At 36.8% G+C, this 72,089-nt stretch overlaps 1 protein-coding gene across 1 annotated transcript; it reads left to right on the top strand.

Moving 5' to 3' along the window:
• Nucleotides 1-62,408: 62,408 nt before the first annotated feature.
• LOC145805523 (uncharacterized) lies at nt 62,409-62,822 on the top strand. Its single transcript, XM_082900678.1, has one exon. It carries the CDS (start codon nt 62,409-62,411, stop codon nt 62,820-62,822), a length of 414 nt encoding a protein of 137 aa, XP_082756804.1.
• The last annotated feature ends 9,267 nt before the right edge of the window (nt 62,823-72,089 follow it).

Below are 72,089 nucleotides of genomic sequence, written 5' to 3'. Positions count from 1 at the left end.
TAAGTTATTAGGGTTTTATTCTATTAGATTATATATTTGTACTCAACTTTTGATTGATTAATTCAATATACAATATTACTCTTCTCTGTTATCAACGCGGTGCGGTTCAGGCGGTTTAAGAGTAAAATTACAAACCGAATGGCGGATTAGCGGATTGACAAATTACAGTTTGGGCAGTTTTTGGCGGATTGAAGAATATTCTAACTAATTATCATACATTTTCATCATATATAACACTAATTTGTATAATATGCTTTATATATATAACACAGTAATTTTACATAATATGTTTCATATATATAACTACTATTTTGTAATAAATTTTATATCTTAAATCTCTCTCATACTTATTTTTACTTTGATATTTCATTGGAGGATAAAAAATATATATGTATTAACTATAGTGGAGTGGAGTGGTTTGGAAGGTGGATTATAAATTTTAAACTTTAAACCGCGGTTACCGGTTAGAACGATGCAGATTGATGCGGATTGGTGCAGTTTTAGCGGATTGGGCAATATTTTGCACAACCCTATGCAGAGGTTACTGGGAAAGGAAGCACTCATGGAAAGGAGAATGTAATTATTTAGAAAAGAGAGGTGGGTAATGGGTGGCGTTATGAAAGTTTGATGGTCAGGCTCCATACTTTCTTCTCATTTTCAGTTTTTAAAGAAGAATGAAGAGAGGCTTGAAAGAGCTAAAAGTTAGAGAAGGGGAAGAGAGGCTTGCAATCCTAACATTCAAATCGGCTCAGGAAATGAAAAATAGTATTGAGACATTAAGTGAATGGATTTTTGACTGGTGTAGCTTAATGGTGGAGTGGAAAGTCGGTGGTAGCATTCAACAAGAAAGATGTGTATAGGTAAGTTATCATGGCATATCTCTAAATCTTTGGAGTGTGGATATATTTAGAAGTATAGGTTCTGTATGGGGAGAAATAGTGCAATTCAATGATGATACAATAAACAATGTCTCTTTTCGATGCAGTAAAGTTAAAATTAGCACCAAGATTATGGAGTTCATTAACATGGTAGTGAAGTTAAACTGTAAAGGTGTAATCTATCCAGTGAGGGCATGTAAAAATATGGATTCTATTGTGCTAATGGATTGGAATCCAAGCAAATGTATGAATAGGTTGCCAAATAAAGAAGTATATGTAGGAGAAGAGAAGGATGATCAGTGCTCCGAGATTGGTGGTGGTCGGAAAGGGAGTGAGGAGGAGGTAAAAAGGAAGGATAACGTGGGCGATGAGGTGGATACTAGTGATAAAGTGGCCGAACAGAGGACAGCCATGTCACAAAGTAAGAGTATTAATAAGACTAGTCATGAAAGCTGGGTATCTGAAACGAGGCTGGCGGATATAGATGGGGGTGTTGGAAAACCAAACGGTGGAGAAAGTGATAGGGTAGAGGATAGCATACGCATGAAGAAATCAAGGAGAAATGAAGTAAGTAGAGAGGTAGCCATTGATGACCAGATACTGACTCAAGGGTTTGTAAAAAGCCTCAATGGGTCTGAGGAGAGAAGACCCAGTATTAATCTTGAAATAGTTTTAGAATAGGCCCAAATAGAGGGTTCAGGGGTTGGGCCTGGGAATGAATTAAGTAATAGAGACATGGCCCAAGTTCAAAAGGCTATGTTTCAACCCCAGATCAACCTAATATGTCTATCACAAACACAAGTGCAAGAGGAAACCCAAGTACCAGTCCATGGTAGGAGAATAGTGACTATAAGTAACCAGTATCAAAGAAAATAGGGAAGTGATGGTGGAATCAAAGGAAGGAGAAGGAGAAGGAGAAAGAGAAGGTTACAAAAAATTCCAGTACTTCTTGGCAGATTTCAAATGGGTGCAATATTTAGAGCTGCAGTCGCAACTGTATCTCTTTCTTTGTCACAGAGCAACCAATCTAGTAGAATGAGGAAGATGGTACTTGAAAAACCACAAGATACTTTACAAATCGAAAAACGATTGGGGGTGAATTGCGAAGGCAGAGAGAATGGTAATAAATAAATTAGTTAACTTGGAAAATCAAGATGCAGAGAGATTTGGAAGGAGTGAAAAAATGGGTGAGGAGGGTCAGACCTAGTTGATCGATGAATCAAGGGTGGTATTAGCAATAAACTAGTTCTTATGAAGATCATGTCCTGGAATGTTAGAGGATTTGGAAAGTCAGAGAAAAAGAGTAAAGTTAGAAATGTTATCAAGGAAAGAAAAGTCGACGTCGTGCTTATTCAAGAAACTAAAAGGAGTCAAATAGATGAGTGCTTTGTTAAATCCATTTGGCCATGGGAAAGAATGAAGTTTTTAGCTGTAGATTTTGATAGGAGTGCAGAAGGTCTATTAAGCATTTGGAATCCAAATATCTTTACAATGTCAGAGAGTTGTGGATATAGGAATTTTTTTGGCTATCTCAGGTATGTTTCTTAGCTCTTTTGACTGTGTGTTCTTAAATATTTATGCTCCGAATGATGTAGTGAAAAAATCCAGATTATGGGAAATTATTGTCAATATTAAAGTGTTATTTCAAAGACCTTGGTGTATGGGAAATGATTATAATGAAAGTAGATTCATAGCAAAAAGAATGGGACGCAACAGAAGAGATAGAGGGATGCAAGATTTTAATAATTTTGTTGATCAATTAGAAATGATGGATCTAACAATGTTGGGTAGAAGCTTACCTTGTGTAATTTAATGGAATGGGAAAGTTAGAGCAGAATAGACAGGTTTTTATTGGAGCCTATCTCGCTAGAAACATTCAGATTTAAGTTAAAGGATTTGCCGAGGGTTGTGTCTGATCACTGTCCATTACTGCTAATTGAAGATGAGAGAAATTGGGGACCTAGGCCATTTAGATTTATTAATGCTTGGACTTTGCATCCTAATTTCAGTTTAGTTATACAAAAATCTTGGTCAGAATCACAAGTACAAGGGTGGGCTGGGTACAGAATCAAGATGAAATTGTGTGGCCTTAAAACTGAGTTGAAAAGATGAAATTTTGAAAAGTTTGCAATTGTTGAGGCTCAATTAAAAACTAGAAGATGAGATACATGCATTTGATATTATGGCAGAATCAAGAGTGCTGGAAACTCATGAATCAGTAACCAGAAGGGAGGTTAGGAATTTGGTATGAAAGTTAAGAAAAAATATGGATTGGATTTGGTTCCAGAAGTCTACATTAAACTAGGCTCAAAATGGAGATAGAAACACTAGATTCTTTCATATCATGGCTGGCAAAAGGCAGAGAATGAATTTAGTTGACTTTGTAGTAGTAGATGGTATTAGGCTTAAAGAACCTAAGCTGGTGAGAAAAGAAGTTTTGAGGCATTTTTCAAAGGCATTCACTGAGGAATGGCAATCTAGACCAAAACTAGTTGGAAATTTTGTTTCAGTCAGTAGAACAAAGGTAATAGAGGTGTTGGAACCTGGGTTTACAATGGATGAGGTTTGGGAAGCAGTAAAAGAGTGTGATGGTAATAAAGCACCACGACCAGATGGATTCAATATGACTTGTATTCAGAAGTGTTAGAAGATAATGAAAGGAAATGTGTTTCAATTTATGCATGAGTTCTACAAAAATAGTAAGTTGGTTAAAGGAATAAATAGTTCATTTATTACTCTCATACCGAAGAAGGTTAGCCCCGAAGGATTAGCGGACTATAGGCCAATTTGTTTGATAGGTGTGGTGTACAAAATTTTGGCCAAAATCTTATCAAAAAGATTGAAAAAGGTGTCACCAGATGTTATTAGCGAAATGCAAATAGCTTTCTTGGGTGATAAGAATATTTTTGATGGTGTAATGATTGCTAATGAGGTAGTAGACTGGTGGAAGAGTTAAAAACGAAGGGAGTCAATTCTCAAACTTGATTTCAAGAAAGCTTATAACTCAATCAATTGGGAGTTTTTGTTTTCTATGATGGACAATCTTGGGTTAGGAGAGAAGTGGCTGGGTTGGATGAAAACATGTGTTACGTCGGCGAGAGTTTCTATTTTAGTTAATGGATCACCAACGGAGGAGTTTGGTTGATAAAAGGGGTTAAGGCAAGGAGATCCGTTGTCTCCTTTCTAGTTCAACATTGTAGTGGAGGGGCTTAACATGCTATTGGAAAGAGCAAAAGAGTTGGGAATATTAAAGAGAGCCGGTGTTGGGCCAGTAGGATTGAGATTATCACATCTTCAATTTGCTGATGATACGATACTTTTCTATGATGCAAAGTGGGCTGAGATAGTGAATGTGAAAAGGATACTTAGATGCTTTGAGTTAATGTCAGGTCTTAAGATAAATTTTCATAAAAGTGTGGTGTGTGAAGTAGGAATTAGTGATGAAGTGACATAAGTTTATTTGCCAAAGCTGTATTACCTATGCAAGATATTACCTATTAAGTATATGGGTATACCACTTGGTGTAAACCTAAGAAGAAAGAAGACTTGGCATCCTATGGTGGATAAAGTTAGGTCTAAATTAGCATTATGGAAGAGGAAGTTGCTGCCATTTGCTGGCAGGCTAACCTTGATAAAATATGTTCTTGATAGCTTACCTGGATATTATATTTCAGTCTTTAAATTGCCTAAAGGAGTAGCAAGAGAAATTGGCAAGCTAAAGGCAGCATTCCTATAAGGTAGCTTAGAGCTAAAAAGGAAAATTCACTTGATAAGCTGGAAGGAAGTAACAAGGAGCAAAGATCAAAGTGGGTTAGGCATAAGAAGAGTTAATGATATGAATGACTTCATGTTAGCTAAGTGGTGGTGGAGATATAGGGTGGAAGATGAATCACTATAGAAGAAAGTTATTATTAGCAAGTATGGAGGAGAAGAGGGAAGGTGGTTACCAATGAAGGTATTGGTTGGTAATGAATCTAATGTCTGGAGTGACATGTTAAATGTGGCAAGATCTAATATTGATTTGTTTCAGTTTTTTGTATCAAATTTCAAGATTGAAATTGGAAATGGGAATATGATTGGGCTCTGGAATAATAAATGGTTCGTGAACCTACTGTTAAAAGAGGAGTTTCCTAGGTTGTTTAGACTATCTGTGGAAAAAGAAGGCACCTTGAGCACTTTCATGCAGAGGAAGAACAAAACAGAGGATTGGAAGCTCTTGTTCAGAAGATCACTACTAGGTTGGAAGAAAAAGGAGGTCAGAAGGCTGCAGGAGTTGACAAGAGATACACCTAGACTTAATGTGGAGATAATGGATTCAGCAAGCTAGACTACATCATCATTGGGTTTGTTCATAGTGGCATCAGTCAGAGCTTAGCATGAAATTAACTAGGGCCCTAGACTAAAAATTCCTAGGATGCTTTAGAATAATGTGGCACCACCAAAAGCATAGTTTCTATGTTGGTTGGCATGGAGAGGGGGGGTGAAAACTATTGATCTTTTGCAGAGATTTGTGGTGTTAAGTGACACAATGGAAAGTTTGTGCCCCTTTTGCAAGGCTCAAGCAGATCTGTGGAGCATATATTTTTGTTATGTCCTGAGGTGTAAAAGGTTTGGTCAAATTTACTGCAATAGTGGGGATTTAGTTGGGTTACACCTACTACAGTTAAAGGATTACTGCAATGGTGGTTGGGAACAAAATTCAAAAAGATAGTATTAAAGATTTAGAGGCTTGTCCCAGTTGCAATGTTGTAGTTAGTTTAAAGACTAAGAAATGATTGTGTATTTAATGGCTATCAATACAGAATGTATGAGCTTTGTGAAACAGTAAAGGTGAGAATTGAGATATGGGTTAAATCTAATCTGAATAGTGTTCCCTACTCAATGCATGATATTGTGGAAAACTTGACTCATATTATATTATGTTTATGCGGTGGATGGTTGGGTGTGACTTGTGATACGAAGGTGTCTGGGGTAGAAGGAACTTGGGGTATTCATGCTATTTAGGATTGGGGAACAGTAGCAGCTTAGTGGCATGTTGCTTGGTGTGTTTGAGTATTGGTCTTGTTGTGGTCTGTCTCTAACCTGCTCCTTGGTTTGTTCTAGTCTATTGTAAGTGTCTTTTAATATGCTATCCTTGGGTGGATTGATGGCTTTTATGGTTTTGATTATGATGGAATGTGATTTTGGCTACTGTTGGGTTATGGTCTGCTAATGTAGTATGTTTTGAGCTGCTATGGATGTGGTCTACTTAGATTTTAGGGTTTGGTTATGTTAGGTCCTTTAGTCTTGTCAATCCCACGAACAAACTTGTTTCGAGTTATAATTTTTCTAATTATTTTTTCTTACTCGCTCGAGCGAAGGAGTTCTCGCTCGAGCGAAGCTGCTTCTGTCTACCAAAAACCTGAGAAGGAAGATTGTATGCTCGAGCGCAGATAGCATGGCTCAAGCGAAGCCACTTAAAGAAAACACGCGTATTTGGTTCCTCGCCCAAGCGAGAGAGTCTTCGCTCGAGTGAGCTTCGTTGCCCCTGTTTTCTATAAGTACTTGTTCAAGTCCAAATCTAGGGTTACGTTTTGGACATCTAGTTTAAGGTTTTGGGGGTTTTTTGTTAGTTTTCCTTGATGTTTTGATAAACACACATCAAGGAGGTTGATTGTTCATATTTAAGAGTGTTCTTCTTTGGTGGAATCCGGAGATTCAATCGTGGAGTGTCGAAGGAGTTTGATACTGCGCGTGGTTGTTGATTCGATAATAGAAGTTGTGGATTCAACTTCAATCTAATCAATTCCGAGAGGAAGGTTGCGGTGAAAGATATACAAAAGATTTGAAGACAAATTGGAAGTATTTGGGTAATTTGCTTGTTATCTTTGTAATCTTTCTTTCTTTAGTAGTGGATTGATTAGTGGCGTTTCGCCCGTGATTTTTTTTATCACAATTAAAGGTGCTTCAATTGTGGTTTTTTCTACGTAAAAATCGTTTGTGTCGACTTATTGTTTTTAAAAAACAACAATCTAAATCACTTTTATACGTGCTTGATGATTTAGATTGGGAGTTTTAATTGATTAGGAATTAGAATAATCAAATCTTGATCTAATCACGAATCACTTAGGTTTTTCAATTGGTATCAGAGCAGGTCACTCTTTGTTTTTATCAAAACTATATGAGTGTGATTTTGTGTGATTGGTGATATGGATTCAATTCGTGAAGGTAACTCGACCCATAGACCTCCATTACTTGATGGTACAAACTATTCTTATTGGAAAGCTCGTATGAGAGCGTTTTTAAAATCTATCGATGAGAAAGTTTGGCACTGTGTGATCAATGGGTGGAGTAAACCTATTATCACCATTGATGGTGTTGATATTCCCAAACCCCATGATAAATGGGATGCATTCGACTATCAAAACTCAAGTTGGAACAGTATGACTCTCAATTCCCTTTTTTGCTCCATCACACCTGAAGAGGTTCGTCGTATTTACACGTGTGAGGTATCAAAAGAGGCTTGGGACATTCTTAAAATGATTCACGAGGGTACTACTTCAGTTAAAAGGTCAAAACTTCAATGTCTGCCTTTGAAACCCTTTTTATGCGTGATGATGAGACGTTTCATGATTTCTATGCTAAACTTAGTGACATCGTGAATTCCTATTTCACACTCGGTGAGAAAATCCCTAAAGCTAAGGTTGTAAGGACCCACATTCGTGTCCTAGTCATGTTTGCATGCATTTATATGTTTTGCCATGTTAAGTTGCTGTAACAATCCATATTCATGTTTTAGGCATGTTCATGAGCATTTGAATGATTATGACTCGTTAAGATTGCATTTGTATGTTTGTGACTTGTTTTTCCTAAGTAAGGTCTATGCCTTGTTTTGTGTTTACGCGATCTGCCTAAGTGTTGTGTATATGCTTTGTTCCTTCCTTGGTGTCTCAAGCCTAAGTTATGTTAAGCCTAGACCATTCCAAGCCGAGGTCATCTTTAGTCTAGAATCTATCTTGGAACCACTTTGTTTGACCTCCACCTTCGCCCTGACATATTGGCCGAGATGTCATTATCTAGGCCGAGGTATTCATCACCAAGGCCGAGATGTGTACCATCTAGGCCGAGATGTTACCTTTGCACCTGAGTGATCTTGTCCTGGAGTGGTATGACCTAGACCGAGGTGTGGCACAGCTTAGTCAAGTGTTGTCCTTCCTAGCCGAGGTCATTGGCACCTTAGTTGCCGAAGCTTTGTCCTTAGCCGATGTCATCACTTGCCGGAGTGCCTTACCGAGTAGCTTGTTAGATACACTTTGTCATAGTCTTGTCTTATCAATCTATCACCTTTTTTAGGAGAGCCAACCAGGCGTTGCCACGTGTCCGAGCTGAGTGTTAAGTCAGCCGATAGAGAGAGAAAACCTATCATTTCTATATCTTTGTTTTGAAGAGGAGAGAGAAGCTCTAGGTGAGGAAGAGGAGTTCTTGAGAGGAGGTAGATTTCCAAGCTTGATCCCTAGAGATCGAACCGTTAGATTCGTGTTTTAAGGTTAGATTCTTGATCTGCTAATGTTGTTCTTTATGTTCATGTTATTGCATTGCATGATTGAATATGACTTGTAAGCCATGCATTGCCTTGAAGTTCGGTTTTAGAAAGAGAAAATAGTATTCATGTGTTCTTGAAGAAAAGTCATGTTTTGATCCGAAAGCTCATGCCAAGCTCCATGTTTTTGTGTTTGTTTTCATATGATTTTCAAGTATGGGTACCCAGGTCCATGTTTTCGAACTCATAGCATGAAATCTCAGATTTTGTAATAAAGAAGTTATGATTTTAGCATCCATATTCTTCATGATCTTCATGTTCATGTTCTTCTTGTTCTTCACGGGTGGAAACCCAGATCTCCAGACCTCACTTCCCTAAGTGTAGTCACCGAGATCACTCTTGCCTAGACCTCACACTTAGGCCAAGCATCGTACCTCACCTTGGCCTACCTTGCATGATCACTTACACCTTTAGTTGTCTTGTGCGCACCTCGGCATGCAGCTGCACGCCGAAGCCTGGGTAGCCACACCTCGGCCAGGAGGTGTGGGACCTCGGCAAAGACCTGGTTGGTACCTAGCATGTCTTCCTGACATGTGAAATAGTGTTTTGACTCCCAGCATGTTTTTCCGAGATCATTTGCATGCATGTAAGACTTGTTTTGAGAAGTACGTTCAGTATATTTTGCCACGTGTTTGTAGGACTTGGACCATTGCCTTGATCCCGACGTCCCAAGAACTATGTGAGTGGTATTTTTAATAAAGCTATGTTACACGTTTTGATAAAGGCTTTGCTTTACTTTGTTTGAAAGTATTTGTTACGCATGAATGATTACCCCTATTTTTATGTATCAAGTAAGTTTTGTTTTGATGACATTCTCGGAAAGTCCCTTGTGCTGGAGGACTCTAAACTTTCGCAACACATCTTGTTTTGAAAGTCCCTTATGCTGGAGGACTCTAAACTTTCGCAGTACTCTCGTGTTAGGGGGCTACGGGCCTTCGTAACATAGGTCCCTTGTGCTAGAGGACTCTAAACTTTTGTAGCACCCTTGTTGAGATATCTCCCTTGTTTTGGATGACATTCTTGGAACCGTCCTTTCGTGTTAGGGGACGTTAAGCCTATGTAACATAGTCCTTCCGTGCTAGGGGACTTTAAGCCTATGTAGCACCGTACTTTCGTGCTAGGGGACGTTAAGCCTAAGTAGCACCCTTGTTAAGATATCGGCCACCGATGGACTATGAACGGGTGTGCTCGATGCCGAGGTTATGCTTTTGTTGACGTATGTTAAGTAAGTAAGTAAGTTTTGAAAGACCAAGGTTCGATTGATGTTTGATTTCAAGTCAAGCTAAGTTATGTTATGTATGGTTTTAATAAAGATATACTATGTATTGTTTTGAAAAGATCTCGGGTATCATTCATTTAACCCCTTTATTACTTATACCATTCACTGAGTATCCAAGCTCACCCTCCCTATGTATATATATAGGTAACAAGCAAGACGTCGGCTACGCCGAGATGTGTGTGTTTTGTATGCATGTTATGTCGGCAGTGAGGATGTCGGCAAACTGGAAGATTATGTTTCTTGACTTATAGTTTATGTATTTTGAACATGTCGGCTCGAGGAGCCTTTTTCAAGATGTAATGTGTATTTTCGTACTTTATTTTATTTGTATTCAAGTTGTAAAGCTATGTAAAGTTGTATGCCATTCCATTTGACTTATGCACAACTCTTATGGACTAATTAGATTTGTATATATTGCTTCCGCACTTGTGAGCCCCCTATATTTATACTCTGATTGTGTGTGAATTTTGTAAGCTGGCCTTCGGTAATCTCGAATTAATGGCCATCACGGCACCAAACTACTAGGGGCGGTTTGGGGTCGTGACAGAATGGTATCAGAGCACAAGTTCTTTATAGTACGTTATTCACACACTTTGAGTCCTAAAGAGCATAGGATGTCCCTTAGAATGATCTTAGGATTGCATCATATTGCTTGCTACTTGACAAGGTGTGCATCATCTCGGCATGAGCATTTGTTACATCGGCATGATCATGTTCACTTGCATGTATGTTCATTCGTTCATTTTGTCCTAAAAGTCACACCCTGCATACTCCTAGCATCATGAGAAGAGGTAGACCCCCAGTTGGTCGAGGTCAGTCCGAAGACAGGTTGGACAGATTAGAAAGGATTGTTGAAAGTTTGGCCGATGAGTTAAGGCAAGCAAGGCAGCAGAACACCGATACCACCTCCACCCAGGCCGAGCAGACAGATGGTCGACACGCAGTTCCACCACCGCCAGTACCATAAATGCCTCCGTAGCCAGCCTTGTATGGAGACGACACCTTGACCTTGATCAAAGAATTCAAGAAGATGAAGCCGCCGAAGTTCCATGGAGGTATAGGGCCGATGAAAGCAGAAACATGGGTTCTTGAGATGGAGAAGTTGTTCGAGGTTTTTCCTAGCACCGATGCCCAGAATGTGTCACTAGCAGCATTTACACTGGAAGACGACGCTCGCAGATGGTGGATGATGATTCGAAAAGGTAACCCAGATTTGACTTGGGCCAGATTTTTGGAGCTGTTCTATGACAAGCATTTCCCAGTCAGTGTCCGAGATCGCAAGACCACAGAATTTCAGATGTTAACACAGGGTAGCAAAACAGTGGCAGAGTATGATCGTGCTTTCACCGAGTTGGCAAGGTATACACCTCACATGGTCGACAACGAATGCAGAAAATCTAGGAAGTTTGAGAGTGGACTTCAAGGGCCAATACAAGATCATGTTAATTTGCTCAACATGCCGACGTATGCTGGAGTGTTAGATAAAGCCATCCTTGCAAAAGCCAACCTGAACAGAAGTCAAAGTTCGGGGAAGAATCAGAGGAAGCGGCAGACCTATGACAATCACGAAGAAAAGGCAGACCCGAGTGACGCCGAGGAGGAGGCAGAGGTGGACAGTCCCGACAACGCGAATCTGGAAAGTGGTACTTGGCCGACATGTGCAAGTTGCGGGAAGCTACATTCTGGAGTTTGTCTTCGGGCAACTGGAGCATGTTTCGGATGCAGTGAGCGAGGTCATCGTATTAAGGATTGTCCCAAGGTAAAAGCTAGAGATGATAAGAAGAGATGAGAACTCGACATCCGGAGTCGTTTTAGGAACAAGGTAAGCGAAATTTGGGAACCAAACTTCTTTGAGGGGGGAAGGATGTAACGACCCACATTCGTGTCCTAGTCATGTTTGCATGCATTTATATGTTTTGCCATGTTAAGTTGCTGTAACAACCCGTATTCATGTTTTAGGCATGCTCATGAGCATTTGAATGATTATGACTCGTTAAGATTGTATTTGTATGTTTGTGACTTGTTTTTCCTAAGTAAGGTCTATGCCTTGTTTTGTGTTTACGCGATCTGCCTAAGTGTTGTGTATATGCTTTGTTCCTTCCTTGGTGTCTCAAGCCTAAGTTATGTTAAGCCTAGACCATTCCAAGCCGAGGTCATCTTTAGTCTAGAATCTATCTTGGAACCACTTTGTTTGACCTCCACCTTCGCCCTGACATATTGGCCGAGATGTCATTATCTAGGCCGAGGTATTCATCACCAAGGCCGAGATGTGTACCATCTAGGCCGAGATGTTACCTTTGCACCTGAGTGATCTTGTCCTGGAGTGGTATGACCTAGACCGAGGTGTGGCACAGCTTAGTCAAGTGTTGTCCTTCCTAGCCGAGGTCATTGGCACCTTAGTTGCCGAAGCTTTGTCCTTAGCCGATGTCATCACTTGCCGGAGTGCCTTACCGAGTAGCTTGTTAGATACACTTTGTCATAGTCTTGTCTTATCAATCTATCACGTTTTTTAGGAGAGCCAACCAGGCGTTGCCACATGTCCGAGCTGAGTGTTAAGTCAGCCGATAGAGAGAGAAAACCTATCATTTCTATATCTTTGTTTTGAAGAGGAGAGAGAAGCTCTAGGTGAGGAAGAGGAGTTCTTGAGAGGAGGAAGATTTCCAAGCTTGATCCCTAGAGATCGAACCGTTAGATCCGTGTTTTAAGGTTAGATTCTTGACCTGCTAATGTTGTTCTTTATGTTCATGTTATTGCACTGCATGATTGAATATGACTTGTAAGCCATGCATTGCCTTGAAGTTCGGTTTTAGAAAGAGAAAATAGTATTCATGTGTTCTTGAAGGAAAGTCATGTTTTGATCCGAAAGCTCATGCCAAGCTCCATGTTTTTGTGTTTGTTTTCATATGATTTTCAAGTATGGGTACCCAGGTCCATGTTTTCGAACTCATAGCATGAAATCCCAAATTTTGTAATAAAGAAGTTATGATTTTAGCATCCATATTCTTCATGATCTTCATGTTCATGTTCTTCTTGTTCTTCACGGGTGGAAACCCAGATCTCCAGACCTCACTTCCCTAAGTGTAGTCGCCGAGATCACTCTTGCCTACACCTCACACTTAGGCCAAGCATCGTATGTCACCTTGGCCTACCTTGCATGATCACTTACACCTTTAGTTGTATTGTGCGCACCTCGGCATGCAGCCGCACACCGAAGCCTAGGTAGCCACACCTCGGCCAGGAGGTGTGGGACCTCAGCAAAGACCTGGTTGGTACCCAGCATGTCTTCCTGACATGTGAAATAGTGTTTTGACTCCCAGCATGTTTTCTCGAGATCACTTGCATGCATGTAAGACTTGTTTTGAGAAGTATGTTCAGTATATTTTGCCACGTGTTTGTAGGACTTAGACCTTTGCCTTGATCCCGACGTCCCAAGAACTAAGTGAGTGGTATTTTTAATAAAACTATGTTACACGTTTTGATAAAGGCTTTGCTTTGCTTTGTTTGAAAGTATTTGTTAAGCATGAATGATTACCCCTATTTTTATGTATCAAGTAAGTTTTGTTTTGATGACATTCTCGGAAAGTCCCTTGTGCTGGAGGACTCTAAACTTTCGCAGTACTCTCGTGTTAGGGGGCTACGGGCCTTCGTAACATAGGTCCCTTGTGCTAGAGGATTCTAAACTTTTGTAGCACCCTTATTGAGATATCTCCCTTGTTTTGGATGACATTCTTGGAACCGTCCTTTCGTGTTAGGGGACGTTAAGCCTATGTAACATAGTCCTTCCGTGCTAGGGGACTTTAAGCCTATGTAGCACCGTCCTTTCGTGCTAGGGGACGTTAAGCCTAAGTAGCACCCTTGTTAAGATATCGGCCACCGACGGACTATGAACGGGTGTGCTCGATGCCGAGGTTATACTTTTGTTGACGTATGTTAAGTAAGTAAGTAAGTTTTGAAAGACCAAGGTTCGATTGATGCTTGATTTCAAGTCAAGCTAAGTTATGTTATGTATGGTTTTAATAAAGATATACTATGTATCGTTTTGAAAAGATCTCGGGTATCATTCATTTAACCCCTTTATTACTTATACCATTCACTGAGTATCCAAGCTCACCCTCCCTATGTATATATGTAGGTAACAAGCAAGACGTCGGCTACGCCGAGATGTGTGTGTTTTGTATGCATGTTATGTTGGCAGTGAGGATGTCGGCAAACTGGAAGATTATGTTTCTTGGCTTATAGTTTTTGTATTTTCAACATGTCGGCTCGAGGAGCCTTTTTAAAGATATAATGTGTATTTTTGTACTTCATTTTATTTGTATTCAAGTTGTAAAGCTATGTAAAGTTGTATGCCATTCCATTTGACTTATGCACAGCTCTTATGGACTAATTAGATTTGTATATATTGCTTTCGCACTTGTGAGCCCCCTATATTTATACTCTGATTGTGTGTGAATTTTGTAAGCTGGCCTTTGGTATTCTCGGAATACTGGCCATCACGACACCAAACTACTAGGGGCGGTTTGGGGTCGTGACAGGAGGTAAGATCAACAAAAATGAGATAAAACCTGTTTTTGTTTGTCGTCATTGTGGTAGGTATGGCCACATTCGTCCTTATTGCTTTGAATTGTTTGGCAAGGTGTCTCAAAATGGTAGAAATTCTAATATTTTTTGGGTTAGGAGACAACCTTACATGTCTAGGCAGAACACCAAGATACATAAGGGTGTTCACAACGCTAAAACATTTACCAAGACCGCCAGTCCTGATTTTGTTAAGACCAAAAGATATGGGTGAGAAAAGATGACTTGACTTGTTTAGTTGTTCACACTGCTCTAAAAGCACGTGACTCACACATGTGGTATCTTGATAGTGGGTGCTCTCGTCACATGTCAGGTGACAAATCCTATTTCACCTCCTTAAAAAATATAAAGGTGGAATTGTTACCTTTGGAGATGGTGGCACTTCTAGAGTCATTGGTAAGGGCTCTATAAGTGTGGCTGGTCTTCTCAAGCTTGAAAATGCATTACTTGTTGATGGCCTTAAAGCAAATCTTTTGAGCATCAGTCAAATGTATGATTCCCACCATGAAGTATTGTTTTCAAAAAATAAATATGAAATTTTTTATAAAAAGGGAAATACTGTCATGCATGGGATTTGCACATCTGATAACTGCTACGGGATTGTTACTACTAATGATCTCACTTGCCACTCAGCCATCATAAGTAAAATTGATTTGTGGCATTAAAGATTAGGTCACATGAATTTCAAAGACCTAACTAAGATAGCCAACAAAGAGCTTGTGAGAGGCGTACCTAAACTGGGTAAGAATCTGAACCATGTGTGTAGACCATGCCAACTTGGAAAGCAAACTCGTGCCCCTCATAAAAAGGTGAATAGCTTTACAACCAAACGTCCTCTTGAATTGGTTCATATGGATCTAATGGGACCTGCTCACACTGAAAGCATTGGAGGTAAAAGAAACATTTTTTTAACAGTTGATGATTTTACTCGTTTTTCATAGGTAAATTTTTTAAGAGAAAAATATGATACGTTTGATGCTTTCCAGGCCTTAGTCCTTAAAATCCAAAATGAATAGGGTGTTTCCATTGGGCGTATCATAAGAATCCGAACTGATCATGGTCGTGAGTTTGAAAACAGTTCGTTTTTGGATTTTTGTGATATGCATGGAATTAAGCATGAATTTTCTGCACCTATTACTCCACAACAAAATGGAGTTGTTGAGAGGAAGAACAGGGTTGTTCAAGAGATGGCTAGGGTCATGCTCCTTAGTAAGAAAGTTCTTCCAAAGTTTTGGGCTGAAGCCCTAAATACTGTTGTTTATGTCATAAATCGTGTGTATTTAAGGCCCGGCACTTTACAAACTCCATATAAATTGTGAAAGGGATTGAAACCTAATATAAAATACTTCAAAACTTTTAAGAGTAAGTGTTACATTTTCAAAGATAGAGAACCTTTGGACAAATTTGACTCCTGAAGTGATGAAGGTATTTTTCTAGGGTATTCAACCACTAGTAGGGCTTTTCGAGTCTATAACCTGCGAACTTCATCTTTAATGGAATCAATCAATGTGGTTATAGATGACACAGGTTCTCCTACTTCAGCGACAAATGAGGAAGAAAATGGTGAGTCTCCAATCCTAGATACTGAACCACAAAGTCAAAGAGAAGCTGAGGTCCAAGCACAAGAAGTTGAGACAGCACCAATTTCTCCGGTAAGTCAGAGTCCAAAGAATGCATAGAGAGACACCACTTCTGATGCTTCTATCACCACAAGTCCTGAGTTCAAACCATTAGCAAGAGTGAAACTGAATCATCCAGCTCAACAGGTAATTGAAAGTGTCTTGGATCGAATGAAAACCCGAAGACAAATTCGGGATAAGGTATCTCATATGTGTTATGTTTCATTAATTGAACCTAAGAATATAAAAGAGCCTTACTAGATGATAGTTGGGTCAATGCTATGCATGAAGAATTAGGTCAATTTAAACGAAACAATGTTTGGACTGTAGTTCCCAGACCTAGAGACATGAATGTGATAGGTACCAAGTGGGTCTTTAAGAATAAATCTAATGAGAATGGTACTGTGGTTAGAAATAAAGCTAGGTTGGTTGCTCAAGGCTATACACAAGTAGAGGGTGTTGACTATGATGAGACATTTGCCCCAGTTACACGTCTCAAATATATTCGTATTTTACTTGGTGTTGCACGCTTTCTTGGTTTCAAATTGTTTCAAATAGATGTGAAAAATGCCTTTCTGAATGGGTACTTGAAAGAAGAGGCTTATGTTGACCAACCAAAAGGGTTTGAGGACCCTAAATGTCCAAACCATGTCTATAAATTAGACAAGGCTTTGTATGAATTGAAACAAGCCCCTCGAGCTTGGTATGATAGACTTACTACCTTTTTTCTTAATAATGACTTTCAAAGAGGTAGTGTGGATAAGACTTTATTTGTGAAAAATACTTTAAGTCTCATATTCTTGTTGTTCAGATTTATGTTGATGATATTGTGTTTGGATCCACTACTGATCATCATGTGAAATATTTTTCGGATTGCATGACACATGAGTTTGAAATGAGCATGATGGGACAGTTATCTTATTTCTTGGGTCTTCAAATTAAACAGTCTCCTTCGAGTATGTTTGTTTCTCAGACTAAGTATGCAAAAAATCTTGTGTCAAAGTTTGGTCTCGAGTCAGCCAAACATGCACACACTCCCATGAGCACCAGTCTTCACATTTCTAAAGATTCATCTAGTACTGATGTTGATCCTACCCTTTATAGGAGTATGATTGGAAGTCTTCTTTACCTCACAACCAGTTGTCCTAACATTGCATTTAGTGTAGGTGTCTATGCCCGTTACCAAGCCAGTCCTAAAGAGTCTCATCTTCTTGCGTTCAAATGCATCATTAAACATGTTAATGGGACACTGGAGTATGGGGTTTGGTTTTCTGCCGATACTACAATTGAAATTACTGATTTTTCTAATACCGACTGGGCAGGGTGTGCTTATGATAGGAAAAGTACATCCAGGGGGTGTTTTTACCTTGGGAATAATTTGGTTGCCTAGCATAGCAAAAAGCAAAATGCCATATTCCTTTCGACTGCTGAGACTGAATACATAGTTTTTGTGCACAAATACTGTAGATGAAGCAAATACTTCACGATTATGGAATAGACCAGAACACTCGCTCTTTTCTGTGATAACACAAGTGCCATAAACATTTCAAAAAATCCTATCCAACATTCTCGCACCAAACACATTGACATTCGTCATCATTTTATTCGAGAGTTAGTGGAAAAGGGTTTTGTAGTTCTTGAACATGTACCCACTGAGCATCAAAAAGCTGATATTTTTACAAAACCCCTTAATCTTCTTCGATTTGAGTTCCTTAGAAAGACCTTGGGTGTAGTGCTCAGTCACTAGAATGTTACCTGTTCCTTGAGTGTGTGTGAGTGTTTGGCTTTTTGTGTGCTTGGATGCTATAATCTCATTGTTATTGATTCCTGTCATCTCTGTATCTAAATTTATATGAACACTGCTCATGCTGCTTACAAGATCTCATTCTTCTTTGTTCATAGCTCATTCTGAATGCCCTGCTTATTGACTTCATGAACTCATTCTATACACATCCTTAAGATAAACTGTTGCAAGGGTTTCCGCACAAGTGATCAAAGTTCTCTATGGACCACTAACAGTGTTTCTTGTACTTTTTTAGAGGAATTAACCTATACTAGCATATCATGGGTGATGTTGAGTCTCTTAACCATCTACCATCGTTTTTCACTTTCATGGTTTCTCCCTTAACTCATTGAAGTCTGGCATTAGGAAAAGGTTACCTCAGAGGCACCAACCAGGCGATCCTTTTTTATTTCATCCTTCTCTGGTTTGGTCTCCATACTCTTAAGCGTGCATGCCACCAGTAAATGTCCACAAGAAAGAAAAGTAAAAAAAAAAATAATAATAATAATAATAAATAATTCATTGATTGAGGAGGAGCCTCCGCGTTTACTCAACAAATATCCCGTGATTCCTAGTGGTTTGACTTTTCTCTGTGATGTTTAGTTACTCTTGCTGGAGGTCCAGCCATCTGATCACTACGAGGATTAACTCTAGCTCTGTGGCCTCTCAAGAATTGCACACACACACATTCATGTTGTACGTTCTCATGTTTGTTTTTGAGTTGTGCATTCTCATGTAACTTATAATCATTGATTATATTTTATCTAATTTGCTCATGATTATATGCTTCATATTGTTAGAATTGCAAGTTTACGGGCTTCATGGTTTGTAGATTATTTTATCTTCGTATCACCTTCATGCTATTGTGCTCACTTACTTTTGTTTCAGGTACCACTTCATAGTGTGAGTGTTTTGATTTTGCTCAGAAATTCTTTTTTAGTATTTTGTTTTTTTTTTCTTCGCTCGAGCGAGAGAGTGTACACTCGAGCGTGCTTTTGCAGATGGATTGATTCTGAGAGCGTGTTTTTTGGGCTCAAGCAACCCCGTGCGCGTAAGTGTCTTAGCTCGAGTAACCAATGTCTCGCTCGAGCGACCTCTTCTAGTTTAAATAGCACCCTCCGTCCTTTCAGACTCTAGTTTTGTCCTTTTTGCTTCGATTACTTTATCTCTCTCACTACTAGGGTGATTACACTCTCATTGCTATTCATCCTTTGATCTTCACTCGATTTTTGGGGGCGTCTCTCCTTCATCTATCTTGCATTGTTATTGCTTGGTAAGTTTTTTCTTTTTTTCTTTTCTCTATTTTTTTTTCCCGTCTTTAATCTGACTGTGTCTGGTCTGCTTCGTCTATGGTGTCTAGGGTTCTTCGTTGTTGGTTTTGGTTCTTACATTATGGTTTGCTGTCTCTCAATTGCTTGTTGGTTTATAATTTGGTACATCTTTGCTAGGGTTTTACTAGGGTTCATTGTGAGGATTTTGTTCTTTGGGCTTTAATGTCTTCTTACCCGTGTTTTGCCATGAGATTTATTTGCTTATTTATGATGATCTCAGGGATCTCATGTCCTTAGCTTTGCTATTACTACCATTCTTATTGATGCGTTTGTGTATTTTGGAACTTAACCTAGCTCTGCTCTTCAAGTTTTTAATATAACGCTATGGTTTTTGTGCTTTTGTTTTTTTTTTTTTACCCTGTTGGACTAATAATGTTTGTTATGATCTTATGTTTGTTTTTGGGTTTCTAATGGGCCTTGGGTGTTATTTGGTTTTGTCTTGGTGGGTTGTGGTCTTGTGGGTGTCTTTTCTATTTATTTATTTTTTTTGGTCAGTCATAGCTGAGCCTCCGAAACGTCGTAAATCCACTGTGACCCGCCCAAACTACAATACTAAAAAATTTGAATCCAAGGAAACATCCAATATGTTTTGAGAGTTCTATACCTCTAGGACAGTTCACCTAGAACGGAATGTCCATCCTAGTGCTTTTGAGTCGATTCTCATCCGTTCCTTGTTTAATTCTCTCGGGGGTGATGAACTGTTGTTTTTTTTCCGGACCTGAAAATCTCAGTTTGATTCACGAATTTTATTGTAATATGCACTCAATAAGCAAGGAAGTAGCTCTCTCTTTTCGCACTTGGGTTAGGCACAAAGCTTTGGTCATAAATGATGAAACTTTTAGGTAGTTTCTTGGTCTTTCGGAAGTCCGGGATTGTCATTATCCTTTCATTACTTGGAGTGGTGGTGACTTTGATTGAGTGGCCACTGAACTTTGTGGCACTCCCCGGACTTGGATTGCTGGGGCGCTCATTCAGCAAAATGAGCTTCTTCCTCATTTTCGACTTCTTAATATCATTGTTTGTGCCAACATTCATGTGACTACTCATTCATCTCACATTACCCAAGATCAGGGGTATGTGTTATATTGTATTGACCACCACCTTCCCATTGACCTGCCGGAGATTCTAGTCTCCAAAATGATTACGGTTTTTTAGGGCAAATCCTTGGGTCTTCCTTATGGATGTTTTCTCACTCGTTTTCTTACTTCTCTTGGTGTTCTCACTTATGATGACGACAAGTTTGCCTCTCCTATTAAATCTATCACCAAGTTGACAGTCTCACAGAGTCAACCACATGTCAGGATGGATGTCAGGAGTTGGGGTGTCTGTTACAGGTGATGATCCACTTGCCGAGGAGACAGAGTTTGATGCAGCCACTACTGGTGCACTTGAGATGCCTAAGATGCGTCCTCGTTCGTTTTGTGGCTAGCTGCAGTAGTTCGAGCAATCGGTCACTCATCACCTTGATCAGTTGGATGCTCGGCTCAATACACTTGATGGTTGTCTTGATCAGCAGAGCATGATGCTTGCTCAGATTCTTTCTTTGCTCCAGATGCAACAGCCATCTCTACGGGACTCATAGTTTTGTTTGCTTTTGGACAGTGTTTGGACTGTGTTTTTTTGACAGTTTTTTTATTTTATTTGGCCTATCTATACTGTTTCTTTTGTTTCTCCTGGACAAAAATAGAGAGTATTGGTTTTGTTTTTTTTGGGGGGGGGGGGTATATATGGTTGGGATATATGGGATATATCATTGTTGAATTTGCATACTGATTGTGGCTTTTGCAGGCAGACTAGACATATTACTGGACATACTATTTTTGTTTGCATGATGATATAGTTTTTGATGTGTTATGTTTTAATATGGTTTTTGATTCTGAACAACTACTCTCTCATTTTTTTTCCCTGGTGGTGGGTTTTTATTTTTGCAGATATTTGGTCAAGGTTGTTTCATTAGTTGAGTTGGTTGTTTTGTGTTGGTAGGTTGTTTTTGTTTGTGCTTGTATTTTCTAGGAAACTGTGTTAGAAAGTTTTGTCTGGAAATTGACAAGAGGGGAGATTGTTAGGTCCGTTAGTCTTGTCAATCCCACAAACAAACTTGTTTCGAGTTGTAATTTTTCTAATTGTTTTGTCTTGCTCGCTCAAGCAACAGAGTCCTTCTCGCTCGAGCGAAGAAGTTCTCGCTCGAGCGAAGCTGCTTTTATCTACCAAAAACCTGAGGAAAAAGATTGTACGCTCGAGCGGGGGTAGTGTGGCTCGAGTGAAGCCACTTAAGGAAAACAAGCGTATTTGGTTCCTCGCTCGAGCGAGGGAGTCTTCGCTCGAGCGAGCTTTGCTGTCCCTATTTTCTATAAGTACTTGTTCAAGTCCAAATCTAGGGTTACGTTTTGGAGATCTACTTTAAGGTTTTTGGGGTTTTATTTTGGGGTTTTTTGTTAGTTTTCTTTGATGTTTTAATTGAGTATTAAACTCATGTTTTGATAAACACACATCAAGGAGGTTGATTGTTCATATCCAAAAGTGTTCTTCTTTGGTGGAATTTGGAGATTCGAGCGTGGAGTGTCAAAGAAGTTTAATACTGCGTGTGGTCGTTGATTCGACAATAGAAGTTGTGGATTCAACTTCAAGCTAATCAATTCTGAGACGAAGGTTGCGATGAAAGACATATAGAAGATTTGAAGACAAATTGGAAGTGTTTCGGTAATGTGTTTGTTATCTTTGTAATCTTTCTTTCTTCAGTAGTGGATTGATTAGTGGCGTTTCACCCGTGGTTTTTTTTATCACAATTGTAGTTTTTTTCACGTAAAAATCGTTTGTGTCGATTTATTATTTTTCGAAAACAACAATCTAAATCACTTTCGTACATGCTTAATGATTTAGATTGTAAGTTTTAATTGATTGGGAATTGGAATAATCAAATCTTGATCTAATCACGAATCACTTAGGTTTTTTATGTTACTCTGTTGTTTTTTTTCTTTTTCTTTTTCCTTTACCTTGAGTTTGTGTTGGTGTCTCACCAACTGTGTGGTGGTACTTGCAGATGATTAAGCTCTCATTTCGGTGCCAACCTAATTGGGATTGGGATTGTTTGTTGTGATGCTTTCTACACCTCTCTTTTTTATTGGTGTAATCTCGTATGTAATGTGTTTTAATCATCAATAAAGTTCCCTTTTTTTAAAAAAAAAAAATTATATATATTTGTTCACTTTGTTGCAAAGCTATATTTCCAAACTTTTGTGTTTAAGGGCAAGATTGAAACCTTGATAACTTCAACCTAAACTTATCTACCCTCTTTTCTTTGGAATTAGTGTCACATAATTCAATTCATTAGTCTAAATTTCTCCCAATTCATGAGGTTTTTCTTGCATCGTGGGAACAGAGGCACGAGTTTGCTATTTATATTGAGCATTGGTATATAAATAAAAAAAATTATATATAATTTTTATATTGAATGATACGGCTTATTGTCGACTTTTCAATTCGAAAGAAAACGCTATTAAAGATGAATTTACTTATAATAATGACATTATCACATCATTGTGTCAAGGTTTTTATATGAATTTTATTAATGAGTAGATTTTTCCATTTTTAATTGTTTTGCAGTTGAATGATTAATGAACAACATATGCAGGCCTTAATCTTTTGGGCCAATCATTTTATCCACCTGTTATGCATATCATAAATGTATGTTCATATATTGAACATATTTGATATTAGGACAAGGTTTATAATGGGGCTCATAGTGCAACTTTATAAGCATTGAAATTTGCTCAACCAAATGGATTAATAGTTCAAAACCATTTTAGACTGAGAAGTGTTGTTTGAGGATAGATTATTTTAGTAATTTTTTAATTTTTTATTTAAAATATGAGGTTAAAACAATTAGTATGTTTTGGATGATTTTTTTTATTATTTTTTACGAAAAAATGTATAAAGGGTAGACAGGAAAAGGAATATTGACTTTTGTATAGTTCTTTAACTTTTTGGCATTTTTAGTATTTTTTTTGACTTTTTCACTATTATACAGGTTCCCAAACTTATATCTATTTGGGAGATATCATAATATGTTTTTTGGACAAATATAGGTGATATCCCAAATTGAATATTATTGGTTAAAAAAATGAGTCCCACCACCTTTTCGTCTCCTTTGGAAAGATAATATGACATTTGTTCAAACATGAATGATGTGGAGTAGTGTTCCAAAACTCCTCAAAAAAATAAATAAATAAATAAATTCCCTATATTTGGAGAGACTTGTAAAATACACAAATTCTTGCTTCACATGCAATGAAAGGCTCTGCTAAACTATTATGGTCAACTCATCATCCTTCAAGCTTGCCAATCAAGAATGCAAAGCTAGGAAAAGTTATATATAGATGATTCTTATGAAATGGCATATCCTTCAATCCTGTAATTTCACAAAGAGCTCATAGGTATAGTTGTACATGTTTCTATATATACAAGGAGGTTCTTGAATTGTATTTTTTATTTTGAAAACTCAATATACCAAATTTTTCTCATTCAATCATCTTTGTATTTTTATTTTTATTTTTTTTGTATTTTTTTTTTTTTTTAAAGAGTTCTTAACCTTGTTATGTTATTCTCAATATGCTTATGGCCTAGGAAGCACAGGTGTGGATGCAGGTGTGAGTACGGATATGGGTATGGGTAAGCTGATACGACAAATTCGGAAAAAAAAAATAAGGTAACGGTACAGTTGAGGTATGCCAATCTTTTTTTTTTAAAAAAAAAAAATTAATAGCCAAGCATTCAACATACAATCAAAGGTTAATAACATAATTAAAATGAGCGATTACAACCAAAAAAAAGTAAATTATTCTTCAACAATACCAATACTAAAGTAAGTCGACGAGCTATTTTAATGTCATTACATAGAAGCAATTTGAAGAGAGAGTTTCATGCCAAAAACAAACTATTATAGAGAAGAAATTTGAAAAGAGAGTTTCATGCTAAAAACAAGCTAAACAAAAATAAAAGAAATAGGTTACCTGGTTCTATTCGATTATCTTCTTCAAAGAAACACAGTCGACTCCAAGAGAGAAACGGTCGGCGATTGAAAAACTCCTTCCAAGCTGCTTTGAACAATAGATTTCGGTAAGTCTCTCTTCGATTCTTCATCATCTTCTTCTTCGATTCTTTCTCTTTCTTTCATTTTTTTCCCTCTTTCTTCGTAGAAAACGAAGAGGTCTGTTTACATTTTTTTTTCTTTTGTTTTTCTTTGATTCTTCTTACTCTTTCTTTCATTTTTTTTTTAGATTTTTTCTTTCTTCACAGCAAACAAATTAATCTGTCCTCTTTTTTTTTTTTTTTTTGTACCTTCATTTTTTTGATTCGATTCTCTCCTTTGATTTTCTTTTTCTTTGATTCAATTTTTCTTCCTCTTTCTTGAACGAATTTGTTTCATGTTTTAATTATTACAAAAGAACCCCAAATTTATTTAATTTTTTAAAATGGACAAAAAAAATTACTCTAGTACCCTTGAAATTGCAAAAAAATCTTGTTTTTTATTCCGGCATCCCAAAAAATGTACCTATCGCGTACCCATTGTGTACCAGGATTTTAATGAACATGTAAAACGTACCTGGTGCGTTTTTGCCATACTTGGTACGCATGCAGCCGTATCGGTACGAATACCCGCACCTGATAAGTATCTGATACTTGTACAGAAACATTTTTGAAGTACCCATACTTCATAGCTTATGGCCTTAGCAACTCTTCTCATTTTTTGATTTTTTTTTGTACCAAAAATACTCATTTAATTGGAAAAAAATTGGATTTGTTTAGATGATTCCAAGTAATTAAAGGTTATAGTTTTCACTAGTTTTCTTCTTCAACATGTTAGTCACTTATGAAAGAGTGGTAAGAAATAGAAGCTTGAGAATTGACTAGAACATTATGGGTTCTTCCCCTGGCCCAAATGAATCATGCATTACCCCCAATCACTAAGCAAAGGTGGTTTACTTTTAGACAAAGATGGCCATAATGTATTATAATTTTTAAAGCATCATAACAATTAATGCCATTTTGACAAAGAAAGTGTCTTCACAAAGTTAGCCAAAACTTAGCTATTTGACAAAGAAAAAAAGGCCCACAAAGTTAGCCAACTTTTCAATCTTTGAGAAGAGCTCCTCTTGTTTTAGAAATTAGCTGTGTTATTAGGCTTACTCTATCCTTGTACTTTCTCTTGAGATTTACAATTCAAATATGAGATTTACTCCTTGATTAGAAGTTTGTTCAATTCTGTTAGGTTTTGTAATTGGCAATACTATTTAACAAAACTCCTTTCAGTTGTAATTTTATTTGCTCTTTTATAACAATGAAGTTATGAGTATTTAAATGCGAATCCAATCTGAATTGTGTCTATGTAGAGTAGTTTGTGATCTTAATCCTTTATGTTTGCCACTTCGCTAACTAAGTACGAAGATCAAACTGCCAGATCAGCTCGCTGGGTTCCAAGGGGCAACACCCCTTAACAGGTATAGGGCAATGCCACAGCGAGGTCGATGAGTAGCGCCCCCAAAGCAAAAAGCAAAAATGCAGTTGAAATTATTTGATTGCTCAAATAGTCATTTGTGCGCTCGAGCGAAGATACAAATCATCCAGTATTTTTGCAGAGCACCTGAAGTTCTGGGAAGAAAGCTTTACCACACGAGTGGTGAAAGTTGCGCTCGAGCGGTCAACCTATATGTTTTGCACCGGTTTTAGTCACACCGCTTGAGTGATGAAATGTGTGCTAGAGCGGTCAATACTGTTTTTTTGTAAAATACGTTGTTCGCGGTTTTTAGGATTTGGCCTGTCCAGATTTTTAGAGAGGAACAAGATACAAAGTGTTTTATATTGGATGGTGATTTATGAGTGTTTCCTTGATAGTTTAAGAGTGATTAATGAATCCGTGAATTTCATATCAACATCATCAAGGGTTTGTTTGTTTTCCTTTATTCACAAAAGAGAGAGCTGTTCTTCGATGGGTTTCGAAGAACTTGAGCCTGAAGGTTTGGTGAATTCTGGAGTGGCTCATCGTCGTAGATTCGACATCAGCGTTGTGGATTCAATGTTGGACAAAACAATTCTAAGGTGAAAACGGTGTTGGAAGAGACATATTGGGGTCGGTTCAATTCGGACGTGATTTTGCTAGGTAATTGAGAGTACACTTGTGTAATACTTTTTTGTCTTCTTAGTGGATTGTTTTGTGACTTTAGCCCGTGATTTTTTTTATCACAATTGGAGGCACTCCAATTGTGATTTTTTCACGTTAAATCGTTATGTCAATTTATCTTTGATTGTTTAATTAGGTTTGCAATTCATTATTTAAAATTGAAACATAATCACAAATCAATATCTCGGATCTTTTAGAATTTTCAAATATTTTTATGTGAGATTAGCATATTAATTTAAATAGTAATATTAGGACCAATTTGATTAGTAGGATTTATAGTAAGGGGATTAACAATCTATGAGATTAGTATAAGATTAGTTATTAACCTAGATTAGTGAGATAGATAATTCTTTTTTGTCTACATTTATTTTGCAATAAATATGAAAATATATAATCTCTAGTTATATGTATGTTTTGCATTATTAGTTGTAGGATTAAAAAATCCATCAATTTTGTTGGATAGTTGCCCATTGGAATCTAATTCAAATAATCAAATTAACAATCAAATAATGAAATGTGAGTCATATGAATTAATAATTTCAATCTTATATTATAATCTATCCAATTAAACAAATAGTTAGAGACACTAATAGATGTTTTAACGGACACAAAGTTTACATAGAAGTCCCGCCACTTGGTGTGGGGCTCATTGTTTAACATTGATAGATGACACCAATACATGTATTAATAAGGCCAAGTTTGGCAACTTGCAAAAAAGTTAAAAAGCCAAAAAGTTACTCAAAAAGTTAAAAAGTTATCACTATTCACCAAAAGTCAAAAGTTACGGCTGCATAACTTCCAATCCTAATTTTTCCCTACACACTAATTTATACAATTTTTTAATACACATTTTTTCATAAAAAGTCAAAAAGTTAACCCAAGCATCCATATTTTTTTCCTTAATTTTTTAGTCTAAAAAGATAAAAAGTGCACTTATTTAGGACACCCCAAACAACTCCTAATTCTAGTAGTATGTTTATTACATTTTTAGTGCCCCTAGCGTTATTTCAATAAAGTGATTATTAAACTGAACACAAAATATATATGTGCAAACAAGATTTTTGTGGCTTATCTTTTCTGTGATTAAAATCTATGCTTTTATGCCAAACTTGTTCTATTATCAAACTCTTATGATCAACATCTGGTTCACAGTGCAAGTTTTGCGTCTGAATATTTTCATAATTTTTCTCTTAATAGTTTTTTGTTGACTTTTACTTTGAATGATATAAGTTCATTTTGTTGGATGGACTCTTTCTGTAAGTGCCGTTTGGCTTATTTTAATGGAAATTTCTATTGTTGAAAAAAAAAAAAAGGTAATTTTTTTGAAGTGGGCTCTACTGATAAATTATGTAAAATTATTTTTATTCATGTGTATTATATATTTGTTTTTGTATTTAATTTATGTTTTCTACCAAAACTCAAACTTAATTTGTTATTATATCATCAATTGGATTTTTGATTTTTTGTGGGTCAATTGGAAAGTTGAATGGATGCAGCAATTTAAAATTAACTTGATTAAGTAGGCCAACTATAAGTTGCCCACCCTAGACAACCAAGGATCATCAGCCCTGCTACAGAGCCTGTAACGCCCTCAAAATAAATCTATAAATCATACATTCTTGACACGCTTAGACATAAGAGAATAAAGCATAATTATATTTCATCAGAGTATTCATTACAAAATGTATTACATGTTGACAACAAAAGTAAATGCCCTGCGAGCTTACAACTTTCAAAGCCAACACTTAGTTACAAAAAGGAGAGTACTAACTCAAAATACAAAATAAGCCATTGGCTTGATACACGTGTAATACAAGAATGTAATCACAAAGGATGTCCCAGCCACTAAGCCTCTCAAGTTACGTCCTTGGAGGTGGCATGCTACCTGTACCTGAAAATGATGTCCCATATAGGGTGAGCCAACGCCCAGTAGAGATATGTTAAACATAATATGAGTAATAACTAAAACATGAACATTTGATAAATGTTTAACTCACATAAATCAATTCATAATTCCTTCCAATTACATGACCAATAGGTCCATGTTTCATCTCATTTCCCATTACTTATTCAGTTCTCAATTTATGAATAAGGCTCAGAACCTGGCCAATAATTTAATGAGACTATAACTCATATTAACAATACTTTCATAATTCACAATAGATACACATATTTGCTGTATCAATAACACATTTAACACTTCCATACTTCACAATAGATACACATATTCGTTGTATCAACACTTCAATAGATACACATATGTGCTGTATCAACACTTCAATAGATACACATATTTGTTGTATCAATGGAGTCCATCCCCTATCTCCTCCCAATTAATATCCGGTTTAGGAGTCCATCCCCTATCTCCTCCTAAACCGTGGAGTACATCCCCTATCTCCTTCCACACAACACAATGTATATAAACGCATATCATATACATAATCAATCAATACATAAATTTGATGTATTATTCCAACCGTCATATTCAATGACATATTCAATTGATTAGTTTTAATTCACCTAATCATCATGCAATGTCTACAACAATCAAGACTATCCTCCACCGATAGCCTAAAGCATTTATTTCTAAACAGATAATAATTATATCAACAGATAATTTGTCAACAATATCCAAGGTCAGTGATTAATAATTCCAACTCCACCATTCTATCTCATAATGAGCCAATTACATTATTTCCAACTCAATTTCATATTTCCATAGTAAATGTCATTAATTACACTAATGACCCAAACATACCCACACATGACATTTTTCCTATTTTTCTCAATATTGACCCAAATGTCCAAATATTATCAACAACATCAATAACCTCCTTTTTAGACCCAAAACACAAATGTTTGAATCAAAAGCACAAAACCCCTCTTTTTAATATAACCCATCTCAAACCCTAACTTCCCAAATAAAACCATTTATACAAAAAGCCCAACATCTATGTTAAAGCTCATAAAGATGAGTAGGAATCCCTACCTCAAGAGATGAAACTCAAAGGAGATGATGAAGACATCCCAAAGTGCTCCAAATCAAGAAATTTTCGGATTGATAGGAAGCCCACACCAAGCTCTACACTTTTTTGTATAGGCTCAAGGGTAAGAGATCACTCTAACTAGATCAAATCCTAAAGAGAAGTTAAGGTTTTAGAGTGAGGTGCTCTCAAATGGTGGTTTTCAAAAAGTAAGAGAGAGAAAGGATGTTAAAAAGTGATTCAAAAAGTGAAATCCCGAAGTGATATAAAAGTCGCCCCGCTCGAGCGTGGAAACCCCCACTCGAGCGTCAGACACAGACTCATGCGCAAGCGTCAAAATGCCCGCTCAAGCATTGGATGCACACTCACAGAAGTTTTGCAGACGATGGTCCCCGCTCGAGCGTCAAACTCCCCGCTCGAGCGGAGGAACAAAATCAAAGGGTCACACTCAAGGGTCAAAGCTCCCGCTCGAGCGTACGAAGACCTGCAGAGAAAAATACTGGGAGATGGAAATTCACGCTCGAGCGGAGAAGCAATAACAAAGGGCCCGCTCGAGCGTCAAAAGCCCCGCTCGAGCGTGAAGGCCAAATTCTGGGCATCAACCTTTGGTTTCGAAGCACAACCAACCTGTTTCAAACCTGCCCAACACAACCCAAGACTCAAATACAAAGAGTAAAGAATGGAAATGAGAATAAGACAACAACACATCCACGGAACCGAGTCTGGAATACAATAAATAAAGAGAGGAAAAACCAGGATCGCTATAACCTCCCCCCTTAAGGAACTTCGTCCCTGAAATTAAGTACAAGTTTTCAAAAACATGTTTTTCTCAATTTTCAACAGTATTACAATATGCATTATTAGCATGCTTTTCCTTGAAATTTACCAATCTCAACACATATTTCACAATTCTATATCATATTCAATGTTCATGATATACTTCCATTTCTACAATATATTCAACATATGCAATGTTACATTAAACTTCTATTTCAAGGCAAGTTTCAAAATACTTCCATAAATCAAAACATATACGATGTTTTATAACTCGAGACATATTTAATGCTCTTAAAGTTCATCAATATTACAAAATCCCAATGCATGGTTAAACATCTACAAACAAGTCCGAATATTTCTTACGGACATCCACCTCACGTTCCCAAGTGACTTCCTCCATTCCGTGATGTTTCCACAAAACTTTAACCAAGGAAATGGTCTTGCCTCACAAGACTTGATCCCGCCTATCCAAAACCTGAACCGGCCTCTCCTCATACGAGGCATCCTCGTCAACCTCTAAGTCGGTCCAATCCAATACATGCGATGGGTCCGGCTCGTACTTCCGAAGCATACTAACATGAAATACGTCATGCACTCCGGACAACTGCGGCGGCAAAGCTAAACGGTATGCAACCTCCCCAATCCTCTCAAGGATCTCAAAGGGACCGATAAACCGAGGGGACAACTTCTCACTCTTCCCAAACCTCATCAAACCCTGCCTAGGTGATATTTTCATAAATACATGATCACCCACCTCAAATGCCAAAGGCCTCCTCCTACGGTCGGCATAACACTTTTGGCAACTCTGGGCTGTAACAAGCCTCCTTCCGTTGTTTCCCTCACCAACTCCGGGCCCAACAAAGGTGCATCACCCACCTCGGCCCAACAAACTAGAGACCTACACAATGGGCCATACAAGGCCTCAAATGGTGCCATACCGATACTTGACTGAAAACTATTGTTGTAGGCAAACTCCACCAAGGGCAAGTGCCTCTCCCATGTCCCACTAAAGTCAAGAACGCAACCTTGAAGCATATCCTCAAGGATCTGAATAATACGCTCGAACTGCCCGTCAGTCTGAGGATGATAAGCCGTGCTAAAGGTCAGCCTAGTGCCCAAAGCACTCTACAAACTCTGCCACAACCTAGTAGTAAAACGAGGATCTCCATCAGAGACGATCGACACTGGGACCCCGTGCAACCTCACTATATCCCGAATATACAAGTCGGCAAGATGATCTACCGAATCTCTCACGCGCATAGGGATAAAGTACACCGACTTGGTCAATCGGTCTACAACCACCCAAATAGCATCACTACCCCGCTGAGTCCTCGGAAGACCTACAATGAAGTCCATAGTAACATGCTCTCACTTCCACTCGGTAATAGGCAAGGGTTGTAACAAACCCGCTGGCCTCTGATGCTCGGCCTTCACTTGCTGACAAGTAAGGCACTTAAACACAAACACTACCACATCCTTCTTCATTCCCCGCCACCAAAACTGGCGACCCAAATCACGATACATCTAGGTGCCTCCCGGATGCACTGCAAGGCATGAATGGTGAAACTCTCGGAGTACCTCCTCTCGGCAAGACTCCGGTACAAACAAACGGTCTCGGTATCTCACACTCAGGTCGGGATACACAGTCAAACCCTTCTCAACCTTCCCACTAGAGATCTTCTCTCGGAGGGATTCTACCTTAAGGTCACCTCTCTGTGCCTCTAACACTCGAGTCACAAGTGTAGGTTACGCAACAACAGAAAACAAGGCCGCAGCCTCAACGGATTCGCCTAGAAGCAAATCAAACTCGCCAATTGCACCTAGCATCTCCCACTCCCGGATGGCTATACAAGCTACATCACTAATGGATTTCCTGCTAAGGGCATCGGCCTCAACATTGGCCTTACCCGGGTGATAGTGCAACTCGAAGTCGTAATCCTCAATGAACTTCATCCACCTTCTCTGCCTCAGATTCAAGTCCCTTTGTGTAAACAGATACTTCAGACTCTTATGATCTGAGAATACCTCGAATCTCTCACCATAAAGGTAGTGCCTCAAAATCTTTAGGGCAAAGATCATTGCTGCTAACTCTAGGTCATGAGTAGGGTAATTTCTCTCATGTATTTTCAACTGACGTGAGCCATAGGCTACCACTTTCCCCTCTTGTATCAGCACACAACCCAAACCCTCTCGTGAGGCATCACAATAAACCGCATAACCCAAACCTCTCTCTGGAATAATCAAAACTGGAGCGGTGGTCAATCTAACCTTCAACTCTTGGAACGACTTTTCACAAGTTTCACTCCACACAAATTTGACCCCTTTCTGCGTCAATCTAGTCAACGGTGAAGCTAGTCTGGAGAAATCTTTCACAAAACGGCGGTAATACCCAGCTAATCCTAGAAAACTGCAGATCTCAAAAACGCTCTTAAGTTGTGCCCAATCCTGTACTGCCTCTATCTTAGATGTATCAACAGACACCCCTTCCCCAGAAATCACTTGGCCTAAGAATTTAACCTCTCTTAGCCAGAACTCACACTTCCCAAACTTGGCATACAACCTATGGGCTCTAAGCAACTCAAGCACCACTCTCAAGTGTTCCTCGTGCTCCTCCGAAAGTGAATAAATCAGAATGTCATCCACGAAAATGACCACAAAACGATCTAAGAATTCCCGAAATATCCGGTTCATCAAGTCCATAAACACTGCCGGTGCATTGGTGAGCCCAAATGGCATCACCAGAAACTCATAATGGCCATACCGCGTACGGAATGTCGTCTTCGGAATATCCTCCTCCCTGACCCTCAATTGATGGTAACCCGATCTCAAGTCTATTTTAGAGAAACAACGGGACCCTTTCAACTGGTCAAACAAATCATTTATACGGGGCATAGGGTACTTATTCTTAACCGTAGCCCGATTCAATTTCCGATAATCAATGCAAAGTCTCAAGGCACTATCTTTCTTTTTAGCAAAAAGGGCCGGTGCTCCCCACGGCGAAACACTAGGGCGAATAAAACCCTTGTCTAGCAACTCCTAGAGTTAAATCTTCAACTCACTCAACTCAGTTGGGGCAAAACGGTAAGGTGCCATAGAAATCGGCGCTGTGCCAGGCACTAAATCAATAGAGAACTCTATCTCTCGATGAGGTGGCAAACTAACAAGATCCTCGGGAAAGACGTTCGAGTACTCACAAACCACTCTCGGCAACTCAACCCTGGTCTCATCACACTCACTACTCATAAGGCTAGCGAGAAGACCACTAAGCTCACTCCGCCCTCGCGGATCATACACTGGTGGTAACACACTACCAACCCAATTCCCCAAGAAATGGAAACAATCCCCGCTCAAGGTACATACTGTGACCCTCTGGCAGTAACAATCAATAACTGTCCGGTATGACGATAGCCAGTCCATACCCAAAATAACATCAAAACCCGACATAGCCATAACTACAAAAGAAAATGGGTGCCAGTGGTCGGCGACCTCTATATCACAGCCCCGACACCGTTGTTTCAAAATCAACTCACCCTCAATAGGTGATACAACACAAATAGGAGATGCTAACTGTGCCAACTCCAAACCCAAAACAGATGCAAATGCAGCAGATATAAAAGAATGGGATGCACCCGTATCAATCAACACACTGGTAACTGAGTTGCAAAACAAAAAGGTACCTCTCACACAAGATGGAGCTGGTACAAGATCCTACGCGGCAACAGCATACACGCGCCCTGAAGGCCCCTGATCTACCTGCTCACCTCTAGGAGCAAAAGACTGCTGCACAGACTGGGACGACGAAGCTCCCTGATTGGCCCTTGAGGCCTGAACTGACTAAGCTGGCTGAAAACTCTGCCTCTGCCCAGATACACCAGAAGTGTCACTCAACTGCGGGTAAAACCTCTTTAGGTGCCCCGCCTAACCACACTGGTAACAAGAGAGCGGCTGGCCTCTGCCCTGACTCTGGCTCTGAGGTAGAGCTGAAGATGAAGCTGCTCTCTGCCCTCCACCCTTCTGCTGGCAAGCTGGAGACTTGTGGCCCAGCTGACCACATTTGTAACAGGTGATGTCTCCCTGATAGCCTCTCCCAGAGCCTGCACACGGCATTGGAAAGGTCGATCTCACAAAAGCTCCATGGGACTGCTAAGGGTTAGAACCCCTCTGCCTCCTACCGTCTCCCTGACCATCCTGACTCCTCTTGGAGCCTCTCTGCCTCTCCTCCTCCTGCTGCATCATAATCTCTATATGGGCTACAGCATCCACAAGGCGCCCATAATCCCGGGTCATAGACCCCTCAACTCTCATCTTGAGCCCATGCCTCAACTCCTTCTCAAATTCCAGGCAACGGCGTTCTTCAGACGCCACAAGCTCAGGTGTAAACCTGGACAAACTAGTAAATGCGGCCTCAAACTCGGCCACAGATAAACTCAGCTGCTTGAGCAAACAAAATTGGTTCCTCAGCTTCTCCCTGGCAGCTAGAGATAGAAACTTCTCATGGAAATCATCTACAAAAGCCTCCCACGTGCCACCAATACGACCCCTCATGTACTTCCACCACTGACCCGCATCCCCTTAAGCTGGAAAGATGCCAAGGTCACCTTCAAAGCCTCGTCTTCAATGCCAAGCATCTCAAACGTCTTCGTCATCTGCTCCAACCACTCATCAGCCTTAAGTGGCTCCTTAGGATCTCCAACAAACTCGTCCGGATTAGACCGGAAGAACTCCCTCTTCAGAAAGGAAGGCCCTGCATCAACAACCTGGGCCTGAACTGGATTCTCAGCTCTGAGAATACCCATGGATTCCCTCAAAGCTCCTGCTATCTGTAGACACCCCATTTTTGACCGTCCTCAAGACTTGGATGTCACCGTTGGAATACTCGGTGATCATCCGTGCTTGTGTTCGTCTCGAGTTCCCGGAGGTCTCGGCTGCGTGCCTCGCCTCAGGATCTCTCGACTCGACTTCTTGGTGTCTGGTTTTGCACCAAACACTTGTGTTTTTGCCTTGAAAGGCAGGAAATGGCTTGTTGGCCATTCCCACACCCCACCGGCTGTCCGCTCACATCACCGGCCGTTTATTGGTGCCATCGGCAGTGGTTTCTTAAAACCAATGGCTGCGAAGGCACTATATTTTGCCGATCGGCACTTTGTTCTGGCCGGTGACCTTTTTTTTGCTGGCCGATGTGACTCTTTTGCACCCTTCAGACTTGGTGCATGCCAGCTGTGCCAGTTGGAATGCACCAACACTCCTCACCGTGCATGAAGTGGCTGTTTTGCCCCTTTTGCCCCCTTTTGGTCAAAGCTTCTTGAGGAAGCTTGACCCTTTGTCAAAGCTTCCTCAAGAAGCTTGGCCATCTGTCTTAGCTTCCTCAAGAAGCCTTGACCTCCTTGCCCTCTTTGCCCCCTTTTACTTAGCTTCTTTGAGAAGCTTGAGACCATTTCTTTTGCCTATATAAGCACCTCTCTTCTTCCATTGTAGGGGTTGGAGTTTTGAACATAAAAAAACCAGAGCTTATATACATATACATCTGATATATATACACTCTCTCTATATATTTCCCTCTCTCTCCTCCTTTGTGTGTGTTTTCTTGGCCTAAAAGTGCATTTTGACCTTACTTTTGCACTAATACACACACCATTACACCTTGCTCCGAGATTGAGAGGTTTTGAGGGTTGTTTTTTGAGGTTTTGGACTGATTTTGCTCAGTAGAGTGTGGCTGGACCAACTGTTCTTGAAGTGTTCTTCAAGGGTAAGACTTTCACTTTAGTTTCTCCAATCTTGCATTGGCTTTTGACCTATCTTGCATATTGATTTGAGCTTTGTGTATAACTAAAAAAAACCTTATATTTTCATGCTTAAGGACTTTCATTAAGGGTGTTTTGGCATTGGGGGTCGAAATCCCCATCTTAGGTCTCTTTTGGCCCCTTTTGGTGTCTTTTTCTTTAAGCCTTATTTGCTTTGTTGTATTAGCCTTCTCACCACTGAAATCCAGTGGATTTTCAGTGGTGAAGAAGATGGTTTGAGGTCTTGTATAGGGGAGGGACACCCCTCTCCCTTTGTGTCTCATTTGTGCATATTTTGGACTCATAAGGGTAGCATATATGCTTGGTTGTTTCTGGCTCCATATCAGATGTTTTTGGTGCCATTTAGGTCACATGTTATCTTTGTTTTTGGTCGGATTGGTGGCCCTTTGCATGCTTAACATACTTGCTTTGTATTCCCTTGTTTGTGCCTAAAAATGCATCATGACTTTTGACTACCATGCTCTCATATTTTGGCTTCACTTTGTGAAGTCCTTGACCATATTTTGCCATGCATGAGGTCTGTTGGCCACTGATTTGGTCTTGTTTAGCATGCTTGATATAGTTTCTTTGCATTTTGGATCATGAGCCTTAAGTGTATGGATCATTAACATGCCTAGCTTGGCCTATTATCATCATTTGGCATTAGTTGAGATCATATTCCAGTCCATATAATGTGGTCTTACATTGTCCTTTGTGTCTCTTTCAATGCCTCGAAGTGTTGTGTTTTCATGCCTTGACATGTGCATTGTGTATGCCTAGGTGTTTGTTTCATTTGGGGTGCCATATGTGTGGGTTTTGGAGCTCTTTTTGCATGCTGAAATTCTATTTTTGGTTGTATAGGTCATGCCATGTTTGTTTGGGTTAGTGGTGGTAGAATGCCCTTTGTTATGCCTTAGCTTTGGCCCCCCTTTTGGCTTGCATGTTTGTAGTGCATTTTGTCCATCACTTGAGGCACTTTTAGCCACTGTTTTTGGGGGGTGTTTGAGGCCTCCCATTTCAGTCTAAGTCCCTTCTTGGACATGGTTGTATGTTTGACTTGTTGCCTCTAATTGCATGCGTGCATTGTACCATATTAGCATTACGTGATGAGTTGCATTGTAGCATTGCATATTAGGAACATTGTATGCTTGCCATGATATGTTACATTACATTTGGCATGCCTTGCTTTTTTTGTGATATGTTGCATTTTTTAGCCATGTTTGCATAACATGCATTGCATTGCTTGGTTTGGGGTGTCAAACCAAGTGTGAGGGTTAAGAAGTGTTCATACTACGAGTGATGTAATACGCCTTAACTCTCAGTCACCGAGACCCTTGACCTTGACATGATAGGGTCTTGGTCTTCATTTATATGTTGCATGCATTTTCATTGAATTGCAACCTTGGCTCCTTAGGCCATCACGCATCAAAATGCATGATTGATGGCCCGAGGGTCGAAGGTCATGCTCCCTTGAGTCCCTTGCATGATAGGGAGTGTGCCCGCGCATACATTTGCTTGAAATTCCATGCCATACACTGTCTGTCCTTGTTGCTGTCAAAAACCAGTTTCTGTAGGGAGTTTCTGCCGACCGGCACTGTAGAGTGCCAACCAACCATGGATTGGTGGCCGATAATGTGAAACCCCAGCCGATGGATAAGTTCCATGGCCGGTGGGTATTTCCTTCAGCCGATGGTGTCCTACAGGGTTCAGGGAACCTGTCCCAGGATTTTGGCAGAGAAGCAGGGCAGTGTAAACAGAGGCAGCAGTGGTATGGTACGGGCTTTCGGGGCAAGATAAATCCGAGCATGCATCATTCACGCATCCCGAGGCGGGGGCTGCGGCCATCTTCTCTTTGCATTTAATTTGTTAATTAGATTAGAAATTTTGTAATATTTAATTTAGTATTATTTATTCGGGCTGTAATATTTATTCGGACCCTCCGAGCGAGGGCAATCGTGTAATAAGTGTGCGTGAGTGTATGTATGTCTTCCAACCCCACGTCTTTCTTCCCTTTTATTTACCCGCTTATAATGGTAGACTAGGGCATATTTAAATTAGCATACCTTATGCTTAGCATGCGTGCATTCATACATTTGTCTTGCATGCACCGGGCTCAGCACATCATTCTAACTGCATTTGTATTTCAATTCCAAATTGAATACGTGCTAATTGTAGCATTTCACATGTCATTGTAGATTAGCCGAGCCTATCTTAGTTGCATTTTGCATGTGTTGCATTAGCCATCTTAACATGAACTAGGATCATGCATATGATTACTAACTAGTTTTTGTTTTGGTTCGGAGTACTCGATAAGCATTTATGCTTTAGCATACCGCATGCGTGTGAGTGTTGCCATAATAGCATGATTACCATGAGGCTAGCTGCTTATGTGATATAACTGCTTGAATGCCTGTGGATGGAGGTTGAATTACCAAAATTGGGATAACGCATTAAAACTGTGAGTTTTAAGCCCACTAGATAGTGGCAAAACCATCTTTTCTAAAAACCCACTCGAGGGTGGCAAAACCTGCATTTTAGTCTACTTGCGAGTAGCAAACCATTTCCAAAACAAGCATGAAATGTTTTGTTCCAATTTAGGCGATTTGGTCTATACTTGTTTGCTGTGCGCATAACATAGTAATTCTAGGCTAATAACCGGAATAAGAACACATAACGTTTTCAAAAACGGATATCACGGTTAGTGGAGGCCGATCTTCGTATCAGGCGAGAGGGGGTGTTCATAGCTGACCTTTCCCGATCGTACCCAAGCTCCCGAGTCGAGGCAACTTTGGTGATGACGGATACGTGGCCTTTGGCACCGAGTCAGGGTTTCCTAAATTCCCCCATAAAAATATTTAGGTGGCGACTTTGTATCTGGCAAAACAGTCCATGTTTGGCACTTCCTTTCAAAAATTTGTTTCTCAAAAAGATTTGCCGGATTTGGACTCTTTGGTTCAGATTAAAGACCGTAACACAAATTGAGTCCGAACTGTAGTGAGGCCCACGGGCGCGTCTACACTATGTCACGAGCTAAGGCGCTCATGACCTGTTAACCTGCTGGCTCAGCCACATTGGCCTGACCAACACCCTCCTACTACGCCGAAACCTCTTCCGGTATAGGCATCTCCTGCCTACCACGCTTACCACCTCGTCCTCATCCTGACATCCTAATAAAGGTAACGAAGAATATTGGCACATTCACAAATGCACCGAAGCTATAACACTCGTGTCCTAATACATTGGACAACAGTAATTCATTCCACGTAAGCACATAATCACATAAGCACTTACAAATTTTATTTCCGAATAATGATAGTCTCGAGGCGTTACTAGAGTTCCGATTAGAAACAGCATTGATCAAGTGCTTTTCCAACAAGACTCACAGAAACCCAAGGATCCAATCAACATCCTAGAAACTAAATCCCATACCCATATAGCTACATAAACATGTTATCACATAAGCGCATAACATTACATCTAAGTCTCTAACAAGCGAGACAAACCCATTGTGATACTAATCACTTCCCACGTACCCAAAGTATTCAAACCCGGTACGCTCTGATAACAAGTTGTAACGCCCTCAAAATAAACCCATAAATCATACATTCTTGACACGCTTAAACATAAGAGATAAAGCATAATTACATTTCATCAGAGTATTCATTACAAAATGTATTACATGTTGACAACAAAAGTAAATGCCCTGCGGGCTTACAACTTTCCAAGCCAACACTTGGTCATAAAAAGGAGAGTACTAACTCAAAATACAAAATAAGCCCTTGGCTTGATATACGTGTAATACAAGAATGTAATTACAAAAGATGTCACAGCCACTAAGCCTCTCAAGTTACGTCCTTGGAGGTGGCATGCTACCTGTACCTGAAAATGATGTCCCATATAGGGTGAGCCAACGCCCAGTAGAGATATGCTAAACATAATATGAGCAATAACTAAAATATGAACATTTGATAAATGTTTAACTCACATAAATCAATTCATAATTCCTTCCAATTACATGACCAATAGGTCCATGTTTCATCTCATTTCCCATTACTTATCCAGTTCTCAATTTATGAATAAGGCTCAGAACCTGACCAATAATTTAATGAGACTATAATTCATATCAACAATACTTCCATAATTCACAATAGATACACATATTTGTTGTATCAATAACACATTTAACACTTCCATACTTCACAATAGATACACATATTCGCTGTATCAACACTTCAATAGATACACATATGTGCTGTATCAACACTTCAATATATACACATATTTGCTGTATCAATGGAGTCCATCCCTTATCTCCTCCCAATTAATATCCGGTTTAGGAGTCCATCCCCTATCTCCTCCTAAACCATGGAGTACATCCCCTATCTCCTCTCACACAATACAATGTATATAAACACATATCATATGCATAATCAATCAATACATAAATTTGATGTATTATTCCAACCGTCATATTCAATGACATATTCAATTGATTAGTTTTAATTCACCTAATCATCATGCAATGTCTACAACAATCAAAACTATCCTCCACCGATAGCCCAAAGCATTTATTTCTAAATAGATAATGATTATATCAACAGATAATTTGTCAACAATATCCAAGGTCAGTGATTAATAATTCCAACTCCACCATTCTATCTCATAATGAGCCAATTACATTATTTCCAACTCAATTTCATATTTCCATAGTAAATGTCATTAATCACACTAATGACCCAAATATACCCACACATGACATTTTTTCCCTGTTTCTCAATATTGACCCAAAGGTTCAAATATTATCAACAACATCAATAACCTCATTTTTAGACCCAAAACACAAATGTTTGAATCAAAAGCACAAAACCCCTCTTTTCAATATAACCCATCTCAAACCCTAACTTCCCAAATAAAACCATTTATACAAAAAGCCCAACATCTATGTTAAAGCTCATAAAGATGAGTAGGAATTCCTACCTCAAGAGATGAAACTCAAAGGAGATGATGAAGAAATCCCGAAGTGCTCCAAATCAAGAAATTTTTGAATTGATAGGAAGCCCACACCAAGCTCTACACTTTTTGTAAAGGCTCAAGGATAGGAGATTACTCTAACTAGATCAAATCCTAGAGAGAAGTTAAGGTTTTAGAGTGAGGTGCTCTCAAATGGTGGTTTTCGAAAAGTAAGAGAGAGAAAGGATGTTGAAAAGTGATTCAAAAAGTGACATCCCGAAGTGATATAAAAGTCGCCCCGTTTGAACATGGAAACCCCCGCTCGAGCGTCACACACAGACTCACGCCCGCTCGAGCGTCGGATGCACACTCACAGAAGTTTTGCAGACAATGGTCCCTGCTCGAGCGTCAAACTCCCCGCTCGAGCGGAGGAACAAAATCAAAGGGTCACACTCGAGCGTACGAAGATCTGCAGAGAAAAATACTGGGAGATGGAAATTCACGCTCAAGCGTCAAAACTCTTGCTCGAGTGGAGAAGCAACAACAAAGGGCCAGCTCGAGCGTCAAAAGCCTCGCTCGAGCGTGAAGGCCAAATTCTGGGCATCAACTTTTGGTTTCGAAGCACAACCAACCTGTTTCAAACCTGCCCAACACAACCCAGGACTCAAATACAAAGAGTAAATGATGGAAATGAGAATGAGACAACAACACATCCACGGAACCGAGTCCGGAATACAATAAATAAAGAGAGGAAAAACTAGGATCGCTATAGAGCTCGAAAGCCCCGGCTCGAATTTGGCTCGAATTTGAGAAGGAAAAATGAGGAGGAAGAAGAAGAAGAAGAAGAAGAAGAAGAAGAAGAGAAGTGTGAAAACCCATCTTTAATTATTCCTTAAAGAAAATAAATTAATTAATTAATTAATTAATTTTGTCTACAGTCTATCTGAATTATATATTAGTGTAAAAGTTAGTTTTAAATTGACTCAATTCAATCACTAACAAGACATTATAAAAAATAATAATTTTGTGGGTGTTCAATATTTGTTGTTTATAAATTATTTTAATTAGAATTCAATATAATAATTATTCTTACTAAATACCTTAGTTAAAAATCTTAGTGTGTCAATTTTCAGAAACCCACACAAAAAAAAAAAAAAAACGAGGGAATCAAACCTTTGCAGAATTTTGGTGGAGGCTTTCCACATGTTGATTTGCATGCTTGTTTAGGGAAGAAGAGCTAATGATGCTCTTGGAATTGAGAGAAAGAAAGCCATAGAACTTGGAGAAAGAGAGCAAAGAATTTAGTGAAAGTCACATTTCTTAGAACTTGGAGAAAGTGGATGGATTTATTAATGGAAAGAATGTGTGAGAGGGAGGGAGGGAGAGAGAGCTAGCCTCGGAGAAGATCTATAAAATGCACCTAGTAGTCATGCACATTTTGAAGGTTAAGCATAAACCATATACATCCAAATAGAGGGAATTCTTGTGGAAGAAGAGGAGGAGGTTGAGGTTGCATATTTTCCTATCATTTCATTATTCCATTTCAATCCTACTACTAAGTAAGAAAACCCTCTCAACCCTCTCATTTTTTTTATAATTGAAATTTTTCAGATTATGTACATTTGATACATTGTCTAAAACTGTGTTGAGAATAATCTGTCTTGAATCTGCCAGCATGTTACCCGAATTTTTAGACAATTTTATACTCAGAATTTCGAGATGATTTCTTCTACAAAGTTGTTGATAATGATGTCTAGTTTATCCAGAAATTTTTGGAAACAATTTTCGAGCTTTCTACGAATTTATACAAATTTTTAACTAAACCTGAAACTGTGTTGAGAATACTCTGTCTTGAATCTGCCAGCATGTTACCCGAATTTTTAGACAATTTTATACTCAGAATTTCGAGATGATTTCTTCTACAAAGTTGTTTATAATGATGTCTAGTTTATCCAGAAATTTTTGGAAACAATTTTCGAGCTTTCTACGAATTTATACAAATTTTTAACTAAACCTGAAACTGTGTTGAGAATACTCTGTCTTGAATCTGCCAGCATGTTACCCGAATTTTTAGACAATTTTATACTCAGAATTTCGAGATGATTTCTTCTACAAAGTTGTTGATAATGATGTCTAGTTTATCCAGAAATGTTTGGAAACAATTTTCGAGCTTTCTACGAATTTATACAAATTTTTAACTAAACCTGAAACTGTGTTGAGAATAATCTGTCTTGAATCTGCCAGCATGTTACCCGAATTTTTAGAAACTTTTATACTCAGAAATTCGAGATGATTTCTTCTACAAAGTTGTTGATAATGATGTCTAGTTTATCCAGAAATTTTGGAAACAATTTTTGAGCTTTCTACGAATTTATACAAATTTCTAACTAAATCTGAAACTGTGAGACAGATTTTACCATGTATTTGAAAATTTATTTAAAATTCTATACTAAGCCAAATCTGGTAATTTCTAACTAGAAGATGAAATTTGAGAAGTCTAGTTTCATAATAAATTTTTATATTATGGGTTTGATCTATAAATTTAAGCATGGAATTAACGTAAGGAAATGTGACAAATCTGTGTCATAAACACCCTTAGAATTTGTTTAGAATTATTTATAAGTTATTTTTGGAAAAACCTTTCTGAAAAATAACCATAACATGTTTATTGAGTATCCTGTAGATTGATATGAATTTTAGGGTTGTATAAGTAATGTATTTATAATTTTAATTGCAAGATATATACTCTGAAAATTTTTCTGGACAGAATAAAATCACCACTTTAATATTATGCTAGTCTAATTTTGTAAATAAAAAATTCGTGCATGTGTGTGTTTAGGGTTTAATTCTTGTATCTAAGTTATTATTTCATACCATGGTTTAAATAAATTGTTTATTTAAATTCTGTACTTTTATTTAGTATTGTGTGACACATGCAATATTTTATGATTGGGAATTTTAATGAGTTGGTATAACATTATTTGTGATTAAAAATTTGGAATTGTTTGTGATTAATATCAAAATTAACTGAAATGATTAACGGCATATACAAAGTTAACAATTGACGGTTAATACCAGTTGTTCGGAGTGAGTCTTGGTTTAAAGACTGTACGGAATTAAGGGTTGACGGTTAACACCGGTTGTTCAGGGTGAGCCCTGGTTTTGAGAATTCTCACGTAAATTGTGTTGCGAAACTCTAAGATGGCACGGGACTTATTTGAACCCTTTTCGGTATTCGGTTTTGGAATAAGGGTGGATGTGCAGGTGGCACACAGGGAGGTTGCTTACCCCTGGCAGACCGTTTCCTTGGGGCAGACCACGGATGCCACTACTTGGGTATATAACTCCGGACGTGGGCATCCCTGGTAGTTACGATTGGTAACACTTAAATATTTGACCAAGGGAGGGTTTCAAATTAACCGTTGCCATGCTTAGTGGTTGGTAAGTTAAATCTCTTTGGTGAGATTTCGAGTGTCACCTAATTTATTAAAATTACTGAAACTATTCTAATGGTTGTAATTTCTGTGTATAATTATATTGTTATCTCATGTTTAGAATATTATTATTTGTCTCTTAAAAAGAATGGTAGGTTGGTTACGTTTTCTTATTGTGTTGCAAAACTCATGGCATATATTTTGTTGCCCTGGCGTTTCATGCCAGATTATGTTGAAGAAGGGACTGAGGCTGAAATTGGAGCTGCTGCCAATATCGAACCTTGGCTGACTTAGAGTCAAGATTTTGTCATAATAAAATCCTGTTATCCCTTGTATTAGGATTAAACTATGTTGTGACGTTGTGTGTGAACTTGTAGTTTTATTCTGTCGTTGGACTTTGGCTTTGTAAGAACTTAAAAGTTCCTAACTAATAGTTAAAATTTTATCTAGCAAGTTATTGTTATTTAAATCTTATGACGTTTCAAAAAAAAAAAAAATTTTGGGACGTCACAAGAAGAAGAAGAAGAAGAAGAAGAAGGAGAAGCAGAACTGGAGGGGCCATGAAAATCGGGCTGGAGGCAGAGGCGGGGCTGCGATGCGACGATCAGCCGACGAGCTACGACGATCAGCCGACGAGTGACGAGCTGCGACGACGACGAGCTGCGACGACTCTCTCTCGCCTCTCGCCTCTGTTTCTTTTCTCTTGTGTTCAAAACGAAGAATAAGAAGAAGAAAAGAAAGAAAATGAAGAAAAATAAGAAGAAAAAAAAATTGAGAATTCGAGCTACTGATTTCGGGCCCTCAAACATTTTTCAAGGATCATAGATCAATTGATTATTTATTCGTATCACGGGATTTTTTTATTTATTTATTTTTTTTTTTTGTGGACTCTCTTTAACAATTGATTGTCTGACATGATTATACTATATTGACAAATAATAATAAATAAATAAATAATCATAATTAACTTGGTCAACTCTCTTGGTGTTAAATGATGGATTTTATTATATGAGATAAAATCACCAATAGGAAGGCTTAGACTAGCAAGATTGGAATTTTGGACCATGAAAATTAAAGTGTTGAATAGAGAATATATAATAATGGTGACAGCTAAGTTTAGTTGGTATCTTTGAATGAATACCAAAAGTCTAAAGATTAAAACGTGCATTTGATTCTTTAGTCCAAGTCCATGATCACCATCACAGTAAAAACTAAATTAAATAAAAACAAAGTTGAATGGATATTTCATCTGTGTTTTTTTAGGGGAAATTATCTGTCAGTGTATGAATAAAAATACATTTTTAAATTAATGATATTTTTTTATAAATATTAATATGTAAAATCATAATCTTTTTTATGATTTTGTAATTAAGATTTGAAGACTACATTGACAATTAATTTCTCCAAATTTATATCTCCTAAAAAATTATTTTTTAATTTATTTAAATTATCTTTTCAAAATAAAAGGTACATCCTCATCCAATTTTTCAAAATTAAAAAGAAAATTCATAAATAAATCCAAAAGCTACAAGGAATTTATCCACCTAGCTTTTATTCTTTTAACTTTTTATTCATGTATAATATTACAATTAGCAGTTGACCCGTGCAATACACATGTTTTTTTTTTAATAAATATTTGAAGGTACAATGTGTTATAAAAGAATAATTTTAATTTTAATTTAAAAGTAAAAATAAAATTAAAATATGATTTTAATTATTTATTTTAATAATATTGACGCTATCGTTCTATAAAATTATTACTTGAATACTTATATATTTTAATTTTAGTTAAATTATTTTTGTATTTTGATAATTTTAGTTCAATCATATTATAAAAATGTAATTATCGTATAATAATTTTGTATGATATATATTAAATTATAAAATAGTAAAATAAATATTCATTTTGATATTAAAAATAATAGTTAAATTAGAAGAAAAAATAGTAATAACTATTTAATTTTCTTTTATATATACATTTGAAAAATAAAAATATGTAGAAATAGAAATTATATAAAATTTATTTAAAAAATTAAATATAAGTATGTTGTAGTTAGATTATCATATGATGATTTTATATGATATATATATATATATATATATATATATATAATATTATAAGATTGTAAAATAAACAATTTAAATTAAATTTAAATATTAACTACATAAAATAAATTCAATAATGACTAACCAAAAAAATCACATAACAACAAAAAGAAAAAAAAATAATGCAGATATCCAAGCCACATATAAATCCCAGTAAATAAAGTGATTAATCATTTTTAATATGACATCAAAACATAAAAAAACTTACTGTTCAACAATTGAAAAAAAGTAACTCAAGCAATACATTCAAACTTTAGAGGTTCTTTGAGAGTATCATTATTTTGCAGATTTCTCTCCTGTGAGTTGTGATTATATAAAATAAAGTACAAAATGAAGTATACCTTCATATATAAAATCATTATAAAATTTAAACGACAAATCCATGATATAGTTTAATATAGAATTGATATTTGGTACAGAATAATGCACGAAAAAATAAGACGGCAAAAAAAAAAGGCAATTTAGCATTAAAAATTAAATCATAATACCTTAGAAATAATTTTTTTTTAAATTGTGAAATATAAAATTAGTATTGGATTTGTGGATTATCTCAATTTATGATGAAAAATATAAAATATATATATATATATATATATATATATTTGTCAAATAGAATCTATATAAAATAGATAAAGTTAATATAATTTAAATTATATTTGAGTTTGTGTAAAACTCTGTACGTAATTAAGAAAATACATCCTGACGTGGCTCTTTTTTTAAAAAAAAAAAAAAGAGTAAGTCTTTATAATGTGATATCTAAATATGAAAAAACACTACTTTTAATTATATGTATATATATATATATATGATATAACACAATAAATTATATTCATAATAATAAATATGAAATACAACATATAATTAATATATATAACATAAAATAAAAACTCAGGGAGAGAGAGAGAGAGAAAGAGAGAGAAAATTCACAAATATATATATATATATATATAATGGTAAATTACCTGGCACTTTTAGAGATTTGATTCAATTACATTTCACCTATTGATTTTTTGGAAATTGCATTCTCATTCATGTGGTTAATAATCTTATTTCATAAACTTCCTACTTATATAAAAGGTAACAAGTCCTAGTAAAAAATAGAGGAAATTACATTGAAAAAAAAAAAAGTAAAGTAACGGAATGAAAAAAATAAAATAAAAGAAGTAAAGCAGAGTAATAAAAGAGAGAGCGTATAAGTTCAATATATTCATCGAAATAATTATAATGGCAGGAAGGTTAATGTAATTGGTCAAACGTTAGGAGTGATATACATTAAACTCAAATCTCAGATGGTGTAAGTGTAATTTATCAAAAAAATAAGATGCACAACGCAAATGAAAGTTTCAAACTACTAAGTGGTGTTTTGGGAAGTTGGTAAAAAACTGACTTTTTTACTTTTTTTAATTGTTTTGGCAAAAAACTGGATTGTTTTGGGTAAAAAAGTTGATTTTTTTTTACTAGCAAGCTAACAAATTGACCTTTTACTATTGTTCCCAAAAGACCCCTAAGACTTTAAAAAGTTGATTAAAAAATAATTTTTTTAACTTTTTTTAAAAAAATATATGAAAAATAATATCATACAAAATAAATTAAAAACTAAATTCACTTCCCAAAAAGCCCTACACTTCTATTGAGATGTAGGAGTCTGGTCCAATGAACTAGTATCGTTGGTTCTTATCCCCAAAAAAATCCAATCATACCGTGTCCACGTAACAAATAGTATAACACGTCCAATGGTGCAAGTAGGCCTGTCAACGGGTCGAATCCGGGCCGGATCAATCGAAATTCGATCCGATCCGATTAACCAGTAATCCGAATCCGAATCCGATTATTAAGAATCCGACTACTTACACCCCGATCCGATCCGTGTTAAACGGATATCCGATCTGTATAATCCGATCCGATCCCTTTTCTTTTTTTTTTGGGTTTTGTTTTTTTTTTTTTTTTCCTCCCCCTCTTCTCTGTTGTTAGCAGCCATAGCCACTACCAATGGTGGTTTTGAAGAACTTGGCATATTTGAAATTGCAAGAACAAATGCCAAAGGTGATTTAAGAAAAAAACCACCACTTCATCTTGCATTTTTGGGAGGAGGGAGGGCTAAAAAGTACAACTGCCATCAAGAAAACATCAACTCTTGAGTTCCAATGAACTACTGCTAACAAATATAATTGAATTCCAATGAACTGCTGCTAACAAATACAATTGAATTCCAAATATGTCATATTACACACAAGGAAAAATTGAAATTATGGACATCCTGTTTCCATCTGTTTGTGCTATGACTCTGTGAAGCACACTCTTGTATTTGCCATTGGTGATTACCTGTGTATAGAAAATAAATATATGAAAGTCCACTACACATGCATAAATCCCAACAACAAAATAAACATGAAAGTAGCTGCAGATTTGATAAACTTGGAAATCTTCTTGAGCCAACATATTGCACACAAGGAAAAATTGAAATTAAAGGTCATGAAAAGGAAGGGTTTCCCAAGAAGAACCATCACTATAGCATTTTCCAAGGTAATTGAGAGGACTCAATAATAGACAAAACCACAACCTATACAACCGAATTAACTGTCACAGAATACAACCGTGAAGAAGAACAGACTATGCCTCAATCTGACAAGGTTGATTACGTAAATAGTTTATTTTCAGCATATTCTTCTCCTCTTCTAAATTTGCTAGATCAAAAACAGGACACTGTAATTGGATAACAAACTGTCAAAAGCAATGCTGTGTTGTCAACAAAGTCAAAAAAAAGATAATTGCAGTGAGTTCTTAGTCATTAAAGCTTCAATTGTCGATTCCAATGATTCAACCTGCATAGAGAAAACAACACAAGCACCTTAATCAATACTCATGAAATAGCCCAAACTTCAAAAGCAGCTATTTTGAACATAAATTAGCGACAATATATTCAAGTTCAAAGATTAACTTCACTTTTATCTATATAAATTTAGCATGAGGGTGACAATTTTCCATTTAAGTTATTTGTTCTAAAAGCTATACAAGTCAAAATGATTCTGGAAAAAATGCATGCAATGTGACATGATTAAAGGCAGCAAAAAATCACCTGCATATGCCTGAGACAAAACACAACAAAATCAAGAGCTGTGAGTTTCTATCGAACAACTGTGCAGAGAAGACAATCTAATTGTCTCACCACTAGATGGGACTTGAAGCTCAATTATAGGTACTACAAGATCAAGAGGAAGACTTGAAAGAACAAGTGTGAAGGCAATCTAAATATATATTTTACTTTAATTAAGTGTGTCTAATAAGTTACACTGTAGTCTATATGATTTGAGTATCTTCTGTAAGATTGTATGATGTGATCAATCCACATTAGTATGTTGTTTAGGTCAGTCAAGCCATCTACACAATATCTGGAGGTCTCATTGTGTCTTCTACATCTGCAATTTCAAAATAATGTGACATTAAGATATTTATAGAACTAAACTACAGAACATCTAATTATTTAAAAACTTCAATATTTCACTTACTTCTATTTTTGGTTGATTCAATCTAATCATTGCAAGTGATCAAGGCCTCCACAATATCTGGAAGTAATGAAGCACGTGTCTCATCAATCACCCTACCTCCTACACTAAACGCCGCCTCTGATGCAACCGTAGTGGCTGTAACACTTAAAACATCACGAGCCATCCTTGCCAAAGTAAGAAATTTTGCTTTATTCATTTTCCACCAATGTAGAATATTGAAGCTCTCATTACTTGGAAACACCAACTCCTCCAAGTATTGCTCCACCTCTGATTTTTGATAGGCATGAATGTTAGAAGCACGTTCTTGGGCATACCACGCATGAAAAGCAGCCAAACTTTCTTCTTTCGAAGAACCCACATGCAATTGACTACCACTTGAGCTACTATTTTCAAAAACAGGGGCAATGCAACTCATGGAATCAGAAGAATCACTCTTATACTCATAAAAAAGATCAACAAAACCATTACGGACCCTCTGAATATGCTTGTTAGCATCAACACCATAAATAAGCCCAAACTAGTATTCCACCAAGTCCATTTTAAATCTCGGATCGAGAACCACTGCAATTGCTAACACCAAAGAACATTCTTCCCAATATTTTTGAAATTTCACTCTCATTGGACCGGCCATCAATCTAATGCAATCATACTCACTTTGCTCCCATTTTTTCATTTCAAGTTGAATAAGACAAATATCGGGAAAAAACACATTTGAAGTCGGAAAAGTGGCACCACTAAAGTGAGATGTAGCATCAAAAAAAATCTTCAAGCACCCACAAATCACATTTGCTACATTCCACTCATCCTCAGAAGGATTGTGCTTATATTGTTTGTCAATTTGCCCTAAGCGGTGGAATGCACTTTTCAAATCTAATGCAGCTTCAAGCATTGAATAAGTGGAGTTCCATCTGGTAGGAACATCCATGGGGACTTTCTTTTTATGATATAACTTAACATGATTCACTGCAACATCAAATTTTTGTTTTCCATAAGGAGACCTCCCTAAATATCTCACACTTTCTCGGATTTTTGAAATAAGACTCCCAATCACCTTCAAACCATCCTGAACAACTAAATTCAATATGTGCGCTCTACAACGCACATGAAACAATTGTCCACCCAAATGTAGTAATCCTTGGTCATGTAGCCATCGCTTTAAGAGTCTCACCATGACATCATTACTCGTTGCATTATCGACTACCATTGAAAACAACTTCTTATCTATGTTCCACTCTAAAATTATATCTTTGATAAAACTAAACAAATGGTCTCCATCATGCGGGTAATCAATGCGTCTATAAGCAAGGATTTTCTTCTTCAACTCGCAATCATTAGTTACATAATGAGCAGTCAAACATGTATAGGCAAAATTCTGATGGTCTGAAGTCCATATATCAGTTGTCAAGGTGATCTTAGAAGCGAGTTCATCCAAAAATTGATATAACTTGGCCTTTTCTATTTCATAAACATCAAGGACATCCGCCCTAACAGTGTTACGAGAAACAAGTTTGAACATTGGTTGAAGATTATTACAAAATATTTCAAAAAATTCATGCTCAGCCATGTTAAAAGGATAATTGTGCTTGATTACCATCCTAGAAAAATCCATACGACTTCTCTCTTGATCGAATTTAAAATTTGCAGCCTTAGGAGTAGATTCAGAAGCAGCCTTACTAGCAATCCTAGGGGCATTTGGCCCTTTAAGTACTGGACATGTCTTCGACAAATGATTTTTTAAATGACTAGTCCCTTTCCTACTCTCTCTAACAAATTCCCTATTGCAATGCTTACATTTAGCTATGTCATTTCCATTAGGTCCTTTAAATTTGACAAAGTCATCCCATACCATTGAAGTTAGTTTTCGAATCCTCTTTGTGGGTCCTTGAGATACATCGTCATCCAACTCGGCATCATCAGCAGTAATAGGTTCGCTATAATCCGAAGACATCTTTGGCTCAAAAACTCAAATATGCACTGCATAAGAAATCAAACATAAAGGAGCATGAGTTCATTTAAAAACAGTGTGCACCAATTTGGAAATTATATAGATTTGTGTGCATGTGATCAATCTATTGTAAAGGCATGTGGAATTCATTTAAAAACAACAAAACTAATAAGCAGCTATCCCATTACTAAGTCTTTGCAGAGGATTGTAGTGAAAAGATAAGCTATCCCATGAATCTAACATAGAAGAGAAATTTCAGAATAAAGATGAATTTATGAAAATAGTTCAAAATAGTGCTATATATAATCAAATCAGCAAAAACAGACGGTATGAAAATAATACCAGAAAATAATACCCGCCAACACAAAAACAGAAACAACACAGAAAGAAGATGAATTTATGAACCTACACAGATCCAAGCAAATTGCTTTTCAAGGTTTACACCTATATATAATCAGATCAGCAAAAAAACAAAGAAAGGGGAAAGACCCAATTCATCAAATAGTTCAAAATAGTGCTTAAAACCCCTCATCATTCACGTAACCCCCAAAAGAATATCCAAAAGTATCAATAGATAAATGAAGAAAGTGAGAGAGAGAGAGAGAGAGAGAGAGATGGGAAAGCAACCTTCATTTCAAAAAGCCCACATTCATTACCAAGAAACCAAAAAAAAATCACAAATAAAAACAAAAAAAATAAAAAATAAAAAAATAAAAACCCAGAAAGCAAAGTGGAGAGCTGATTAAAATCAGATATGGGTAAGAATTAGATCGGCAACAAAAACAGATCGACAAAGTGGAGAGCTGATTACGATTAAAATCAGATACGGGTAAGCAAAGTGGAGAGTTGATTACGATTTGCTTTCAAGAATCAGATCGGCGACAAAAACAGAAACGGGACAGAGACCTAACAAAAAAAATAAAAAAATAAAAAGGAGCAGAGAGATGATCTCTTACAGTTTGTAGCTCCGATCTGACGAGATTTGGACTTCGTTCTTTGAAATTAAGCGTTATGAATCCAATCGGAGCAGAGAGCTCGATTTGGCTAAGTTCATCGTCATCAATCGAAGCATTTTCAGAGGATGAGAGAGAGATTTGATCTTCAGACGATGAACTTAAACAACAGAACGCACTTTTCAGACGATGAGAGAGATCTGTTTATGAGAGATCTAATTTCAATGTAATCGGATTAGGCAAACAAACGGATCGGATTGGATTTATCCGAGTCCGACCCGTTTAAAATCGGGCTACACAGATACGGGTTAAACAGATATTTGGATTCAGATTTGCATAAATGGACCGGATTAATCGGATCGGATTCGGGTTATACCCGATCCGTTGACAGGCCTAGGTGCAAGTAACAAGTCATGGTTGAGTGAAAAAATTTTGTTTCATTTAAACGAGTTTTTATATTTTTTTGAAAATTGCATTGTTTTGGGAAGGGTTAAAGTGACTATTTTAGTCATAAAAAATAAAACATCACATTCAATTTATAATCATTACATTCTTTTCTCACAAAAAAAGTCAAAAAATTCTTCCCAAATCAAGTTTTTTAGCGCAGGTTAAAATAGCTAAAATAGTTAAAAAAATCAAAAAGTTAAAAAGTCAACCCACTTCCCAAATGGAAGTAATATTTTTAGTTTAGAAAAATATTTGAAATGATATACATATACTAATGTATTTTTATAATTAGTATAATTACTAGTGTGTGTAGGAAATCATATGGAGAAAACAGTTTTTGATTTAATGATTTTATTTTTTAGTCCTCATAATAACTGTTAGGTAAGAAAAATATGTGAAACCCTTTGCTTGGTTTAGCTCACTTTTTTAGAAAATTGAGTTTTTTTTTTTTTTTCTATTTTTTGTTTTGCTGTTTTCTAATATTTTACACAATTTTTTTATTTTTTAAATACATCTAAAAGTATATTATTTAAAAAAAAATCACCAAATACAACCAAATACAAAATACAAAATACAAAAAAAAAAAAAAATTGTTGTATCCTATATTTTTTAAAATTTTTTGTACAAATTTTATATTTTTTAAATATATCAAGATTAGGTACATCTAAAAAGTTAAAAAAATAATTAAAATATTTTTCAAAATTACAAAAAATATAAAGGTACAAATTGAAAACACATAAAATTATTTTTGAAAACTCCATTGTGCGATAAAATTGTTCATTCCAATTGAGTTGTATTCTTTTTATAATAGTACTAGTGATCTGTACATGCGATACGTGTGTAATTTAGAAAAAAATTAAAATTATAAGAATAAAGACAAAGGAATATATATATATATATATATATATATGTATATATATAATATGTTGTTTAAGTGGTAAGAGTCTTCATTATTAAACTCAATTTTGTAGGTTCAATACTCATCCTCTTCTTTGCATACTTTTTACGAAGGATTTAGCTTCTCTCATGTTAGGGATCCAACTTGAGAGAGTATTTAGGCTTAATGAGCCCATTATAAGTCAAATCTCAATTATCCGAATCGTTCACTTTTTAGAACTCATTGAGAAAAATATTCACATAAAAAAATCAAGATGATTGAATTTCGGCAATTATATATTTGAATCACATTTGTCTTTAAAAAATGGACGGTTATTCTTCAAATTATATTTGCCGTCCATTTTTTTTTAAGATAAATGTAATTCAAACATATAGGTACCGAAATCCAATTATTTTGATTTTTACATGAATGTTCTTCTCAACGAATAATAAAAGCAAATGATTTAGATCACCGGGATTGGGCTCACAACGGGCCCACTAAACTCAAATGCTCTCTCAAGTTGAATTGTGCACATGAGAGAAGTCAAATTCTTTTTAGAAAAATTTCAAATATAGAGGTATTTTGGGAAATAAAATTGTGAGACAAAAAGTATCAACGCCACCACAAACCTTCACTTTATATATTGGCATAGATGAACCACAATGATTTTTTAATTTTATTTTTATTTTTAAGGATAAATTATAAATACACTTCTTGAGATTTGCTTAAAATACGAATCACCTCTTATGATTCTAGAAATTACATTCCACCTCCTGAGATTTCTACTTTATAACAAATGATCCATTTTGTTAATAAATTATTAACTCAATTGACAGTTTTTAATGATGTTAGAAATACATTTCAATTAATGATTCATATAATTTTATTATTGTATAGAAGAACAGTTATGAATTTTATTTTATAATTAATTCTATTAAATAAAAAATTCTAACAAGAGAGTATTTGTAATTTTCTAAATCACATGCAGCAATTTGTATTTTAAACAAATCTCAAGAAGTGAATTTGTAATTTATACATATTTTTTTTAATGAAGACTTCTATGTCGTCGTTTGGCAAGTGAGTTAGGTTTAGGTTTGGACTAAAAAAATACAAAAAGACAAAATAAGCTAAGTAATTCAATAAGACAAAATGTCACATTCAAACCATAATCATTTCATTTTTTATCTCACAAAAAATAAAAAATAAAAATTCTTCTCAAATGCTAAATTAGCTTAAAAGTCAAAAAGTTAAGCTAAAAAAGTTCTTCCCAAACAAACATGTATGCCATTAAAATATTTCATAATAAAAAATATTTGGTATAGTAGGCATAACTATATTTAGGCTTCGTTTGAAAATTTGGTTACTTTAATTGATTTTTTGTTTTTTGACTACAGCATTTTATAAGATGAAAAAAAAATTTGTTGATTGATTAATATGTAGAATATGATATTTTGCCTTATTAATTATTTTAATCTTTTTTATCTTTAGTGATTATTTTAGCCAAAAAAAAAAAATTCCAAAGCCTTAAATATGGTAAGTCCTTTTTTATTGTAAATTTGAAATTATAAACATATTACATAATAAATAGCATTTCTATTTTTGAATTTCAAATAAAGCCTTTGGGATCCTCTGTAAGGGCATCTCCAACGGTACATTACTTTTTTTACTAAATTTGAATAAAAATTTGGATAAAAACTCTCTTTGATATCACTTACTCCAACGAAAGGATTTAGCTTTTCATCAAACCACCGGTCGATCAGCCGGACGACAAAGCGGTTGACCGGCCAATGTAAAATTCTCACAATGGGACAAGGAACCACATCAGTGACCAAAATGATATGGGGTCATCTAGAGGGTCGACCAGGAGGTCAACCTTCCAGTGTAAAATTTTCACAAAATTTTACCTTGAGGTGGTCATCCAGGAGGACATCCGGGGAACTTTCGGAGAGATATCTGATGGTTAAAATACAACGGCAATGAACAGTGATTTGATTAAAGGCACAAAGAATCCTCAGTTTGGTAAAATATTTTGTATATTCTCAATTTGATATAGATTTGATGAAAGCATTGAAGTAATAAAAAAGAAACTTTTTTACCAAATTTAAGGATAAATTACAAATACACCCCTTGAAGTTTGCTTAAAGTACAGATTGTCTCATGTGGTTTTGAAAATTACAAATACACCCTTATCAGAATTTTTTATTTAACAAAATTAACTAAAAAAATAAAATTCATAATTGCTCTCTAATACAATAATAAAATTACCTAAATTATTAATTGAAACATATTTCTAATATCATTAAAAACTATTAATTGACTTCATGATTTATTAATAAAATGGGTAATTTGTTACAAAATTAGAAACCTCAAGGGGTGAAATGTAATTTCAAAAATCACAGGAATAATTTGTATTTTAATTAAATCTTAAAGAGTATATTTATAATTTACCCCAAATTTAAATTTAATGATAAATTTAATGAAGCGTTAGCGGTGGCCTAATATCCAAAAAAATTATGTGTATTCATGTTAGGATTTGGTGTTGAGGAGGCCTCTTCGTTTCATTGGAATGAGTTGGTCACTCAAATTGGTGAAGGCTGCGCTATGCGACTTGTCCTTATCCCCTTTAGTCGAGTGCCCTACTCGATTCACTAGACTAGCCTACTGTACGAACACAGAAATAATCTTCTCGTATAATCCTGTTGATCAAGTTTGCACTCCTCCAAACAACGTTACTTTGCCACCTGAAAACACAAACGTGAGTTAACCGGCAGGTGTGTGCCGGAAACCTCTCCGATGCCTAAGTCAACAACTAGACAATAGACAATAAGCTCTGTGTATTCTAGAGTAAGAATTGGGATACCTATACATAGGTCCTGCTATGAGCTTTTATAGATTTTGCCTGGCATAATCCTAGTAGGATTCCAACTCTCCTTATAAGAGTCCTCCTAGGAATCACACTCCCAGTGAAGAGTGTATATCCTAATAACACTCTACTCACTACCAACCAAGTGAGATGGTCTGCACAATCCTAGTAGGACTCTACTCTCCTTAGCAGAGTCCTCCTAGGAGTCTTAAGCCCAAGGATAATGCTTATCCTTAAAATACCCTTATCACTGCAAGCCAAGTGAGATGGTTGAACCCTTTACCTCGGTTGACACTACGGTCAACAAAGTTACTTCGGCTTCGTGCTCAACATGGGCGAGCCATGATGACCCTACCACCGGTTGGCATCCTGCCGAGCTACACCCAGTTCGGCCCATCGCCCTGTTATCATCTCGGTCAGACCAAGGTTTGTCCCCATAAAGGTCCCAATTCCAGCAACACATCCAACCGTCCTAGTATCTACCTTGGCCCAAAGCCGAAATACAAAATATCTCCTTGGCCCATTGCACGGCCCAACTTTCAAAGAAGACTCGTCCTAGCTCGGTCCAATTTGTTCACAAATTACCCTCACCAAACACTTTCCCGTTGCTTTTGCCGCTACTTAAGTGGGTTAAAAGTCACTTTTTAATTTTTAATTCGCTTCTCTCTCTTACAAAAAAGTTTAAAAAAATCAAAAATTAACTTTTAACCATCTTTTCAAAATACTCATAAAGGCAAAACGCTCATTATCATTACTTTTTCTCTCTAGAAATTGTTTTTTAAATATAAAAAACTTTCTAGTGAGTTTGAGATCAGCATAAAAAGAGATTATTTTTTTGGAATTGTTTGTCTCTAATATTTATTTTTTAAAATTTGTATTGAAATTTTATTTTGAGATCCATCATGTAAAATAATTTAAAGATTAAAAAAATCCCTATATTTTTCCATATATTTTTTAAAAAAATTTCTAATCTATCTAATCAAGTAAAATCTAAATATAAAATTTTAGTCATCATTTTGGATTTACTTTTTTTATATAAATTCTGCTTGTATAGTACTATTTTAAATTTTAAATTTTTTATAATTTATGGTATAAAAATAAGTTTAAAATATTGACTACATTAAGGGGAAGAATGATTTGAAAATTACTAAACCATCTGATGTTTTTTTGAGATGTCTATTTTTGAGAATTTCATAGGGAGAAAATGGTGACCATAATAAGTTGTTATTAAGGGAGCACCACGTGTGGGTACGTAGCTAAGAGGGTGTTTGGAATAATATATACTTTTTAAATTTTTATAAAAAGATGTATAAAAAATAAAAAAGATAATATAACCTAAATAAATATGCTAATAAAGAAAAAGGTGCTCAAGCCAAAAAAATTCAAATTTAAATCTTTGTTGTCCGTAGGTCAAAGTACTAAAACACTTTTTTGTCCATAAGGACAAGCTAGTGTAAAAATATCAAATTATCCATGTAACACTTTGTACTTCTTGGAATAGTGGAATTACTTTTGACACTCTTATTATTGTACTTGGAGCCTCTTTGGTTCATTTTGGGACATTGATTGAGGTTACATCATAATGGTAAAGTAAGATTGAACCAAAAATATTGATTCGGATAATTGTTCCATTAGTAGTTTTCACACTTTTGTCCATTTCTTTTTCCAAACTTTGAATTTGGATGTGAGGTTAGAACCATTAGAAATCTTGTTTCCGAGTCTTCGATTTGGACACAAGAATGACCTAACACGGAGTCCGAACAAGGAAGTTATAGCCGTTTAAAATTTGGATATTTGTGTTGAAAGCAAGTCCGCTCGAGCGGTCTGTGCGAATTTCAAAGATTCTAGGAGCTCTTTTTCATCGCTCAAGCCAAGTTTTGACCGCTCAAGTGGTCTGTTTGATATCAGGCACTTTAAAGTGAGTTTTTGGCCCAAATTTTTCATTCTTTCTTTCTCTCTTCTCTCTATCTCCTCCATATGTGAAACCCTAGAGCTCCAAACACTTGATTTCTCAAATTTTTACTTTAGAACCACCCTAGATTCTTCAAGGAGGTTGAAAAGGAAAGCTTAGATCAAGAGTTCTACAGATTGTTTCATAATTCCATCGAAGTTTCGAGTTAAGTTCTCATCCTTAGCTACCATTCTTGAGGTAGGGGTATCTTTAACTTATTATATCTTTAATTTGAGAACCACATGTGATAATTTCATTAGATATTCACCTTTGTATATATATATGTATGGATTGTGTTTGCTAATAAATGATTTAGAATGATATGGGCAATAATTCATGATTATGGATGAAATTATGTCTATTATTGAGGATTATTGTTGTTAATGATGAAAATTAGTCTCTAATTCATGAAAGAGAGAAAACCTATAATTTTTCACAAACCCTAGTTTTAAAACTTGTTCAATAAAGAGGGGTTTTGCTCAATTGATTTTTGAAACATGAAATTGGGCGTGTTTATTCGACTTTGAGTTGAAATATGAATTATTGGATTGTTATGAACTGAAATTATTAATGTGTATGAATGGTTGGAAGAGTAAAAAGGAAGTTTTGCCCAATTGGCCTCTAGAACCTAAAATTAAGTGTATTTACTTGACTTTGATGTTGGAAAGTTAGACATTGAGACTTTTACATCAAAACTAGAGATGATGATGGTTATGAATTAAAAAATCATCTCATTGTTGACATGTGAACTATTGAATTATTATGCATTGAAGTTACAGGGAAATTGAGATTTGGAAAATTCATGCACCATAAGCTTTTAAAATGTTATCTTGTGACTTTTAAAATGTTGGCGTATTGAAGGAGTTGAAAGGGGGAAAATAGTCTATGAGTTCGGGTAGTGAGTCGGGTGATTTTTCGAGTTGTGTATTGTATTTGGTACTCGCGCGAGGAGTCAAGGTGCCCAATTTCCCTGTCTGTGCATATCGCCGGACGAATGTAAGAAAATGGTTTTTGGGTGTCCACGTCCCCACCTTTCGAAGTCGGCAAATGTGAAAAAATGGTTTTTGGGTGTCCACGTCCCCGCCCGTTTCAGGAGTTAGCAAATGTGGAAAAACATGGTTTTTGAAAAATGTTTTTGGGTGTCCATGTCCCCGCCATTTCTGGAGTCGGCAAATGTGGAAGGGAAAAAGGTTTTTAGGTGCTCATCGCCCTGCCGTTTCCAGAGTCAGCAAATGTGGGACTATTTTAAGTATACAAAATCTATATCTATGTATGTATTTTGAATTACGGCTCTTACTTGGAATGTCATAGTATATTTACCGCCCCTGTGAAATCAGGAAATGCTAATTTAACCTTTACATTTACTCATTTCATACTCATACATAAAGGTATTTATACACATACATAATAAAATTTACTAAATGTTTGTATTGCATGATCATGTGTATTTCAATTAATTATATAATTTGTTAAATATACTTCCTGCTCACCCCAAAAACTATCCATTTCAGGAAATGAAGTTGACAAGCCTTTTTAATGATTTACCATGGAAAGCAATTTGAATGAAGCATGAATGATCACTTGTTTGATGTTTTGTGTTGAAGCCTTGAGGTTATTTTGTATAACTTCTTAGCTTTTGAACTGTTTCAATGTAACCGTGGATATAAACTGACCGTATTGAAATGTTTGAGAATAGTTCAATGGGGAAGAAGTGTTATGGAATTGTATTATTATTTCTTTATCTATGTTTGTATCTATGTGGATTAAGATAAGGGAACAAGATTTGAGAGGTGTTTTCCCCGGGGCATTACAACCCATTATATATATATATATATATATATATATATATATATATGTTAATACGGTCATTCACACATATTTTTCAACCCCCTCTCTCTACTCTCTCTCTCTTTTCCCTCTACTTTCTCTTTCTACTTCACTGTTACAGCAGAGTGCCTCTATCGTTTGCCTCTCCTCCATTTCTCATGGTCACTCCACCATCGCCTCCGCCACTCTCCTCTCCCCCTCTCTCACGACCGATTTACCACTGCCTCTGTCGTTCACTTCCCATCCTCCATCTCTCGTCACCACTCACCTCTCCTCCCTCTTTCATAACCAATCCACCACCGTCTCCACCGTTCGCCTCTCATCCCCTCTCTCTTGCCACCGCTCGCCTCGCCTCCCCCCAATTTCTCACGATCGATCCACCACCGCCTCTCATCTTCTATCTCTCTCTCTCTCTCTCAAAAATGGTTGTTAAGAAATGTTCATCGTGACTTAGATAAGCTTTCTATCGCCGATCTCTCTCTACTTCATCACCACCACCACCACAACTCTGAGAATGCCTAGGTCGATCAATTTCAACAATCTCATCTCTGTTAATCTCTACAACGTCATTGTTTGGTTGGGGTTTTCAAACACTTGATGTTCCTGGCATTCTAATCAATCTCAGCATCCTTAGAAGCGATCTCAGTTTCGAGGATTGGTGCAGATTTGGTCGGCAACATGGAGATCTAGTCGGAATTTAAGCTCATTTCGATTCTACTTATGTAATGATAATTAATTTGTGCTTGATTTTTGAATTTGTAACAGTAAAAGCAAGAGCAATAAATCAGAGAAGAGCTTGGAGTTGAGTAACTCCAAGTCCTGTTCTTCGACTCTAACAAACGACAATTGTTCTTCTGCAGAGGCTCGACGTCATCCGCTTAGGATAGTCGCTGTTGTTGCTCGTTATGATAACCCTACCTCGTATATTGCTTTAATTCTTTTATTATTATGTGTGATTATATATTTAGTGTGAAATAGCATGTTTAATTGTGTGAATTATATGATTTGACTTCCTATCTGTTGTTGTAAAACAAATCTATTGAAATTTACAACTTTGAATTGAAAATTGAAGGCCTTAGAAGTGTCAGAAACCAAAATTGAGTTAATATATGTGATCAGCCTAATTTTTAAGACCTAGTGTGAAGTTTGGTAAAATTTTGATTCAGAACGAATTAATTTGATTTAATTAGATTAACCCATAATTAGTTAAGTTTAAACTTGATTTAACTAAGTTAAGTCATAACTTATGGATAGACTAACCAAATTCGCTCACTTGTTGTCGGTGAAATCTAATTATAATGCGGATAAACTTGTCACGATGTATATAAATGAGATTGTTCGATTGCATGGTGTTCCAGTTTCGATTGTCTCTAACAGAGATCATAAATTTGTATCGAGATTTTGGCAAAGTTTATAGGACATAATGGGAATAGAGTTAAGGAACAATATGGCATTCCACCCATAAATTGATGGCCAGTCAGAAAGAACAATGCAAACATTGGAAGACATGCTCTGCATGTATGTTTTGGATTTTCAAGGGAATTGGGAGACTTATCTACCTTTGACAAAATTTGCGTATAACAATAGTTTCCACTCAAGTATAAGGATGGCACCATATGAAGCTTTGTACGGAAAGAAATTTCGGTCTCCAGTTTGTTGGACCAAAGCTGGTGAACGAGCATGTGTTTGGGCCTGAAATTGTACAAGTCACTACTAAGAAAATCAAGATCATTCAACAAAGGTTGAAAACCGCCCAAAGCTGACAAAAGAGTTACGTAGACCAAATGAGGAGGGATTTGGAATACGATGTTGGTGATCATGTCTTTATCAAAGTCACTCTGATGAAAGGGCAAACAGGATTTGGGAGAAAAGGAAAATTGGCACCTCGATACATACGGTTGTTCCAGATTTTGAAAAGATTGGGTCCGGTTGCCTATTGTGTTGCCTTGCCACCAGGTATGGAACAAATACATAATGTATTTCATGTGTTGATGTTGCGCAGTTACCTTCGGGATCCTTCTCATGTTATTGACCATCATCGAATTACCTTGGATGACAATATAGTGTATGAAGAAAAGCCAATTCAAATTCTTGATCTACAAGTAAAGCAGTTGAGGAACAAGATAATCCCAATGGTGAAGGTTGAATTGACAAAACATTATGGAAAGGAAGTCACGTGGGAAGGGAGGATGAAATGAAACAGCGATATCTAGATTTGTTTCCGACTTAAGGTAACACAAGTTTGGAGTACCAAACTTCCTAAAAGGGGAAGACTGTGATAACCCTACCCCGTATTTTGCTTTAATTCTTTTATTATTATGTGTGATTATATATTTGGTGTGAAATTGCATGTTTAATTGTGTGAATTATATTATTTGACTTCCTATCTGTTGTTGTAGAACAAATCTATTGAAATTTACAACTTTGAACTGAAATTTGAAGGAATTAAAGGCATTAGAAACCAAAACTGAGTTAATACCTGTGATCAGCCTAATTTTTAAGACCTAGTGTGAGGTTTGGTAAAAATTTGATTCAGAATGAATTAATTTGATTTAATTAGATTAATCCATAATTAGTTAAGTTTAAACTTGATTTAACTAAGTTAAGTCAGAAGTGTAAGGAGTTATGTATATATATATAATGGAATAGACTTTACTTAAGCCTTGTAGTCAATATAACTCAACAAAAACCTTGTTGGAGAAAAACCTAAGGAAGAAAAGGAGAGAAGAAAGAGGGATTCAACCTAGAAGCTTGAAGACTTGAACAATTGGTAGAGAATTCAAGGATCTAGCTCAAGGTATGTATGATCCAACAAAAACACGTGAATTAAATCTTCAATTACTCAAAATTAAGACTCAAAATGGAGCTTAAACACTCAAATGAGTTAGGGTTTTGAATCAAAGGTTTAAAATGAACTATATTCATGAATTTGAACTTTAATCCTTTGGATTTGCTTGATTTAAGGGTTAATTCCTTTGAATTTACTTTACTTGAGTTTGATGGTGAGAATTTGAGCCTTGATCTCTAGATTTGGTATGTTTTGAACACAAAAAGGTACATACAAGTGGAGATCTAGTTGAATTGGGAAGAAAATTAAGGAATCTTGGAAGCTAGGGTTAGGATGGTGGAATTTAAGCAAGTTTTAATTCAATTAAGATTGAGTTACACTTTAATTAGGTATATATATCATGCTTTTGAAGTGGATTTGCATGAAAAAAGGCTTGAAAATGAGTTTGGAAGCTTGGAATTGTTTACCGAGATTGTATTTGTGCCATGTTGTATAGGTAGTTTGCAAAAAGGATCACTGCGTGGCCAAGATCACTGTGAGCAATAGTATTGTAATTAGATTCTGATTAACTTATGATTGTTATATGTTTTGAAAGTTGTATTGGATACGTCATGATCGAACTACTTATGATTGCTATATATTCTGAAGTTGTATTGGATACATCATGATTGAAGATTACGAATTTGAATTGAAATCTGTTATAAGTGGGCCTGAGGTCATTCTGTTACATGTGAGCCTGAGGTCGTTCTGTTATATGTGGACCCGAGATCGTTCTGTTATACGTAGGCCCGAAGACATTTTGTTCTATGCTGGGCCTGAAGCCGTTTTATAAGTTGTGGTTCTGAGGCAGTTCTGTGAATATGAGATGGATAATGAACTGAATGCTTCAACTTGAATAGTGTGGTATTATATTAACGTGTTTCCTTTAAACACAAGCCATCCATTTATGTTTCTCTGCTTTACTATTATTCACTGAACGTTACTCACTTTTATGGTGTATGTATGTAAGTGGGCAGCAGGAAGATCAGCCTCTGGGTTAGGACAAGATCTGCTTTTGTGAACCTGTCTTGTCAGGCCCACTTGATGGCGTTTTGGTCATGTTAGTTGATGCTAAGTTTTATGTTAAGCCTTTGCATGGTTTTTGTCAGGATGGTTTTGTGGTCTTGTAACTAAATGATAAAGATTTTATTGTATATAAGTTATGTTGGAAACCATGATATGTATTTTAAGGTATATAATCTGATCATCTAGGCATTGCTCAACGGACATTATGTTTATATTATTTGCTTTCGATTAGGCCTCATGATTAAAACTATTTTGTGTTTAGTATGAGGCTGTAAGTAATCGAGGGATTGCTGGCCAGTTATGGTCCAAACTTTTAGAGGCTAGTTTGGGTCATGACACTCGTTGTCATTTGATGAATCTTACGGTGATCACAACTTTATGGATTTTGTATTGAATGGTAGTTGTGAATTGATTATTTTTTGTTCCGATCATATTTATGATTTGAGGCTCTATTTGTTTAGAATTTGATTTTGTGCTGGTAAGTCAAGTTTAATGCGATTCGTAACCTCTGTGTTTCTCAAATGATTTTCAAATTTCAATCAGAATGCGTTTGGTAGTTTTTGAAGGTGCTATTGCAATTAGTTCACTTTTGATTGAAGCTCTGGTTTATTGCATTTTGAATTTGGTTTTGAGTTGCATGAAGGTCAATGTGAATTTCAATCATAAAGATTTAAATATCAACAGATAAAAAAATATCAAAGGACTTTTCACAAATAAAAAAATAAACAAATATATAGGAATTGAACAGATAAAAATTTTTGATGGTGGCTATTGTTGAGAAGGGTTAAAACACACACACAAACACACACACACAGAGCGCAAAGATTTCAACAGATTCAAAAAAATTTGAACAGATAAAAAAATTCAACAGATAAAAAATTTGAACAGATAAAAAAATTCAACATATAAAAAATTTAAACAGATAAAAAAATTTGAACTGATCGGAAATTTAACAAACAAAAAATTTCAATAGATAAAAATAATTTCAACAGATAATCAACAAAAAGTCAAACAGATAAAAAAGCCAAGGGGTAAAATTAAAAACAAAATGTTCTATAGGATTTTTCACAAAATTATTTCACAAAGTGTGAACTTGTCATAAAAATAAAAATAAAAAAATCTCTTAAATTTAGGCCCTATTTGATTCCAATATATAAAGGGTGAGATTGGATATTATATACTGTGGGGTCCATATATCCCATGTTTGCAAAATTTTTTTAGAGAAGATATAATATACTATGGGATTGTATATCCTCCAAAATTTGTGGATATACAATACCACCCTCCTCTCATTATATCATATCCCCTGGGCTGGGATATGAATTAAAATTCCAATTTACCCTCTCGTCTATCTAATATACACACACACTAGAGTTCAACAAAACATATGCTACTCAATACATCTAGCAAAGAAGAAGAGCTCTGGTTTTGTGCAAGTATAGATCTACTCAATTTTCTGGCCATTTTCCGTTGGCAAAGCTTTTTTTCGGTGATAATCATCGTTTCCCTCTACTTTGCTCTCTTTTTTTTGATTTTCTGGTTTTGGGTTTTCCTTGTATGATTTTTATCTAAAGCATTTGTAGCCTTTCCATTGATTTTTGTTCAATCTGAACTTTCTAAACCCTTTTTTTATTTATACAAAGGGTTTGTTCAATCTGGTCCTTTTTGTAATCTTTGACAAAACAGTGAGTATGTTAATTTGTCTCTATTTTATTGTTTGTGGATATATTTATATTGATTATGTCTCTTTTTTTTTAGGGAGCGGGGGGAGGGGGGGCTTTGATTCAAGCAATAATAATAATAATAATATCTTTTTAGGCTTTATTTGGGTTGTTGTTTAAAATCAAAGGATTGAGAGAGGTTGCATATAACTAATTTGCTTTAATTTTTTCCCCCATTCTTGTACATATATGACTTGTGTTTGATAGTGTTCATTTATAGAAGACAATAAAAATTTGTTTGTTTTGTATGTAAAAATCTAGGGATTTGATTGAATCAAACTCTTCACATAAAAATAAATAAATAAATAATAATCTATGAAAAGCTTGATTTTTTTACATAATCAGATTTTTATATATTGGGAAATGTAGTTTAAAGATTGATTTTTGTTGTAGTTGAATAACCCTTCTTCTTCAATGCTTTTTGTTTTTATATGTTTTTGATCTAGAAAACAATTATATATCTATATACAAACAAAAAATATTAATCTATAAATATAGCATAACAAACAAAAAATTAGTTCTCAGATTTTTTAAAATTTTTTTTGTTATAGCTTAATAATCTAATTGTATGCTTCTTGTGGGTATGCTTCTGTTGGCTTTTTGGCTTTTCGAAGGGTATTTTTGTGAATGTGAGCGTGCCAGCAAGGATCAATCAGTCCTTACAGAAATTGTGATTGCCAACCAATTATCAGACGATTGTGTTTTAGTTCTTTTCAGCCTCAATGAAGAGGACTTTTACTGGTGGCTTGACTTAGGAGAAGTTAAGAGAAATAACAGTAATATGAAGAACAATTGAAGTATTTCATAAAAATGAACACTTACAATGGTCCGAACTCAGCCTCGAAGAGGTTTACAACAGCAATTTACTTGAATCTACTTGAAGCTACTCCTATGAATCGAAGTGCAGTGCGGGTATTTAAAGTGCTGGTATTTAAAGAACAGGTATTTAAAGACTGGAAATGTAAAAGACTGGAAAGGAAAATATATGAAGTAAATGACTGATTTGTATGATCTGCCTCCTTTTTCTCCTGGGGGCTGCCCTGCTATTTATACTCGTCAGTGATGACCTTCGAACTGCACTTCGAACTGTCGAACTGCTCCTCCATGATCGCTGATCATGCTTCCTTACAAGTAGCTCCATTACGTCATTAATGGCAGTTGAGTTTCCCTCTCGTACTTGAATTTGAATATGAGTAACCGTTGAAGCCATGTCATCTTGCATCCCGTTATTGATCCAGTGTTACTCAGATCACGTGAGGACCAATATCTATTGCCACGTGTACGATCAGGATTGAAGGCTTGAATAACCTTCCTTTATTACCCTTATTCTGCCACGTGTCGAACTGTAACTGGCTTTTACAAAATATGTAGCCAACATTACCCCCCGCACTAATATACCCAATATTTGGCGATATTAGTGGATTACAGTTTTCCCGCGCCTCTAGAACGTGTATGGAGTCCATATTCTGGAAACACAACTGTTATCCATTTGGAGATCATCTGCATTAACTCGTCGAACATCCCAATACCTTAGTATTCGAACAGGCTATGGCTGCATCAACTTCCCTTTCTATTGATCAAGCATATGAAGAGCCTTTGAGTGATGTTGTTCCCCCTCGAAAGAACCTCCACGCATTCATTAGCCACCTTTACCCGCCCTTCTCTATTCAGGTAATGGAGGCTTTTGCAGATTATAAACCTTTGGACTATGAACACATTGCCTTTAATCCCTTGGTTTACAAACTTACAGATACAAAGAGTTCTTCCCCTAAGCTCCCTTTGTATTCTGACCGAACTACCCTCAAGCCTTTGCTTCGACAAGTTGCAAATATGGATCTAGGAAACTCTTCTTCACAGACCTCTACATGGGATGAAACTGTGACCTCTTCATCCTCTGGGGCTTCTGGCTGGACAAGCTGGTCAACTCTTGAGACTTATGATTTAAGGGAGCGAATCAATCACCATTTTGTTGAGTTTACTGACCCCTTGGAGTTTCCCTCCTACGCTCGAAGCTCAGTGGTCTACCCTTACGTGCCCATTGACCTTCGACGTAGCTTGGAGGAGAATCTGCTTGTGGCTTGGTATACTTCTTCCATGCCTACAAAGATAATGCACCCTGCCCAGCGTCCAGAAGAAGCACAAGGGTACACCCCTTCATTCTTAGCCAATAAGGCGAAAATTTGTTCTTCTGATTGGCTTGATTACATTAATGCCTTTGTTCCTCCTGCTCCCATGCCATCTCCCATAATAGAGGCATCCACACCCTCTTCTGCATCTTCTGAGATAGAGACATCTACTCCCTCCCCTTTGTCTTCTGAAGCAGAGCCATCTACTCTCTTCCCATCTTCCGAAGCAGGATCATCTTCTCCTTCTCCTTCTCTCATTCTTTCCTGGACAGAGAAACTAAGACTTGCCCTTCCAATGGACAAAGTTTTTCCACCTTATCAACCTCCGTTACCCCCTTCTCCAGCCGAGCGAAAGCAAGCTCAACTTTTGCTCGCGGCTTTCTCCTACCTGCCCTTCAATGTTCTTGAGGATGACATTCCTCTTAAGAACTTTCAATGGGCTTGTGATGTCCTGACTAGGGGTCATGTCCTCAACCCTCTTGCTCAAGCAGAGCTTCATTTGTTTTTGGACCAACTCCCAGTGCTCCTCTACTGGCATCGGAATTCTAAGATCACCATCCAAAATCTGGATCAACTTTTATCTCTCCGAATTCATGCCCAGTATGAAGCAGAGAATTTTATCGAAGAGTTCGATGACTTCAGGAATAGAGATTCTGCGTACTGGGATGATTTGGTTATAGATGAATTGGAACAAAAATCGAGGGAAGAGGCTTTCGAAACAAAGGCTGAAGAACTCTATTATGAAGTGAGAGCTCATCAGCTTATGCAATCAACTTTAGAAGAGATAGAAGAAATAATAAAGAAAGAACAGAAATTTATTGACCATTGCTGGACAAAATTTCATGACCTTGTTATTTATTCTATTCCTTATTTTTATGAGCTTGAATTTGTACCCAGATAGGGTTACTTAATGTAATCGTCTTGGCTTTAATATAAACAAAGTCTTTCTGTATTTAACACTATTTGACTTTGTTTCCTTTTATCTTTAACAGCTAACTCGTAACTTCGAATTTGAACAATCTCACCCTTCGAATCAATTGTTTAATGAAGTACTAAAAGAACCAATCATGTCTTTTTCCAATTTATGGAGTAAAATTGACAATTCTGGCAGATATTATTTTAGTACTTCGATTTCAATGACTTTACTCTTCAACACTAACTGTAACCAATATATGGTCATGGTTGATAAAGCCAATCAATTTTAAACTGATCTCTTTTGGCTTCGAAGGGCAACCTATGGCAATTCCTTCTTGCTCATATAGAAACCAATGATTGGTCTTGGATGTTTCGAACAGTGCCCATTTTCCTTAAAGAGTCCTAGGGTTTGCTTCGAATATTGTCATTTTGACTGATAACCTTCAAACAGGTCTTTGGATTTTTGAAGTAGACCAATACTTTGAGCATTCAAGCATTTTTAAGCATGTAGTATGCTCCGAACAGCGTTTCTCATACTCAGAGAATACTAGGGTTTGCTCCGAAGGTCGTTACTTTGATTTATAACCCCTAAACAGACCCATAATCAAGCAATTTAGCACCTTTAAGCATATACTAGGCTTCGAAGCCGACTTATGTATTTCGAAGCCGTTGTTATTTGATTTTTTGACGCTAAGATCTTGTTTTCGAAGCCAAATATTTCATTTCGAAGCTGGCCCCAATCCCCGGAATAAGCTCTTCCCTCCAAAACTATCAATATTGGAAGAAATTCCTCGCATTCATACTTTTAGTACTTAACGACTTACGGGGTATAATTTCGAACACAAAGGTTTTAAAACCCTCTCGTTTCGTGTTCCGAAATCTCTTGCCTTTTACAAACCCTTCTCTCTACTGGTTCTTCTGATCTTCTTTGCTCTTCTTTTGCTTACTACCAATGGATCCCTCCCCTCTAAAAGTACTTGCTGGTGACCATATCAGCCCTACCATGGCTTTGAAATATTGTATCGATGAAGAAATCAGCAAGCTGACATCTGGTGAGTCAAGTAACATCGATGGTCGTCTTTTCGTTCCTCGCCACAGCAACAAACAGGAGTACGTCCTAGGTCCTATCTTCCGGGAGGCTCCTGCTCAACTCCCAGCTCTGTACCCTCATTTGGAGGACCATTTCCTTCTCTACGAAGGAAGGCTTGATTGGGGAAATTGGAGGGTAAATCGTCCTCATCGTTGCTTGCCGACATTGAAGACTGAATGGGAAGAATGGTATGACAGAGTGGTGCCTGCGAGAGAAGATGACCTGCAAGAGCTTTATATCCTCGATGCCCTTCGACTTTCCAGGTTCATTATTCCTGAAGACCCCTTTTTGATTCCTGCTGCCTTATGTTTTTGGAATATGGCTTTCAATTTCTTCCAGTTTCGGTGCGGTATGATGGCCCCCACCGTTCTTGATATTTGCCATCTCCTAGGGCTTTCACCCCATGGTTCTCCTTTTACTCCCAATTATCCAGACCTTCCTGTCAAATTTTCTCTTCCAGCCCTAAGCTCTTCTTATAGTGACTTCGTAAAGGCTGAAAATAAGAGAGAAGGTCCTGTGCGGGACAGAGAACTCTTCTCCTTCATATTATACTGGTTATGCAAATTCCTCTTTTGCATCTCATCTCAAAGGATTATGCCTGAGTTTGCTCCACTTGCGAAGGCACTCATCTTGAAGAAACATATCGCTCTTGCTCCTTATCTTCTAGGTCATGTCTACAGAACCTGCTCCCAATTTTGCGAAAAACCCCTCGATGCTAACCAAGGAGGTCCCCTCTGGGTGCTCCAACTCTGGCTCTTTGCTTATTTCACTGACCTACATCCCAAGTGTTTAGGATTCCTTGTTTAGGATCCTAGTACTTACGGGGAAAAATATGCCAGGATTGCCCTTTACCCTGCTTCCTTTGCTTATTACTTTACCTTCTTTTATCAACTTCCTATCTCTCCATCTGCTTCCTTCTTTTGTCCTTTCGAAGCCAATAGAGGGCCAACCTGGCTACAATCTTTTCTGGCTGATAAGGAATGTTCCACTTCTCCCCACAAAGATATGTGGGCCTCTATATTATTACCAAGGGAGCTGTTCATTGGCACTCTGAACCCTCGAGCCTATAAATGCATATCTGAGGTATACTGCCCTTCTCAATTTGCAAGGCAATTTGGGCTCTCTCAAGGGATACCTGTTCCTCTTTGCAGTCTCTCAAATGTCCATCTCACTGCCAGGGATTTGAGAATACCCAAATCCAAGCCAGAGGCAGCAGTACTCAGACTGCTGAAGGAATTGAGTGAATTTCAATTTATCCCCTTTCGCCCCTTTGGCTCAGTTTTAAAAAGGTTTAAGAACTGGTGGACAGCCAATATGGAAGTGCGCCTCTCTGTACACCCTCATGACTTGTTGGTGGGGTTGGGATTGCCTTCGAAGGATAAGCCAACAACAGCCCAGGACACTTCTCCCCCTTCTGAAGTTGTCACCACCACTCCTGCCACTTTACCCCTTCCAGCCAGGGTTACTAGAGCTGCTTCGAAGAAGGGTGAGTATCTTCAAGTTCTTCTCCTCCCCTTTTATTTCTGAATCTTTTGTTGGTTTCCTTATACTCATGCTTTTGGTGTAGGGTCTCCACAAGAAGAATCTCCCAAGAGAGCAGAGACTTTAGCTATTCTCAAGAAGAAACAATAACAAAAAACAAAAAGGAGACTAGTCCTTCCTCCTGAAGTACCTGAATCTCTTGAAGAAGAAAGAGAGGTTGAGCCAGAGAAGGAAGTGCCCTTACAAAGAACAAAGAGACAAAAAGTAGCTGTTTCTTC

The sequence above is a fragment of the Camellia sinensis genome, chromosome 13 (assembly GCF_055761805.1).
Source record: "Camellia sinensis isolate YWXY chromosome 13, ASM5576180v1, whole genome shotgun sequence".
In the NCBI taxonomy this organism is placed as follows: domain Eukaryota; kingdom Viridiplantae; phylum Streptophyta; class Magnoliopsida; order Ericales; family Theaceae; genus Camellia; species Camellia sinensis.
This window is presented reverse-complemented; position numbering and strand designations above follow the sequence as displayed.

Coding starts and splice junctions, on each gene's coding strand:
- LOC145805523 (XM_082900678.1), top strand. CDS start 62,409: ATGAGGAGGGATTTGGAATACGATGTTGGTGATCATGTCTTTATCAAA.